The 72,089-nt window shown below is 29.4% G+C and overlaps 1 pseudogene; it reads right to left on the reverse strand.

Moving 5' to 3' along the window:
• Positions 1-45,609: 45,609 nt before the first annotated feature.
• On the reverse strand, positions 45,610-54,085 carry LOC134718044 (uncharacterized; annotated as a pseudogene).
• Between the last annotated feature and the right edge of the window lie 18,004 nt (positions 54,086-72,089).

Consider the following 72,089-nt stretch of genomic DNA (forward strand, 5'->3'; position numbering starts at 1 on the left):
ATTCGCTGTTTTATGTCATGCATGCACACTAACAAATTGAAAACTGTACCTATACGCCTTATTTTTAGTCCAGATTTGTTATCTTAGAAAGTCTTACTGATTAAAATACTACAAAAGGTAACAATTTGACAATTAAGTAGTGTCAACCCTGTGATTATGACCCGTGTATATAGCATATTAATCATGAATACACCGTTTGGTGGTGCTCCTGTCAGATGCGGAACGTACAGATAAGGTAATAGGAAACAGGTGAATATACTATTGGTATCGATATCGGACTCGACCCGGAACTTCTTAATTATTGGCAATATTAATTACATGGAAAACAAAAGGGTCTGGAGTGGTGTAATTTTTAATCTACACCTTTGTACTATATTAGTTAAATATAAAGTTGAATTCTTTGATTCGTCGTTTTTACGTGATGACGGCTGACAAATTGGACCTCGTAATTTTAGTATTATAGATGTGTTCTATACAAGAAAATATTAAAATAAATATAATTAAGCCATGTATTGACACTAGTTCAAGCTTCTGAAATCCGTTTGTTAGCAACCAGTTGTGAGTAATTTGTTGAGTATAATATGTATTAGAATGTAAGGTTTAATTGAGATAAATATATACACCACTCTGGGTCCCCTGTTTCGATAGTACAATTTTGTGTATAATGTGATGTCTGTTTTGGTTGGAGGGATATATAAATCCAATGTTAGTAACTTTCACACTCTTCCTCTCGATTGAACTCTATCATACACACATGTAACTTTCCTACTGCTTCTTTCCAGGGACAATAGAAGCCTGAAACTGTCCTTTATACCTTGGATTTACAATTAGTTCTAAAAATATATCCACATAATGTTAGAAGCATCTAAGAGTTCTATATCTTATTTCAACATAGCAAATAAATTATTTACTTTATTAATTGTACTTTGGTTTGTTAACAGTTAAAACATCTGAAACAAATTGTTACTTTACGTAACATACATAATTGCACGCAAACTCTACATACCTTTGAATTTTCTTTGTATTCGTTCTTCGAAGCTAAGTTCCTTTTCTAGTGTATCACCTATAAAGTATTGCATATATTGTTTTAGCTACATGTAGCATGTACTCAGGCGGTAAAATATTTTAGCTCCTTAATTTATTCACTAAATTAAATATGAGATGGTATTATATTATATAGAGCAGACAATGACTTAAAATAATTCAACATGTACATGTATCTTACTTTCAGCGTCTGTCTCTTTGTTATTTGTTCTAAGTCACATGAATCTGAAGACTCTTTTTGGTAATCTCTTTCTGAAATAATGAAACAATAATTTGCTATTAGATAAAATATATTGGATGCATGATACTGCATGCATTACTGATGAAAGATATTCTGTCACCATTTTTACATTATTGAAATGTGGATCCAAAGACTTTGTACGTACAGCAAGCCACATGCTTGTTCATGCACTTGAAGTTGCTGGTAGTTCACTTACTTAGTTGTTCAAAATGTTGCCGTTTCATGTACACAATATCTACTAAGTTTGATCCTTAATTAAAACATACCTTTAGGCTCAATTGCGTCATCTTTCATATTCTTTTTGTTATTATCAGTTTCATCTGTTCTATTCATATTCTCTGCGAAATATTTTTTATTATAAATTTAGCTGGAGTCTGGTTACGTAAACTTGCAATTAAAGTCAAAGACGAATGTTGGTCCGTCTAAATATTCTCCTGTTTTGATATAATATATATATACATATGTACATACTGTTGTGATTGACTTTTTCATTGGTAAAACTAATCGACAGTGGGACTTACCACCACGTATTGTTGTATCATTTACTGTATCATAGAAGCAAACTTTTAATATAAAAAAATATTGTATAGAGAAGACAGAGTGCTATTGAAATCCAGCTAAGACGGAGTGCTATTGAGTTTAGGGAGGGTCAAATCTCTGTTAGATTCATGTATAGGTTCAGCTATTAATATATATTAACTTATTATCACTGAACTCATCAGTGTGACAAGGATCTATTGCTGGAACCAGGAACATAAATCATATTAAAATGAGTACAATCATCTCAATTCTCAGATTTTAGACCAGTCAGATCAGAGCAGAAGATATTTCAACCACTGGCTGATTTCATTTTCAATTGATGTGAATGTATTTTTTGCTGGAACCAAAAACACTATAATTTTGATATAATCATATTAATATGATCATAACCATCACAATTCTTAGATTTTAAACCAGTCAGATCAGAGCAGAAGATATTTCTGACTGATTTCATTTTCAATTGGTGTGAATGTGTTTTGAGACATAGTAGGAGAATCTAATGTTGCTAACACTTTATTCAAATGCCCTTATCCATTTCCCCTGGCCAGTCTCCCCATGCAGCAGGGACATTAACTTCAAATTGTCTCCTGGTGTTTGTTTCAAGCCTTGGACTTGTGTCAAATGAAAGCTTCTGCTGACAACCAGAGCAGTGGGCTCGGAGTGTTGTAGCCAATCCATAAGTAGCTGGCTGTGATATTATCTGAACCATATTACCACACCTTACGGCTACATCTCTTTCCTTGTCACAAAAGACAACATGATTAGAATTATCGTGAAAGTGCTGCTGTAATTTCTGAATTGAAATCGGTATCCAGATGCCAGTAAGTTACATGATTTATAATTGGATGATTTCAAAGACCCATCAGTTGCTCGGCACACCCTATCTGATCTCTTCAAATGTTTTCTTAGCAAGTTAATCCTACGCCTAGTAAAGAATGATAGCGATAGTTGTAATCGGGAATGCCAAATGCATTGACTAAACCTGTATAACCATAATAAGACACCTCTTTGTCATTGATGCCTATCTTATTTTTCAAATGGTCAGTCGCGTTATCTTTGATGTGTTTGCTGCAGAGAAGACTCTTTATTCCTGGAAAGACATCGTCAATGGTTTTAGTTAACCCAGATTCGTCATCAATGCCTATACAAATGTCTAGGTTTTGAACTGTTTCGGATAGCCGTGCTTTGACATGCGAAAGAAACGTATGGTAGGACAAGAATGATCCTTCCCAATGAATGATTCAACAAATATTTGGTGGTCACCATTTTCCTTGTTTAAACCTTAATGTGTTTTATATACAAAATTGGTAACAAACACGGCCCCTAAATTAAATGTGTTGTCAATGCCAAGTATGCGGTCTGGGTCCGTCTTTAAAAACTGCTCCATGTCAACAATCTGATCTGATGCATAGCATACAAAAGATGGTGGCTTGTTGTTTCCCTCAGTGTTAATTACTTTTTATAACAGTCTATTTTTATTGACCGTGGACATATATTCAAGGACTTCATCAGCAACATTCCCAATAGCACCTAATCGATTCTTCTTTCCGTTGCACAAGTCATGTCTTCTTTGACTATTAATGACGTTAAAATACTAAATCCCTGCGATGTGTTTTAGTCGATTTTAGTCTCTGATGCATGATTTTTTACTATTAATTGGTTTTGGCTTTTAACTAGCTGTCAGTAACTGCGAGTACTCTCAAATCGTATTTTCTCGTTAATTCGACCTGTTGATACTGTTTATAATGCTTTTTTGTCATTTTTTATTTATATGGATCTTGTCTGTATACCAGCTTTGATTATTTGTAATATCTTCAATTTTTCACTTATTCTTACAACATTTGTATAAACTTCAAGATTATAAAAAAACGTTTTTTTTTCTAAAGTGAACATTGATTGGTTAAATATTTCTCAGTGTGTTTGAATTTGTTTGTTAGCCTTTTGGTCATGAATGTTTGTCTCTAATATTTAATTAACTGTGCATTTGTATTCAGATATCGCAGATCAAATTTATTCGTTCATTGTGTAATCATACGATTTTTGATTGAGTTAAGTCTGCCAATTGATATTTTATCGTATGTTTTTCTATGTTGTGATGTTATGCTATTGTTTCAAAAAAAGGGAGAAGGTTTGGGCCCATTAAAACGTTTAATCCCGCTGCAAATGTTTCCACCTGTCCTAAGTCAGGAATCTGATGTACAGTAGTTGTCGTTTTTTTATGTAATATATACGTGTTTCTCGTTTCTCGTTTTGTTTATATAGATTAGACCGTTGGTTTTCCCGTTTGAATGGTTTTACACTAGTAATTTTGGGGCCATATATAGCTTGTTGTTCGGTGTGAGCCAAGGCTCTGTGTTGAAGGCCGTACTTTAACCTATAATGGTTTAATTTTTAAATTGTTATTTGGATGGAGAGTTGTCTCATTGGCAATCACACCACATCTTCCTATATCTATGTACCATAATTTCAACATCTTGATGCATTCAATAAACTTAAACACATTCTAAACCCCATCCCTGAAGTTGTTTATCATATTGGAGTCTTCATTAAACAGTCTTCAGAACTGAGGAAGTCGGATCTGTGTCAGGCAAGGTTATGATAGTGTGTTTTACATACATTTATAATTGAACTCTAATGTTCTATTATTCCATATATTGTATTGTATTATTTTGTATTACATTGTATTTCATTGTATTGCATTGTATATTATAAAATTATTGTTTGATTGTATTGCTTGACCCTAATGGGTGATATTTTGCAATAAAGATATACTTATAATAATTGATAACAACAATGCCATTTTTCTTAGAATTCCATACAGCTGGATTTACTGACATAATAAAAGAAAAGGTTGCAAGATGACATTATATGATAAAAGTTATGTGAAAGCTTCATCAAAATAATGGGAAGAACAAATATACGTTAATGTGACTAACCAGACTCAGACTATTAAAGCGAACCCTAAATCTGACTCCACATTAGCATTTTATCAAGGAACACGGTTTTATTCGTTTTCCCTATCCGCATACAATATACATTAAGATTCGAGAGTTATATTGATATAAAAGTTATTCAGTGCGCACCAGTTTTTTTATGGTATGTCTTTATAGGCAGAAAAAAATATTACAGTCACTCCTTTAATACTGTAAATTCAGAAATTATTACGTGCAATTATTATTGCGATTTTGTCATTTTAGACTTAAATGCGATTTATTTTTTACGATTTTGAGAAAAATCCTGTTAAATTCATTTTATGTTATTTTGAAAAGACAGAACAAGAGTGCACACGGTGAACCTTACCCTTAATCTGAGTAATGATTTTAAATATTGTTTTAACCTTTTTTGCCCTAAAAATGGTTTAAGGATGTACTTAGGTGAGGTTCTGGAATTTGTGTCAAATGTTCGGACTCCTTGGTGTTTTTTCATACAATACAATGTAAAATATTTTGCCCCATAACACCCATTTATTTTTCATATAAGATTTAATAGCTCATGACAGGTCATTTACCAAAATTTTAGAAGATTCTTAATTGTCTTTCTTTTGTTTTGAAACCTAATAATACTAATGCAAATATAAGGTAAAAGTCAGAGTCAGCCTTTTCCCGCCATATTTTAAATCTCAAATATCTCGAAAAGGAGGTCCATGACATATTTTTAATTTATTTCTATCCTAAATTGATGCTCTACCAGCTTATAGTATTAATTTTAACTTCTTAATTTATAAATTTTCACCTAACCTCACCTAAGTACATCCTTAACTCAGACTTCTTGAAATTTGAAATACATTTTAAAATGATGAGAATTCAGTCAAATGGTGAACATGAATAAGGGATCTAATTCTTATTCTTTGTTTTACTTCAAACAATTGGACACAATCTTCTCTCATTTAATTTTTCATGCTATTTTTCTGGGTCCTTTTTACTCATTTTAGAAATAACGTATTAATGAATTAAAAAGTAAACTCACAAAAATACTGAACTCGATCAATAAGGAAAGTCCATAATACATGGCAAAATCAAATAACAAAACGCATCAAAAACGAATGGAAAAGAACTGTCATATTCCTCATATTCTAATATATGCTTGGATATAACGTGCTATTGAAAAATAACTCTGGGTGAACTAAGACATCAACTTACCATTCATCTATTCTATAAAATGTAAATAACTTACTTCCTTAATCACAAGGAATTCAGAAGACTTAAAACTTAGGCGTTGTCAAGCCATCAGTTTTTCATAAAATATTTTGGATGAGAACTGGCACTCAAGTAAGATACCGTTCAGTCATCTGACAGGATCAAATGGAAAGCAAGACGTAGATGATTTGGTGAAGATGGCACATATCGTATAGTAACACAGTAACAGTTACTGAAATTTCTTATCTTGCAGCCTGCAATAAAAAAAGTTTATTTTATTGAAAATATAATTGAACTTCTTGATTAAAATATGTGTATTTATTGAATAAAGTTTAGACCGGCAGACATGATTATGATGATAATTGCGATAAAATAATCGTGATAACCAAAGATAAACCTTCATATATATCCTGAATAACCTACTTATTTTCCGTTTATTTTTTTGTGCATGAACCAGCCTGAGCGAAAAACACAATAACCACCCAGAAATTCACCAAACGATAAGCTTAGCTCATCTTCTTAGCAACCCAGCTAAAATACAAAAAAAAGTGAGCTTTAAAGAACAACACATACTTGCAACAGCTCTTGAGTATTTAAGGTAAGCTGTATAAACTGAATCTTCAAATCGCCTTGGACCCTTCTGCCGAAAACTTGGGCTTCAAAATCTGTGCTATATACTTATACTTTAAAGTTATTGCAGTCTGAGAAGGCATCAACAAGTACACACACATTGGTAAAGCTTTATAAAACTGTAAAGAGAATTATTTAGATTAAAACATTTTGTTTCTTGGAGCTTATATCGTTTACCTTTAACTTTAGTTCTTGTCAAGAGAAGATACCATTGCACCATATGCCAAAAAAGTATTAAATATAACAGAATTGTCTAAATTTCAAACCTACAATGTATTTTAAATATAAAATAACAAAAGTACATGCACAGCAAGAAAGTAATTAATTGTTATCATTGATAAATAAAACAGGTCAAAGTAAACTACTTTTTAACACAGGACATATATGATCCCCAAGGGTCCTACATACCAAAGCTCAATATCATTAATACTGAAATGAAAGTTTCTGACACAGATGCCGATAATGACGGCGGACACATGCTGACTATATCCCAACTTCTTAAAAATGTGTTGGGATAAAAAGTTCCAGTGTGTCCAAATGACTTTCAAGTACAAATTACATCTAAAAAGGGACATATTTTTGTCCAGTTAAAAAAGATTTAATGATAATGTGGTTGTAAACCTTCTTGCTCCTGATGATTCCAACATCCTAGGGTAAAGTCGTTTACTTTTCCCCAAATATGTTCCCTACCCAATTTTCAGAAGAATCTGGTGTACTTGAATCGCTTAATTTTACAAGTTTTCTTCTCCTCTTTGTTGTCGAGACAGGCATGTGATCTTGGTCAACATCTGTATTATCTGTGGTGAATGTTGTGGACTTGATGTTATTTCAATGACATTGCTGCTGATTTTCTTCTGGAGAAACAGATATGACAAAAGCGTTTTCAGGACTTATCTCTTTTGGGATATTTTAGCATCACATTATTTTTTATTCTTTACTTTATTGATTCATTATTCTATTATCTTTATATTTTTTGCCAATTAGTATCTTTTCTGTAAACTTAATACACACCCTTATTAAATTAACTAACCTATTTGATGAGTTCCAATTGTTTCTAATATTTCTTCTAATATCTGATTTGCAGTAAGTTCTACAATAATAATATTGAAAGAATGGTAAATTTATTTGTATGATCCATGTTGAAGATAAACTGTATAATTTATTCAAAAGTAAGATTTCCATGGCTTTACTCTAGCTTTTATATATCATTGCACAAATTGTGATATGTTTTTGATAACCATTATCACAACAAATCAATCAATCACTCATTCGTTTAGAAGAAAATATGTTAAAATTGAAACTTTCAAATAATATAACATGTACAACTGTTAATAGATCTGATATTTATAAGTAAACATTTTCTTTCTTTTTTAAAACAGATCAGGTGATTATAATTTCCATTGATTTTAATAAAAGACAGAAATTAAGAATGAAGAATTGTTAGGCTTTGATATATTTACCCTTAAATAATTTTGTTTCCATTTGCAATTCTGTTTCCATTTGCAATTCTGTTTCCATTTGCAGTTCCGTCTCCATTTGCAATTCTGTTTCCATTTGCAATTCTGTTTCTTCTGGAAGAAATTGTAAATCTCGAATATATAGAATGTAAAAAAAATACCATTAAAATCAAAACTGATAATAAAATAAAAGTATTTCCATACCTACCAACACACACCTGCGGCTTGCCAGGGACGGGATTTGGAAAACAAAATAATATATTATTTAAGGCCTGGTTTTGTTTCAGTCAAACCAAACAGCAGTGTATTAAGGGGCCAACATATGACAACTGTAATAATATTCAAATTGTATTACATTTCAACTCGACCTTTTAATAAAAGCATACTTATATCTTAATGTGTTAGTAATAATTGAAAACCGCACCAAAAACATTATGTTATTTGAAATCTATTTTAATCTATAAATTCGTGGGTCTTAGTTCACATTACATACAATAGGTAGGTTGATACAATAGAGGCCATCTGCGATGATGGCCGGGAAAATTTGGACTGCCACTAGAAAATTAGGGTATATTAGATAGGGACTGAAATTTTGCCTTGCAACAGGCCACATGAGGACCCCTCAAAGAGTTGTTGCTAGGGTTCTTAACGTTCAAAGAGCAATCATTTTATTTATACAATTCAAAAGGTAATGAAAATAAAATACAAAAGGTTGCAAATGCTCATTTTTTTTTTACCCAAAATTAGAAAAAAATAGTGAAATTTAATTTGTTATTTCCGATAAATGTATAATTACTCTTCAAAATGAAGACCCTCCACTTTATTTGCTTTATCCAAAATAATTGTGGAGTATTTAGATATAATAGCTGAAACATCTTTACTATTGGATACAATTCTTGACCCTACAATATCTTTAATTTATATTTCTGTTTTATCAAGTTGATCTTCACTCTCCTTTGTCTTTTTGCAGTACTGTAGTAGGTTATCCGGAACATAATCTGGTGTTTTCATGTCTGAAATATAAAACAAATTTTAATAAGCACAATTTATCTGCAAAATTGTAATAAAAAAATTGAAATAATTAAATATTTCCTTTAATATTGCAGTGGTGCATGGGACAACCAAATATATACCTGAAAAAATAGTCTTGCAAAACCTCTTATTTAGTGCCCTAACAAAGAATTTTCAGGTTTGCACTCTGTCTGTCCGTCTTACAATCTCTCCATCTGGCAAATCAGCTTTCCACAATCTTTTTTCATGCTTTAAGATATCAGTTTAATATGTGTTATGTAGTATTACCAAATTAATTTAAAACTTTAAGTTCTTATATGTTCCGGTCTGACGTTTATATTTGGCAGACTTATTAACCTTGCAAGGACTTATAAAAATCACATAAGTAATCTGTTTTTCAACTTTTATTTTGTTATGCTTGAAGGTATAGACTTCATATTTTGTTAAAACGTGACAAGTTATAGATACCATTTGATTTTGTTCCAGTCTAATAATTTGTTTGCAAAGTTATGGTCCTTGTCCTGGTTAAACTGTAAGCCAAATATAAAGCAAAATAAACAAGCTTCTTTCTGAGTTTGGTAAAAATCCAGCATGGTTTAGGAAAGTTATTAGGTAAGTTAACTTAAGTTGTTTATGCTATAACTATTCTCTCTCTGATTGATTGTCCAACTTTTTTTTATTTTTATATTTTTTACTCTACTTTTTCTATCAGCTTATATAATTAGATTACCGTTGAACTCATTAAATTTTTTGGAATGATTAGGGTATTTTTCAACAGCTGCATTCCATGATTTTTTCCCAGTTTGTTCTGCGAAAAATCTCTCTATTAATGCTTGTTCTTTTTTTATTGAGTAACTTTCAACTGTTTTTTATAGGCTTTTGTTGTCTGCTGCCTTCTGCAGAAAATGGTCCCTGGTAACATTGGAATCTGCCTGCAGAAATCGAAATAGCTGTAAAAAAATGAATGTTAAATACTACAGCTAACAGTTAAATTAACATGGTAGCTTGGTCACTATAATCTTGGATCTTGAAAGCTGTGATCTGTATTTTTGGGCTAGAAACATAACTGTTTGGAAAATCCCATTGCAATCAATATAAAACTGTTAAACACCCCAAATAATATTGTACCAGCAAGCAGATACAAAACCCTGAAAAAGCAAATCACTGTCATAAATTTCAAAAGACATAAAAATTACAGGATGATTTCACAGTGAAAATGAGGTGAATGATATCACATATGTTTAACCTACATTATTTCAGTCCGTTATATTCTTTTCAGAGGTAATGTTGAATTTTGATTTTTGGTTGGGGAATTGTCAGTTTGTGTTACTGCATTTTTGACGTAATTGGAATGCCACTGTCAACTTATTACACAATAAGAAAAAGATACAAGTGTAAGTTTATAAGGTTAACAATTTAATGGTATAAAAATAACTAAAAAGGAAACATATTATTCAATGGTTCTCCAAAAGAAGCCTGTTTAATAAGAATAAATATTAATAAAATGATAACATAGTTGGTGAAAATTTAATTGGGCTGCAAGGCAAGAAAAAGGATCAGCAGATGCCGGCAACCCAGGAGCAACCATCTGCCAAAATATTTGCGGAGAAGCAATCAGATTAGGCAAGACTTCACCTTCCTCCAAGTCTAACCACAGCATCATTGTATGAAATATACAAGGATGACATGGAGGAACACGGAGAGCATATAATATAAGTAAAATATAACCTTTGATGAATTTAGAGTAATACTTCGGAAAACATATAGTAGATAGCCCATCATTGAAAACCAATACTTAAAACATATGTAAGAAAACAGCACACACTGAAGATGAGGAAACAGAGCCAAATTTGACAGTATTGGTACAGCAGGTAAACAATAGTTTAGAAAAGATGGAGAAAGGTGCTCCGACATATGCAGGTGCTCCGGAGAACTCAGATGATCAAGGATACTCCGATACTTCGGGATACACAGGTGCTCCAAGATTTAATAATCCGTCGGGATATTCTCATGCTATAGGTAGTCATCCATATAGAGGATCATAAAGAGGCAATAATAGAGGGTTTCAACAATCCGAACTTTACACCAAATATAAATTACAACATGGATATACCTCTTATATGCAGGAGATGTAAGATGCCAAACCACATTGCAATATTTTGCAGGGCAACACATGATAAAGACGGCAATCTGTTAAACCGGTATTAGCCTTTGATGCGAGGCCGATTACAGACTTCAACAACAAAGGCCCAACAACTGAAAACAACATAGATTTACTGTAAAAAAGATTCTACCACCTGGACTTTCAGGTAAACCAACAGCATCAGAGGCAAGTATAGAAGATATCAACGTTAAGGCACTTTTGGATACAGGATCAACCGTTTTAACTATTTGTAGATCATCTGATTTTTATATATAAAATTGAGAATGGAAATGGGGAATGTGTCAAAGAGACAACAACCCGACCAAATAAAAAAACAACAGCAGAAGGTCACCAACAGGTCTTCAATGTAGCGAGAAATTCCCGCACCCGGAGGATGTATATATATTTGTTTAAATGAACACAATGATTTACCTTCGCCATGTTCTCAGGCATGTAGTCGTGCCTGGCCAATGCAGAATGTACTTAATCCAGGAATCATGTCCTGCAGTTCTTTCTTGGTGTATTTCTGGCAAATCATTGACAGAAGTTGTCTTTTTGTGTGCCCATTTAATGATTTATGGAAAAGATGGACTATCAACTAAACAATATGTGTACACCTGGTTTCCTGATCATTACTTTCACCGGGCTGGATTAATTAAAGCAGCTTTCTCTCTTTACCTGGAGCTATGTAGCTAAATACAGCATTTACATCAGCATGTGTTTTTCGCTTCAAAGCCCTCTTAGATGACTCTTAATTTCTGTTCATAATCTGTTCTTGGTTGATACTTCAATGGGGTTATGGAACCTTTTGATAATGTCTGTATTGTTCTATTAATGTCATCTAAGGAAGTGTCCATGTCATCACTCCATGTTGATATCTGGCTTACATTGTCACTCTGGGTAGATACAGATAGTTGATGACAAAAAAAATCAAAACTATAGAAGGCTTTGTTCCTCACTTTCATAGTGTGACAGACAACAATTCCATTAACCTATTTAGCACTTTGTGTTGCATGTCATGAAGTTATATTCTGACAAAAGTATAAATTCAATTTGTGGGAATAAAAACAGTATAAGTCGCATAAGAAACCAAAAATCATTGTTTTTTCATTTTTAAAGGGGCATAACCACAGAATGGTAAAAATGAAGCGTCCTAAATTGATATGCGTTTTGTTGTTGTAAGCATTTGACTTAATTTTCATATCAGTTTGTTGAAGCAAACTAAATTAAGTCTGATTTGCATTACTGTTTATCCTTTGTTCATTGTTGTAAACGGCTTTGTACTAACTGTCAGTAACTGCTAGTGCTCTCAGATCAATATATACTTGGTGTCTTTTTTATGTTGGGATAATACAAGAACCTGACCAATTCCACTCTGTGTTTGAAAAGATGTTTTTCTATTTGCATCTTTCTGACGAGGTCTTATGTCATACTGTTATGCCACTGTCCAAGCTGAAGGGGGGAGGGGTGTGATCCCGCTGAACATGTTTAACCCTGTTCCCCCCACATTCTGTATGTGTATGTCTGTCCCAAGTCATGAGCCTGTAGCCCAGTGTTTGTCTTTTGTTGATTTGTTACATTTATTTGTTTTTCACTCTTTTTTTGGTACATAAATAAGACCAATAGTTTAATTGTTTGACATTTAAGGGCCTTTTATAGCGGACTACACAATATGGGTTATGCTCATTGTTAAAGGTCATACAGTGACATATAGTTTATGTGTCATTTGATCTCTTGATGAGAGTTGTCTCATTGGCAGTTATACCGCATCTTCTTTTCTATAAATTAAAGTAAGAGAACGAATGGAAACATGGTCTGTATTTAGTGATATTAAGCAGTGTTTTTTTTTTTAAGTTTTAAAAACATTGGAAGCAAATTTAAACTATGAGAGTTAGTTTAAATGGGTACATGTACTACTTTTTTTTCTGGACTGTCATACATTCTTGGTTTTATACATTATATGATGTATGTAATATGTTTACTAAATAAATCTGTGCTTACTGAAGCTAAATTTAGTCCGGATTCAAAAATAGAACTGTTAGGTTTTCTTTCTTGAAAGCTATAAAACTGATAAAATTATAATTGCAGAAAATTAATTTGCGTATTTGTTCAATATTTTGGAATAAAAATAAAGTTAAGATTTACCTGGGGGGTTTTGTTTTTTATTTTTCAATTAACTTTTATATGTGTATTTTTTTCTTTTATTTTTTCCTTGCCGCGATATTGCCCTTTTGTGCTAATGCGGCGTAAAACAACCAACAATCAATCAATAATATGTATATTTAAGGATATGACTGGGTTAAATTAGTTAGATATTTCAATAAAAAACAGTTGTAGCTTTGTTCGAATTTATTTAAAACAAAATCATATTAAGTTTGATTTTAATTAATTATTAACTCTCATTGCCAAAGTTTGAAAACTGTAATAGGATAATTATAGGTGGTGCATGTTAAGGAAAAAAGTTGGTTTTTTGACAGGCAAATAAACAATTGTAAATATCTTGTTTTCTGTTTTAATCTATATAATAATATACCTCAGACTGTACATTCAGTGAAGCAGGTGGTTCAATATCAGAGTAACTGGTTTCTAAAAATATAAATAACATACTTTTTAACAAAAAAAAATTCCACCGAATGATGAGTACCTTATCATCCCAGATAGCAAGCATGTGTTGGGCCAAGATTGGCATTCCGTTGGCAACATTGTTGGGCAAACGCAGGAAAACTATGTCGGGCCAACTTCATTTTGCTCATCGGCCCAACACGTTGGGACTTTGTTGGCCAAACAACAATATGCCAACAAAGTTAACTATTTGCCAAAGTATGAAGGTTAGAAAATGTGTTGGGCCAACGTTGGCCCAACAGACGTTTGCCAATGAATTCTACAGACTGCCAATCATGCGCCAATATCAATATTATAGTGAATTTTTCCTTTGAACCAACAATCTGGCTTCAGTGTGCCAACATGTTTTTTAATTAGGAAATAAGATTTATTACCTACATCCATCAAATAAAAATAGAACCAGATAAATTGTCTCACGGAAATTTGTTCATTTTCTAGATAAGAAAATTCAGGTACTAAGTCAGGAATATGATGCGTTTGAGTTTTAATTTAACATTTGACAAAGGACATTCCGAGTGCGGTATTTTCGCTTTTTAACTTTCTTCCCAGTATATGATTGTGAAAATTTGTTAAATGCTAGCTAGGATGGTAGTTAAACCGCATTATTTTCATTTATGTGTGATTTATATATTTTTTTTGTCATGTACTGTGGATTCATTTATTTTCGTGGGTACCAATTTTCGTGGATAAAAAAAATCTTGCATGTTCGTTGATATTTAATTTCGTGGTTTTGCCGAGTCTGTAAATATGAGACTATTTAAAAGTTTGTATTCGTTGAACATTTAATTTCGTGGTTTTGTTGTAACCACAAAATCCACGAAAATTGGTATCCAACGAATAATAATGAATCCACAGTATATTGATTTTTTCCCCGTATAAAATATATGTCCTCTGAATTTCTTACATTTGATCATGAATACTGTGTTATATTTGTAAATTAAATGTATAATTGATACTCTTACAATTTTGACTCCATCACAAAATCACAAGACAAATATACTTGAAATACTGACACAGAATAATTTATTGTTATTAAAATCTACAAGTCAAGTTATTAAAAGATCTGATCTGAAAGTTAATTGTCAACTGCTGTCTATTCTGTTTGCTGCTGCAGTGCCTGATTTTTCTTATCTGCCCTCCTCTTCCTGTCCCCTTCTCTGTCTTTGGATTATCGGAACCAATCCTTAATTACACTATCTATATCATTGTCACTTGCATTCGTGGACAATCTAATTGTGCTCACTGTCTCTGAAAAAAAAGTTGAAACTGTAAATTGACTATATTTTAAAACAATGGTTTACCTTTTAAATTGTTATTTGGATGAAAAGTTGTCTCATTGGCACTCGTACCACATCTTCCTATATCTATTAAATATGGAATATTTCCATCAGTTTAATGGTAAATGTTCCAAACTGATACAAGCAAAACTATTTTAAGGTGTATGAGCCCTTCTGTAGCCATTTTTGTCAGAACTTTTCAAACCTCAATTGTATCAAAACTACAAATATTATGAATAGTAGAGATGTCCAATTTTGTACATATTTCAAGGGGAAACTTGAGGCAAAGTTTTTTTTTCTGTTTCATTGCATTTAATAGAAAATTAGGACTTTGTAGCAAATAAATCAAGATTTTTATAACTGCTAGCAGTCTATTGATATATATGTATTATTATTATACTTCACGTAAAAATGCCATATCTTGATTGGCTGATACAAGGGTCTTAATCTACTCTATCATATGGCTGAGGATGACATTTTCTAAACCAATCAAATCGATAGTTTTACTGTGGTGACTTGACTGAATAGTTTTGCTATGGTGACCTGACTGACTAGTTTTAGTGTGGTGACTTGACTGACTAGTTTTACTGTGGTGACTTGACTGACTAGTTTTGCTATGGTGACTTGACTGACTAGCTTGACTATGGTGACTTAACTGACTTGTTTTGCTATCGGGACTGTCCTGAGTCAATTGGTTTAATTCAGCTGTCCTTTCGTCGATAAATTTTAGTCCGTATCTTACTTTATGTTCTGTAGCTTGATTCACAACTTTGAATGCATAAAGTTCATTGATACTGTCTGTAGTTTTTTGCATTAATAAATATTCTCTGAATTCCTTTGATTGTTCATGATATTTCTCTAACCCTTCTAACAAGACCTGTCTCACTTCTTTCAAAACTTCAGCATTTTCAGAATATTGATCTTAAGTATTTCAAACTTCCATCTATAATACTAGCTCTGATTTCTGAGAGTACTTTATAATATCCAGAGACGTTTTCCTCAAAAATATTCTTAGCTTTTGGAGTGTACTTCCGTATTCTTCCAGATACCAATGGTTCATCTGATTCTTCCTGTTTGACTATGTCGCAGACTTTCTACTGTAGTGTTCTGGGGTTCTATAACTATATATGAAAGCCTTATGTTCTATAAATGTTCTTTATTTCCATACATTACATACTTCCAAGGGGAAGGTTGAAAGCTGAAATTAATCAAATGTAATTTCTATAATTTAAAATATTATCAATTCTAATTTTATGGTCAGTTTTGGTTTCACAATTTTATTGATACTGCTACTTAATTGACAGTTTATATAATTACACACCTTTTACTAAACTTTTTGTTGGGTTGCTGCCCTTTAATTGGTAATTTTAAGGAAATTTTGGTGTTTTTGGTTATTATCTTACTGACATTTTCAGATGAATCAGACAACCCATTGTTGGGTTGCTGCCCCTGAATTGGTAATTTTAAGAAAATTTTGCTGTTTTTGGTTATTATCTTAAATATTATTCTAAATAAAGATAAACTGTAAACAGCAACTATGTTCAGCAAAGCAAGATTTACAAATAAGTCAAGATGACCGAAATGGTAAATTGACCCCCTAAGGAGTAATTGTCCTAAGTAGTCAATTTTCAACAATTTTTATAAAATTTGTAAATTTTTATTAACTTTTTCCACCGAGTCTACTGGGCCAAGTTCATTATAGATAGAGATAATTGTAAGCAGCAAGACTGTTTAGTAAAGAAAGATGTACAAACACATTACCATCACCAAAACACAATTTTGTCATGAATCCATCTGATTCCTTAGTTTAATATTCACATAAACCAAGGTGAGCGACACAAGCTCTTTAGAGCCTCTAGTTCTAGACAATCCAAGTCACTTGGTCTTCTCCCGACCGGCAGTAAAACGCTTGCCGAAGTGGGGCTTCCGTTTGGCTGTGCGGGATGTATCAAGTTCGCAGTCACGTCCGGTCAGAAAGGGGACGTTAAATCCGATGCCTCGTGTAAAGAGAGTGCCGAGCTCTTTGCACGTTAATAACCCTTGCAACAACTCTTTGAGGGGTCCGTAGGTGGCCTGTTGCAAGGCAAGATGTCTGTCCCTATCCAATATACCCTCTTTTCCAGTGGCAGTCCAAATTTCCCTGACCATCCTAGATGACATCTATTACAACAACCTACCTATTGTATTTATTGTTAACTCGTCCTGAATATGCATGAAATATTTGCCACTGGACGTTAAGCAACCAACAATCAATCAATCTAGACAATCCAGATCCTGCAAAATACTTAACTAAAAATTGTAATGTTTATAATTGTTGTTGCACACTGAAAGAAAAACCAAGGGAACTTTCAAAAGTTGTTGGGTATCTATGTAACAAGTCTTACTATCTTTATGTCCATTATGTTTTCTGGTCTCTCCGTCCGTCTTGCTTCAAGTTGTTAAAGTTTATGGTCAAGGTTTTTTTTTTATGAAGTTGAAATCCAATCAACTTAAAACACATGTGTTCCTTATGATATGATCTTTCTAATGTTATTGCCAAATTAAAGATATACCTAATTTTCACAGTCCTGAAAAAAGAAAATGATTGTACGGATGGGAAAAACAAAAACTATCGGCGATCACAATATCAGAGATAATTTGTAGCACATATGAACCAGTGGAGGTCATGTAGTAGTTTATCACAATTCAGTAAAATATAGGATAACCTTGGTCAATAAAGTGTAAAATGTAGGTCACAGAAACTGTCAACAAAACGTGTAACAAATGAGGAATGAAAATGAACAGTTCTCTTTGAGAGTTTAGTGAATATTGCACAACACCAATAATGAAAATTTATCAGATGTCTTGTACAATGTACCAAGTCAGAAATATGGCCATTGTTTAATTATAGTTTGCTTCTGTGTGTGTTACATTTTCACTTTGTGTTGTTTGTTTCCTCCGATATTTGAGTGTGAATTTACTATTAGACGTGCCACGGTACTTTTCTGTCCCAATTTCATGTATTTATTTTTGATGTTATATTTGTTTTTCTCATCGGATTTTGTCTATTGCTTAGTTGGTTTAAGTGTTTGTTAAATTTTAATGGTGTGTCGGTTGTTCTCCTCTTATATCAAATGAGTTTCCCTTAGTTTTAGCTTGTAACCTGGATTTGTTTTTTTTTCTATCGATCTATGAGTTTCGAGCAGCAGTATACTGCTGTTGACTCTATTTAACACAATTTTGAATTTCCCTTTGATGAATGTGCCCCTCCGAATTAGACTTTTCACCGGATTTATTATAACATAGGCAACACGACGGCTGCCACATGTGGAGCAGGATCTGCCTATCCTTCCTTTACGAGTTAGACTGTCCCTCTCGGATCTTTTGTAAAAAAAAAAAGAGGGAGGTTTGGCATGCCACAAAACAAGTGTTAACCCGCCATTTTTTCCCTTAAAACTGTCCTGTATCAAGTCAAGAATATTGCCATTGTTTTATTAGGGTTCGTTTCTGTGGGTTTTACATTTTAACGTTGTGTCGTTTGTTTTCTCTAATTTTGGAGAGTGAATGCACATTACTATAAGACGTGTCACGGTACTTATCTATCCCAAATTCATGTATTTGGTTTTTGTGTTATATTTGTTATTCGCATAGGATTTTGCCTAATGCTAACTCCGTTTCTGTGTGTGTTACAACTGTCAGAGGATATTATTAATACCAAGGGCATGTTACAGGGCCAATATGAAAAAGTCCATATTATGATACATTTATTGACTAACTTCTTTCAAGAACAGTCAGAGTTCAAAATCAATATCAAGAATATATGTATCAGGCCCATTATAGAAATGTGCACTTTCATACTTCTGTTGACAAATTATATAAGAAATATGTGTTTGTTTATAAAACATGGCATTATTTTTTAGATGGAATTGGTTTTAGTGTGTGTGCACTAGTACTATTGCTTTGAGTTTTATTGTTGAGAACTAGAAAAAATCGTATATCAATATCATTTTTTGTATTGAATATTAATGGTTGTCTGTTGTGTATGAATTCCCAATGCTGGAAGCCTTGTAGTGAGCTCTAAATGTAAAATAATGTATTGGCTTACTGTTAGAATATAAGGAAGGGAAATATCATGAATGGCAATTTTGATATAATGGATTCCATTTATTCTTGTGAACTATCTAGCTCATAATGCTTCCTTTCCAGGGTAAATATTCAAGTTTATAACACCATCTGTGATTGTTTTCCAACACAGTACACTAAAAGGATTGCCTTCTTTCCTTGTAGCTATTGATATCATTTTCGAATTCATACTACTGCTTTGTGAAAATATTGAATTTGGTATGTTCTCTTTTTCTAAAACAGATTCTAATTCATTGTTTGTGTTATCAGTATTGCAGTCATTGTTCAGATTTATTTACTATAACTGTGTCAAAAAAAGAGGGGCGAAAGACACCAAAGGGACAGTCAAACTCGTAAATCTAAAACAAACTGACAACGCCATGGCTAAAAATGAAAAAGACAAACAGAAAATCAATAGTACACATGACACAACATAGCTGTGGTCAGGTTAATTCATTTGAACTTTCTGGAATGGTGATTTCAGATAAGATAGGAATGTTATACATATTTTTTACGTTTGGAGGACGTTTTTTTCAACAGACTGTTGGCATCCCAATGAGAACAAACTGAGCCTCTCTACTTACCGATATGTTTCTTTATGATTATGAGGCTGACTTCATGCAGGAACTTCTTAGGAAGAAAGATAAGAAGTTAGCAATATCCTTTAACTGTACTTTCCGCTGTATAGATGACAATCTTTCACTAAACAATTCAAAAGTTGATGACTGTGGAAGCATCTATCCCACCGAATTGGAGATAAAGGATACTACTGATACAGTTAAGTCGGCTTCATATCTTGACTTACATCTAGAATATCAATGTATATTGTTGTAAAAAATAAAGACGTATCTTTAACATAGAGAAAGGAGTTTAAGAACACATGTCTTTAGATATTTTATCAAATTACACATGTTACACTTTACTTGTCTTTACCTTCTTTTAAAAAGGTGAATAAATTAAGGCTTTTAAAAGATCTCCATAATAAGCTTTATTGAGAGGATGAAAAGTTTTAAAAAAAACTTTGATATAGAAATATTCAATGTAGGTAATCTAAAGTAATCATGATTACAATAAAGAAAAGTAATCTAATGTTATCGATTACATATGAAATAAGGTGTAATTGTAATGTAATCGCTTACATTGTATTAGCAAAGTAATTGTAATGAAATCGATTACATTTTAAAGTAATCGACCCAATCCCTGTTCAGATTTAAGCTATATTAATAATTTTTGAACATTTTACTGTAAATTAGTAATTTTTTTTGATAACTTATTTAATGTTACCATAAATTGGTCATGTGATGAAGATAATTTTCTAATTTTTATTGACAATTGCATAAGGAATAAAATTGAACAAACAACAGCTTTAATGAAAAAAAAATACACATGTTTCAATCAATTTAATAAATTTTTTAACTGTAAATTTGACAACTTTTTTGATAATTGTTTATGATGTTACCTTAAATTGGTCATTTGATAAATACATTTTTTTTATTGTATAAGAAGTAAAATTGAAACTACCACTGTTTTATTTAAAATTGCAACATTTTCTCAGTACTTTTTTTTATATTCATTCAGATATAAACTTTATCGATAATTTTTCAAAATTTTACTGTAAATTTGACATATTTTGATAATTGTATATGATGTTACCTTAAATCGGTCATTTGATTAAAACATTCTTCTAATATGTATTGACAATTGTTTTAGACGTAAAGTTAAACCAACTCAGCTTCATTATTTTTTTTATATTTTTTGTTAGTTAATTTAGCCACTTTTTGGATTATTGTATTAAATGAAACCTTAAATTGACCATTTTTTTGAAATATAAAGAATATGTAAACTAAACCTACTATGGGTGTATATATAATATTTCAGCATTTTACTGTAAATTAGAGAATTTTTTTTGATAATTGTATATGATGTTTCCTTTAATCGGTCATTTGATAAAGAATATTTTCTAATATGAACTGACAGTTGTATTAGAAGAAAACTTAAGGTAACCACAGCTTTATTTTAAAATTGCAACATTTGATATAAACAATGTTTTAATATGTTTTGACAATTGTATTAGAAGTAAAACTGAAACTACCACAGTTTTTTTTTTAAATTGCAACATTTTCTCAGTAAAATTGACAACTTTCATTTGGATTTTACCTAAATTGATAATTTTTTGACAACTTTTTTGATAAATGTATATGATGTTACCTTAAATCAGTCATTTGATCGAGAAAATTTTCTAATATGTATTGACTATTGTTTTAAAATTAAAACTTGAACCAAGCACAGCTTTATTTAAAATTTTTAACATTTTCTCCGTTACATTTTTTCAGTAAATTTGACAACTTTTTTTATATTCATTCAGATTTTACCTTTCTTGATAATTTTTCGACATTTTTCTGTAAATTTAACAATTTTTTTTGATAATTGTATATGATGTTACCTTAATTCCGTCATTTCGTCAAGACCATTTTCTACTATGTATTGAGAAATGTTTTAAAAGTAAACTTAAGACAACCACAGCTTTATTTAAAAATTGCAACATTTTCTCAGTAAATTTGACAACTTTTTTGATATTCATTCAGATTTTACCTTTCTTGATAATTTTTCGACATTTTACTGTAAATTTAACAATTTTTTTGATAATTGCATATGATGTTACTTAAATCGGTCATTTCATCGAGAAAATTTTCTAATGTGTATTGACAATTGTTTTAAAAGTAAACTTAAGACAACCACAGCTCTATTTAAAAATTGCAACATTTTCTCAGTAAATTTGACAACTTTTTTGATATTCATTCAGATTTAACCTTACATGGGATAGGTTGGCAGATGAGCGGATCCAATGTGCATAACAAGCTATGTTGAATGAGGAAACGCAAACATCACGACGTGTAGGCTTTATTTCAAAAATAGAAGATTTTCATCACCTCATGATTTTTTTGGAGGTAATTTAAACTACGCTATATAATAACAATAATGATTCTATTTATAGCCAAAAACAAAACTATTAGATCATTTGAACCAAAGGTTACAGTGATCTGTTACAGCTAATTCATCCATTTGTCAATTGTGACTTAGTGATACAAATTATATTATCAATTCATCACATCTTACATAGATAAATACCATATAAAATACGAAATATGATATTTCATTGTATTTTGGGGGAAATAAAATTAAGAAAAAAATTACGGAATGTGTCAACGCGACAACAACCAGACCATAAAGCAGATAACAGCCGAAGGCCACCAATGGGTCTTCAATGTAGCGAAAAACTGTCAGGAATTGCTTGCCTTTTTGGAATACACGAGTCTGCTTTTATCATTTTTCTTGTTTCATTGTTTGTCATTGTCTGTTTTTTATATTCTGTAAGCATGGTACGTGAAAGTGATTATTGATGAATAATAATTTTCTATTTTATGCCACAGCCTTTGTGTAGAAGGGTGAGGTTATAAGGTGTTTACTATCTATCTCTGTATATGTTCATGATCATGTACAATCACATACTGGTTTAAAATTTTGATGATTAATGTAATATTTCAATAATAAATAAAGTTCAAGTTCCAAGGTTCTATTAATTCTAATCTAGATCTAGATAAGTCTACACTGTCTAAATAGTCAATCAAATTAGTGTATGTAATGTGATATTTATACAATTCTTCTGATCTCAAAATATATATGTACTAATTTTGAGTTATTCCTAAATATCATTGGGTAACATTTCAATCTGTTTAAATGATTAATAAGATAATGATCTTTCAATTTTATGTTAGACTGCTATTTATATATGCTTGCGGCAAAACCATGACAATGTTAATGATCTGATATTGGTAATAAAACTGCCTACATCGTTGCAATTAGTTCATGTAATAAGAATGAACTTTTATTTTCTTAAAAATATGTAGTCGTCGAAATTCACCGAAGACAAGAAATAACCGCTTCATGTATTGCCTTCAGATTGAAGACAAACACTCCTTGTCTATCTTCTCCTTTGCATGGGTCGGCCCTTATTTCCTCAGCCTGTTTTGAATATGTTTCTTTCGCCGCAGTGCTTTTTTTCCTCCACTTTGTGGCAACATGCTGAAGATAGATCTTCCCACCCATTGTTTTCCTTGAAGCAATAGACCATGATAATGTTAATGACCTGATATTGGTAATACTACTGCCTATATCGTTAACCGAAGTCAAGAAATGACCGCTGCATATATTGCCTTCAGATTGAAGACAAACACTCCTTGTCTGTCCAATTATTCAATGTGGGCTTCTACTTCCTAAACTGTTGGGACCAGAACTCCCAAAAATCTATCCCAACCTTCCTTTCGTGGTCATCAGCCTTGTGTTTAAATTTCACAGATTTCTATTCACTTATACTAAAGTTATGGTGCAAAAACAGACAAATGCCTATTTGGGCCCCTTTTTTGTCCCTAATTCCTAAATTGTTGGGACCAAAACTTTCCTATATTTTGTGCGTACCATCTTCACAAAGACAATATCCTTTCCGTTTTTTACCTTTTACCAGTGCCTCCATATCATGATCTACCCAAACCGTCTCTATAATTTGTTTTGAAAGCATTCAGTGTCATATGTGTCCGTCTGTTGCTGTTTAAACTTGTCATTCCCGAAATATTCGTGGCACCAAGACATACATAGCCCTTTGTTACAAATTCTAAAAGCTCGTGCTCTTTGTTGAAGGATTCCGACACATGCTTCTTAACACCGCGGTGAGTGAAGACATTTCTTGAAATTGATCAGCTTTATTCATTCTTAAATTATGAGATACGATACCATGAAAGTCATGCCGTCCTTCAACTGCTTTAAGTCACCTTTAGGAGTGCCCACTGGATGTCTAAATATCGCAATTTCAGATATAAGTTGATACATTTATCATGTTTTATTTTCGGAATAAGATGTTGGTAATATATAATAAATAAATAATAATAAATAATGATTTATTTTATTATTGTGTCACATATTTGATCAGACATATATATATATACACACAATTGCATAAACAACAGAAAATAAATAATATAATAATAATAAAATTGAGAATGGAAATGGGGAATGTGTCAAGGAGACAACAACCCGACTAAAATAAAAAAAACACAACAGCAGAAGGTCACCAACAGGTCTTCAATGTAGCGAGAAATTCCCGCACCCGGAGGCGTCCTTCAGCTGGCCCCTAAACAAATATATACTAGTTCAGTGATAATGAACGCCATACTAATTTCCAAATTGAACACAAGAAACTAAAATTTAAATAATACAAGACTAACAAAGGCCAGAGGCTCCTGACTTGGAAAAATGCGGCGGGGTTAAACATGTTTGTGAGATCTCAATCCTCCCCCTTTACCTCTAACCAGTGTAGAAAAGTAAAACTGGTTTATTCATTAAAAGCGGTTTTTAAAAAATGATGCAGAAAAGCACTAGTCTTAACGAGTTTGAAAAGTCGATTCTTAAGTAAGCTGCTCATTACGACATCATCAGTTTTGAATACACAATGTATGTGCCACCCGAACTAGAGATTGTCAGGCGACCAAACAAATATATACAACCTGTATAACTTGAGATTGTGTATAAAATTCGATAACCTAAACATACCTCTTATGGCCTCTGAATTAAATTTCGTTGCCTTTTCCGTCGGTCAAAATATAATCTTCTAATGCACTTGTCTGTTCTCGTACTTTTCTTGCTATATCAGAGGTATTGGCTTCCTCTTCTGTAAATCGAATCATTAAGTTTTGGGAGGAAGTTATACATTTGTTTTCCACATCTCCTAGAAGTAATTGCCTGTTCGTGTATAAAAAATATACTTGAACCATTATTCGTTCAAACTTCGTCCTAAAGAAATTGTATTGGTCCACCCACCCCACCCCTGTCCCGTTTTTTTAAGAGAGAGGAGGAGAAGGTTGATAATCTTACCTTTGATGAAACTGTGATTAATGATAAATGTACTGTTCTTCAAAAAATATGTAGTGCATTACTTTTGTCTTTTCGTAATTAATCTATTGGTTTCTTTTATGCACTTATTGTTTAAGTAGTATGACACGTATACAATTTCTTATCGTTGACACAATTTTTCTTTTCCCTTACCCTCCGGTGGATCGCTTTCCTTGCCGTGGTCAAAGGGCTTGCGTGTCTCAGTGACCCCAAGAGCTATGCCAGCTGGAGCGTCGTCTCCTGGTAGGGTTACCCATGCTGGACAGGTCGAAGGGTAGAGACCAGACTAAAGTGATCCGAACATCGTGCGATGCCCGATGTTTTAAATAAAATAGGCTCTTCAATCCGTTTGCCGTGGGTTGCTACCCGTGTCGGTGGACGACGAGATCCTTGTGGATGAGGGCTATAGCCAGACTGTAAATTTGACAACTGTTTTGATAACTGTTTTGAAACGACCACAGCTTTATTTAAAAATTGCTCCATTTTCTCAATAACATTTATTTTAGTAAATTTTACTACTTTTTGGATATTTATGCAGATTTGACCTTTATTGATAATTTTTAACATTTTACTGTACATTTCACATTTTTTAAATAATTGTATATGTTGTTACCTTAAATCGGTAATTTTATCAAGACAATTTTCTTATATGTATTGGCAAATGTATTAGAAGTAAAATTGGAACAACCAAATCTCCTTCTAAAAATTGCATCATTCTCTCAATAACATTTTTCAGTAAATTTTACTAATTTTTGGATAATCATTCAGATTTGACCTTTATTGATAATTTTTCAACATTTTACTGTAAATTTGACATTTTTTTGGATAATTGTATTTGATGTTACCTTAAATCGGTCATTTGATCAAGACATTTTTCTAATATGCATTGAAAAATGTATAGGGGTAAAATTGAAACAAGAACACATTGCAACATTTTCTCGGTAATATTTTTTCAAATTTTTTTACTTTTTTTAATATTCATGCATTTTTATCAATATTGATATTTTTTCAACATTTTACTGTAAATTTGATAACTTTATTGATAACTGTATTTGATGTTACCTTAAATCGGTCATTTGATCAAGACAATTTTCTAATATGTATTGAAAAATGTATAGGAGTAAAATCGAAACAACAGCAGCTTTTTTTAAATAATGCACATTGTATATGATGTTACCTTAAATCGGTCATTTCAACAAGAAACTGTTTTACTTGGTATTGTCAACTATATTAGAAGTTAAATAGAAACACCAAAGCTTTATTTAAACAAGAGGCTCTCAAGAGCCTGAATCGCTCACCTTAATTCTTTTGGTTAAATCTCTCATCAATGATTATTTTGGCTTTTCAATTTATTTAAATGTTTTTTGGATCGTCCTATTTTCTTCAAAAGCCAAAAAAAATAATCATTTTCTCCTATGTTCTATTTTAGCCATAGGAGCTATGTTTCTTGACATACAAGGAAATAAAATATAAAATTTATACTAGATACTCCGAAACTCATTTAGCCTAAGTTTGGCTGAAATTGATACAGCAGTTTCAAAGGAGAAGATTTTTTAAAGTAAGTCAACATGATGAACAAATTGTGAAAAAAGTCTTTAAAGGGCAATAACTCCTTAAGGGGTCAATTGACAATTTTGGTCAAATAGACGTAATTGAAGATCTTACTTTGCTGAACATTATTGCTGTTTACAGTTTATTTCTATCTATAATTATATTCAAGATAATAAACAAAAACAGCAAACTTTCCTTAAAATTATCAATTCAGGGGCAGCAACCCAACAACAGGTTGTCTGATTCATCTGAAAATTTCAGGGCAGATAGATCTTGACCTGATAAACAATATTACCCACGTCAGATTTGCTCTAAATGCTTTGGTTTTTGAGTTATAAGCCAAAAACTGCATTTGACCCCTATGTTCTATTTTTAGCAATGGCGACCATGTTTGTTGATAGATCATAACTTCGGATACAATTTACAAACTAGATACCCTAAGGAACATTCAGTTAAAGTTTGGAAGTATTTGGCCCAGTAGTTTCAGAGACGATTTTTGTAAAAGATTACTAAGATTTACGAAAAATGGTTTAAAATTGACTATAAAGGGCAATAACTCCTAAAGGGGTCAACTGACCATTTCCGTCATGTTGACTTATTTGTAAATCTTACTTTGCTGAACATTATTCCTGTTTACAGTTTATCTCTATCTATAATAATATTCAAGATAATAACCAAAAACAGCAAAATTTCCTTAAAATTACCAATTCAGGGGCAGCAACCCAACAACGGGTTGTCTGATTGATCTGAAAATTTCAGGGCAGATAGATCTTGACCTAATAAACAATATTACCCAATGTCAGATTTGCTCTAAATGCTTTGGTTTTTGAGTTATAAGCCAAAACTGCATTTGACCCCTATGTTCTATTTTTAGCAATGGCGACCATGTTTGTTGATAGATCAAAACTTCGGATACAATTTATAAATTAGATACCCTAAGGAACATTCAGTTAAAGTTAGAAAGTATTTGGCCCAGTAGTTTCAGAGGAGAAGATTCTTGAAATAGTTTACGACGACAGACGACGGACGCCAAGTGATGGCATAAGCTCACTTATCCCTTCGGGACAGGTGAGCTAAAAATGCAACATTTTCTCGGGAATATATTTTCAGTAAATTTTACTTTTTTTTGGATATTCATTCATTTTTATTAATATTGATATTTTTTCAACATTTTTATTAATATTGATATTTTTTCAACATTTTTATTAATATTGATATTTTTTCAACATTCATTTTTATTAATATTGATATTTTTTCAACATTTTTATTAATATTGATATTTTTTCAACATTTTTATTAATATTGATATTTTTTCAACATTTTTATTAATATTGATATTTTTTCAACATTTTTATTAATATTGATATTTTTTCAACATTTTACTGTGAATTTGACATTTTTTTTGATTACTGTATTTGATGTTAACTTAAATCGGTCATTTTATCAAGACAATCTTCTAATATGTATTGGCAAATGTGTTAGAAGTAAAATTGGAACAACCACAGCTTTAATTAAAAATTGCATCATTCTCTCAACAGCATTTTTCAATAAATTTTACTACTTTTTGGATAATCATTCAGATTTGACCTTTATTGATAATTTTTCAACATTTTACTGTAAATTTGACATTTTTTTTGATAATTGTATATGATGTTACCTTAATTCCGTCATTTCGTCAAGACCATTTTCTACTATGTATTGAGAAATGTTTTAGAAGTTAAATTGAAACACCAAAGCTTTATTTAAAAATTGCAACATTTTCTCGGGAATATTTCTTTCAGTAAATTCTACTATTTTTTGGCTATACATTCATTTTTATCAATATTGATATTTTTTCAACATTTTACTGCAAATTTGACAACTTTTTTGATAACTGTATTTGATTTTATCTTAAATCGTTCATTTGCTCATGAGAATTATCTAATATGTATTCACAAATGCATATGAAGTAAAATTGAAACGACCACAGCTTTATTTAAAAATTGCACCATTTTCTAAATAACATTTTTTCAGTAAATTTTACTACTTTTTGGATATAAATTCAGATTTGACCTTTACTGATAATTTCTCAACATTTTACTGTCAGTTTGACAACTTTTTTGATAACTGTATTTGATGTTACCTTAAATTTAAATTTAAAACGACCACTACTTTATTTAAAAATTGCACTAATTTCTCAATAACATTTTTGTTTAGGAAATTTTTGGATATTTATTCAGATTTGACCTTTAGTGATAAAAAGTTGCATCATTCTCTCAATAGCATTTTTCAGTAAATTTTACTACTTTTTGGATAATCATTCAGATTAGACCTTTAGTGATAATTTTTGAACATTTTACTGTAAATTTGACATTTTTTGGGATAGTTGTATATGATGTGACCTTAATTCGGTCATTTCATGAAGACAATATTCTATGTATTGAGAATTGTTTGAGAAGTTAAATTGAAACACCAAAGCTTAATAAAAATTGCAACATTTTCCCGGTAATATTTTTTCAGTAAATTTTACTATTTTTTTGATATTCATTCAACATTTTACTGTAAATTTGACAACTTTTTTGATAACTGTATTTGATGTTATCTTAAATCGTTCATTCGCTCATTGACAATTGCATTTGTAGTAAAATTGAAACGACCACAGCTTTAATTAAAAATTGCACCATTTTCTCAATAACATTAATTTTAGTGAATTTTACTACTTTTTGGATATTTATTCAGATTTGACCTTTATTGATTATTTTTCAAAATGTTACTGTAAATTTGACATTTTTTTGGATTATTGTATATGATGTTACCTTAACACACTTTTCTACTATGCATTGAGAAATGTTTAAGAAGTTAAATTGAAACACCAAAGCTTTATTTAAAAATTGCAACATTTTCTCGGTAATATTTTTTCACTTAATTTTATTATTTTTTGGATATTCATTCATTTTTATCAATATTGAAATTTTTTCAACATTTTACTGAAAATTTGACATTTTTTGGGATAGTTGTATATGATGTTACCTTAATTCGGTCATTTCATCAAGACAATTTTCTACTATGTATTGAGAAAGGTATAAGTAGTTAAATTGAAACACCAAAGCTTTATTTAAAAATTGCAACATTTTCTCGGTAATATTTTTTCAGTAATTTTTTTTTTATTGGAAATTCATTCATTCATTTTTATCAAAAGTGATATTTTTTCACCGTTTTACTGTAAATTTGACAACTTTTTTGATAACTGTATTTGGTGTTACCTTAAATCGGTCAATTTTCTAATATGTATTGGCAAATGTATTAGAAGTAAAATTGAAACAACCACAGCTTTATTTAAAAATTACACCATTCTCTCAATAACATTTTTCAGTAAATATGTTCAGTGGACTGTGAAAATTAGGTAAAATATTAAAATTGGCAGTATAATTAAAAATATCATATCATAAGAAACACATGTGTACTCAGTTTCAAGTTAATTGGATTTCAACTCATAAAAAACTACCTCGACCATAAACTTTAACCAGAGACAGGACGGACGGACAGACCAGAAATCATAATGCCCATAAATAGAACACGAATATAGTAAGACTTGTTACATAGATACCCACCAACTTTTGAAAGTTCCCATGTTTTTTTAGTGTGCAACAACAATTTTAAACATTACCATTTTAAGCGAAGTATTTTGCACGATCTTGATTATCTAGAAAAGGTGTCATATTTGTATAATGAACTTACTTGCCTTTTTTAAGTCTGTTTGCATGATTCTAATTATTAAATCGGTAGAAAAGATGAACATGCAGCTAGCAGACAAGGGTTTATTTATTTGTGTAAGAATATTAGATGCTTGTTGAAGTTTCCAATTTTGAATTATGCACAAAGATGGACCTTAAACAGGTTGGAAACAACACTCCAAATGAGGGGTTACTCTCATTGGAAGAACATCACAACCCACTGTAAAAAATGAGCACCTTTATATTCATATTATTTGATGAAACTTTTCCCCGAGAACTATGCATCTATTTAGTAGTAAATGGTCAAAAATTGAAACATGTCAAAAGAATTTTTCGATGTTTCTATATGTATATATATCTTCTTTATTAATTTGACCCTCATTTAGAAAAGTTGTTCAAATATAATGTATTTTCCCACTTTTTAGTTAAATAGTTAAAAAAGTTTCAACAGTAAAATGACCCTTTGTTTTAGGCACAGTCCCTCATTTAAGGGACACCACTCATAATGGAAAGGGGAAAGGGGGGCACAACCTGTGTGTTGGTCTTTGTAAAAAAAAGAATAGTACATTGCCCTGAAAATGATTTAATTGTATACAAAAATATAATATGTTACAACAAGTATTATGTCAATAAATTAGTGAAAAAAATACTATTTATTATCTTTATGGTAGTTCAGTAGACTCGACCATTCGGATACCCAAAATGTCAGCAAAAAATATCTGATTACCCGATATATTCAATAACTAAAGCCAATGGATGTATATTCATTGATTATTCTACAATAATAAGTAGATCTATTGCTTAATATGTGAAAGGGCTGGATAGTTGATGGAGTGATTTTTATCAGTTACATCACCACGATGTTTGCCGTTAAAAAAATATCAGCTGATTAGGATTGTAATGTTTAAATTTGTTTGCAATTGCAGTTTTTAAATCCTATATTTAATAAAATAAATCAAATTTCCTGAAATATTTATGTGAATTATTATCTTCCATCCATAGTTTGTCTTTACTTTTTTAGTTCACAAATTAATAGCAAACAATTGTTCTAGAAGGTAGAAAGGACAAGAACATTGGTTTTAGCGACCTTGCTTGCTTTTGTGACAGTTGTTTGTCGGAAGTATTCAAGAGCCATATTGATCCTTATAAAAATGATAAGCTGAGGACTGAGAAACTAGTAGTAAAATCGGCCAAAAATGTATTTTCAATTCAAGATGAAGGTTCTTCTGATCATGATGTCATGATAAAAATTGGTGGGTTGAACCTGGTTTTGTGGCATGCCAAACCTCCCGTTTTCATGGCAATGTTAAATATAACATTGACATGACTCAGTACAAAGAAATGGAAGAACAGATAGGACAGAGAAACACACGAATAATAGCTATCAAAAGGTTGATCAAGAACAGAAAATTGTTGACAAGAAGCCAAACAATTCCTTTATATTAAATAACCAACCTGGCTGTGGGGGCATTACATTGACAAATGAAAAACATACGGAGGGCAGTAAAATAGTTTTATGTCGAATTCGTCAGATAAAATTGAGGGAAGGGGGATGACATTTGTCTACATCACTGCTTTTTACTATATTCATTACACCTAACTCCTTTATAGGCTACCATATTTTTTTTCCTGTATGATAGTAATTAAGTGGTCCAAATTTATGCCTATTGAGACTAAAACTAAATGCAAGTTTTCCATTGAAAAATGAAAAAAAAAATGACCGTCAGACTATATTGTCTTTCAAAAAATTTAAATGCAAGAGTCCTTTTGCAATTAGACTTCTTCTATCTTAACACCTTAGCATAGAAATGAACAAGTCACACATGTTCACTTCTGATAGCTTCAGTGCATTTTTACAGGTCAATATGGACTACCGCCTAAATTGACTCTAAATTATTCTCAGTACTACATGGTCCAAGACCTTTTTTTACTCATGTGGTATACTTTTTGTAACTTTTCTTTACATTTAAAGTACATTTGATATATATGAAAGAATGATTTAAGCTTAAAAAACTTGAAAAAACTTGAAATTGCCTGAAAAAAATGCATATTTATATAAGGCTTCCCTGAATTGAAAATCACTTTTTTTAGGCATAGGCTCATATAAATTTGAGTTTGGAATAATTACAATACATCTGAAAAATAAAATGAGTGTGCACATGCTTTTAATACTTAATATATAATATTCAGAAGCATTTAAATAGTAAATATTTGCAAAATTTCAAATTTTTAGGCCAAAATCTTGACAGTTGAAGATATTTAATTTATATGTAAAAAATAAACATCCAAATGTCAATACTTAAATGACCCCAGTTCTCTTATATGACATATGGCCATGACGCTTGGCAAACTATCTTATTATTGCCTAAGCTTAGGTTATGCAAAGTTTTATAAAGATTGGTCAAGTTTTTCTGTCCAGTTATCGTCCTTTGGGTTTCGTTGTCTACGAATATAGTCCCTAGTGTAAACAGTGTATAACTTGCATGTTTTATTTAGTACACTTTCCCAATTTATTTCTTGATATTAAATGCATGAAATATTAAGTAGGGAGATGTAATTACATGTCCATAAAATTTGGGTGTTGAAATTTTAAGTTAAGTAGTGAATTGGTCCAGTTCTAAAAGGTCAAATTTTATCACATCTGATGCTATCAAACTGAATTTTACACCCCCTTTACACAGAATTGTCAATATTTTGAGTTAGAGCTGGTACAAGTTTCTATAATTTTGATATTATTTGTCTCACTGGAAGTACTCTACACTGTAAAAATATTTTTGAGAAAGAGCAGGTGCGATTTTTTAAATTTGAATTTATTGTCTAAAAGAAATGCACTACGAAATAACTGTTCTCGGGCCATTTAAAAATCTTAATTGATGACTAATACACAAGTCATTTTGATCTTTTCCCTGTGTGTTAACGTTGGTATCATAACTATTTCAAAGTTTAATTTGTCTATTTGATTGATATGTGTCAAAAATAGGAACACAATTGTTGTCATCGTCAACTATGAAATCACATTCAGATCCAACTCGGGCATTAAAATCTCCACAAAGAAGGATATCCCCATTGTTTTTAAAATTGAGTACATCTCTTTCAATACCATCAAATATATCAGCAGGGGTAGAAATAAGAAAAGACCATTGACTTGCAGGGCACGTCAACATCTAGATTAACTTGACCTTGTTTCTGTTAATAAAATTAACGGTACCAATTTTCTTGCACCAGATGCGCATTTCGACAATATATGTCTCTTCAGTGATGCTCGTGGCCAAAATATTTGAAATCCAAAGCTTATATAAAAGATGAAGAGCTATAATCCAAAAAACTTGCCCTTACTAATGCGGCCGGACGCGGCGACGAGCTTTTACGGACCGCCCTTACTAATGCGGCCGGACGCGGCGACGAGCTTTTACGGATCGGGGGGGGGGGGGGGGGGGGTCTGACAAATTTGTCAATATAAAGATTTAGATATATTGCAGCCATATGAACATAAGACGAAGACGAAGAAAAAATCTACAGATTCCAAGACTGACTATAAGTTCAATTACACATGTTGTGTACTTCGGGATGGTTTGATGGACTGGGGAAAACTCAGCCAAATAGAACAATGGTGATCGCCTTTTTTGAATGTGGAAATTTGATATGCTTAGGTTCAAACCATACAAAATACCGCCTTCTAGCCTTCAAACTTCAATCACAGATTATGGCAACATTACCTCACTGGTTTGACTTAGAATTGAAACATAATCGGACAATCAATATCCATGGTGGAAAAGGTGGGAATGTACCAGGTGACCTGGCCTTGACATTCTTTAACATGAGAGCCAAGGATTATTTGCATGCGCTACATGGAAATCTTACATCAACATCCATAAAACGTTTTGGTAGAAGCCTTCAAGGTTGCAACGATACAATGGATGCATATGTAAATGGTCTAGGGCATTATTTTGGAAAGCCTTCAATTTCTAAACCATCTTTGAAAAAGGACATAAACATGATTGTTACACAGTTTCAACCAGAAAAACTATTCAATGAAATTGCGGGACGTTAGCACAAGTCTTTTCAATGCATTCCATTTGATCCACTTTTTGTACCTGAAAGGGGAGACTTTAAACAAATGGCTATATACATGTGGATATTTAATTAACTATTGTTTTTCTGTTTGTCTTTTTCATTTTGAGCCATGGCGTTGTCAGTTTGTTTTGGATTTATGAGTTTGACTGTCCCTTAGGTATCTTTCGTCCCTCTTTTAATTAAGTTACTCTATTTTAATCATCAATTGAACACTCTATTTAATCATCAATTTGATGTTCAATATGAGGAAAATTTCTATTCCGTTGTGTTTTTTTTAATTTATTTATTACTTAAGCTTTTTGTTGTTTTAATGAGTTGACGGCAGCCCATTAGTAGCATGTTTAAAGTTTTTTAATTCGTTATTTTTTTTACCTCTAGATACTGACAAATGACTGATTCTTTGTTTTGAAAGTATCAGCATATCATTGTCAGCTGTATGGCTTTGAATTGAGACTTGTTTTATTTATAGTGCATTTTTTGGTAAACATTTGTCTTATTTATAGTGCTTTTTTGTATAAACATTTGTCTTATTTATAGTGCTTTTTTGTATAAACATTTGTCTTATTTATAGTGCTTTTTTGTATAAACATTTGTCTTATTTATAGTGCTTTTTTGTATAAACATTTGTCTTATTTAAAGTGCTTTTTTGTATAAAAACACATGACTGGTTCATGCATGTGTTCCAAATTTTAAAAGTTAAATATGTTTATTAGTCAGCCTAGTGCTTACCATGCAATGTAGTTTTATGTGTATTTTAAAGGAAGTGAGTCATCCTTTGACTGGAATTACAACATGTACAATAACAAAATATTCACCTTGTTGTCTTAAATTTTTACTGATAATTTCTTATTCAATCCCTCTATCCCGATGAAATCTGCAAACTTATTGTATTTCTTGCACCATAATTCACCCTGCAATATTATCCTTATTATTATATAAAGATGTCTTAAAATATAATCAGATATTAAATTCAAAAACATTATCAATTTTAAACAAAAATAGAGTCGAGACTACCAATTGTTTAAGAACAGTTGATGGTGGGGGTCTTTCCTACTTTCACAGAAAAAATGTAGACAACCAGGTGCAAGTATTAATAAGAACTTAAACTGCAGACTGTTGTCCTCCTAATTGGAAGAAGAGTCGAGTTAGAAAAATTATACGGAATAAAAGAATTTGTTTTTAACAAAATTTATTTCTGGATACTACCTTATGATCTTATGAAACAAGTTTAAATCAAAGTTTGATAGAAATCCATGAGAGTTTAACAACTTATTAAAATTATAAGATATGTGGTGTTATACATCAAATAAAAATACTGTACAATCAAACTTGGAGATAAACAACACTACGACTTAAAAAAAAAACAAAAAAAACAACACTATAAATTACCAAAAGTATAAGCTATGTTAAACATTAATGAATATCAATTATATGGTCGTTGTTTTAAATGTCCTGTTTTCAAAACTTTATTTTTTTCGAAAAACTAAGGATTTTCTTATCCCAGAAGTAGATTACCTAAGCCGTGTTTGACACAACTTTTTGGAATTTTGGGTCTTCAATACTCCTCCAACTTTGTACTTGATTGGCTTTTTAACTATTTTTGTGTACGCGTCACTGAATAGTCTTATGTAGACAAAACGCGCATCTGGCGTATTAAGTTATACTTTTATACATATATGTTAAACTTTACATTTAAGGATGGCTTATAAAAAGCAATACACAAGGGTACATAATCATTCAGGTTAGTGATCATTTATGTGGCCTGTTAATTAAGAATTTCTCATACTGCAATAATATTAACATATTCCGATATATTGAAAAATAGATATAGACCATTAGATATATATATCACAGGGAAAATTTGTGCAAAGTATTATATTTATAAATTAATTGCATAGTGTAGAAAAAATAAAAAAAATGGAGAAAATTAACCCAAGGTTTTTGAAGAAATTCCATACAGTTTAATAGAGGGTTTTTTATTCTCCTTCTTTGACCAGCTAACGTTTAATGTTAACAAAAAGTCCAATAAAACAACATTTAAAGGAGTAAGTCCGGTAAGGCCCCTTTTTGGCCAAAAATATAACAGTTTTTCAAATTTGTTAAAATGTAAACTTTTAGTTTTTTGTTGGACAGTTGAATGCTTCTGCTACATAAATATGGGCTGTTTTTGGCAATACAATGCACATATATCAGATTGTAGCACCAGTAAGTCATGCTAAATTACTGAAATCTTCAAAATTCGATCATTTTAGTTAAATTTTAGACTGTTTACGTGTAAAACGAAAGTGGCCATTTAGTACATATTCGAAGGGGAAACTTGATGCAAAAAGTAAAATCACAAAAATACTGAACTCAGAGGAAAATCAATTTGGAAAGTCCATAATCACATGGCAAAATCAAAAAACAAAACGCATCAAAAACGAATGGACAAGAACTGTCATATTCCTGACTTGGTACAGGCATTTTCAAATGTAGAAAATGGTGGATTAAACCTGGTTCTATAGCGCTAACCCTCTCACTTTAATAACAGTCTCATCAAATTCCGTTACATTTACATGATGCGTTAAATAAACAGTCACAATCAATAAAATAGTCAAAGTATGGGAACATCAGTCATTATCGTATAACAATTTAACAGGACACAACAACATCTACTATCTACGAACACATGGATTGATTTGAGTGTCTGACGTCAGAAAAATTATATACGTCACATAAATTTGTCGTTCAATGTGCATACAATAGTTATCAAAAGTACCTGGATTATAAACAATTTTAAATTTTACATAGGCAATGAGCGCAGACAGGGTTAAAAAATCAAAAGTATGTAAGAATAAATTACAGAAATCAAACTAGTCCAAAAGTTATACATAGAATTTATGAGAATCCAAAACTTTTAAAAAGGAACAATTTAAAAGGACACAAAAACCTATTCACGAATACATGGATCTACTTGAGTGTCCGACGTCAGAAAAATTATATACGTCACATAAATTTGTCGTTCAAGTATGTAAGAATAAATTACAGAAATAGACCGAGATTCAAACTAGTCCAAAAATTATACATAGAATAATCAATATATGAGAATCCAAAACTTTTTAAAGGGAACAATTTAACAGGACACAATAACATCTACTGTCTAAGAACACATGGATTGATTTGAGTGTCTGACGTTAGAAAAATTATATACGTCACAAAGCATTATGTTTTACTGTTTCGTTGCATTTGATAGAAAAAGAAGACTTTGTAGAAAATCCACAGCCTTTAATACAGAGATTTTTGTTATAAAATTTGAAACACAAGTTTCTTACTTGTTTTTTTCTATGATGTGCTAGTGTTTATTTTTTTTTACAAAAAGTGCTAAGCAACCTGTAAATTCCAAAACACCTCGTGCCGAGTCACTAAAGTCGGGCGCACCCTAAAAGGTGAACTTGATTTTGGCCATGTTTATATTTGTTTTAACCAATAACTACATTTATAAAGTTGTATTAAGGTAATCAATGCTAGCACTGCATGCAATAATCCTATTTCTACTAGTCATCAAATTGCCAAATATGAGAGTAGAAGGATAAAGGCTGTGGATTTTCTGTATAAATCGTGATTTATTTGCCACAAAGTCCTCTTTTTCTATTGAATGCAATGAAACAGTAAAAAACAATGCTTTGCATCAAGTTTCCCCCTGGAGTATGTACAGAATGGGCCATCTTTATTATTCATGTTATCTGTAGTTTTGATACAATTGAAAAGTTGGTACAAAAATGGCTACAAAATAAACCTTAAATCAATTAAGTGTTAAGGGAATCTATGCAATAAGCATATACATGTCGCGCATCGCATAGCCTAACATGAGACTACAAGGCGAAAGGTTTGGGTTTTCTATAACACTATCATGTCTGGCATTGAATCAAATAACGGTACATGATATTGAGGAAATCAACTAACAAGTGCTAGTTCATAATTGACATATCTTTACAACTAATAATCTGACCATGTGAAAACAATAAACGAGTATAAACAGTGGTTATCATAGAATTTTACAGACACTTCTGATTAATCAACTTGTTCCTGTTTCAAGTTTATGCGTAAAAATTGAAATTTTCAACCACTACAAAGCCTTAGTTGATAATTGTATTTGATGTTACCTTAAATCGGTGATAAGATCAAGATGTTTTCTAAGATGACTTGACAATTGTATTTGAAGTCAAACTGAACCAACGAAACTTTTATTATAAAAATGTAATATTTTTCAGTAATTGTATAATAATTGTACATAACGTAACAGCAAACCTGTTTTTGGTATAATGATAATTTTCATGCATTTTACTGTAAATTTGACATTTTTTTATATAATTGTTTATCATGTTAACTTAAATCAGTCAATTGATCAAGAAAAATTATTATATGTATTGATAATTGTATTTGATGTTACCTTAAAACGGTCATATGATCAAGATGTTTTCTTAGATGTATTGACAATTGTACTTGAAGTCAACTTGAACCAACGAAACTTTTAATATAAAAATGTAATATTTTTCAGTAATTGTATAATAATTGTACATAATGTAACAGCAAACCTGTTTTTGGTATATTGGTAATTTTCATGCATTTTACTGTAAATTTGACATTTTTTTTTTCATAATTGTATTTGATGTAACCTGTATCGGTCAATTGATCAAGATAATTTTATTATATGTATTGATAATTGTATTAGATGTTACCTTTAATCGGTCATAAGATCAAAATGTTTTCTTAGATGAATTGACAATTGTATTTGAAGTCGACTTGAACCAACGAAACCTTTAATATAAAAATGTAATATTTTTCAGTAATTGTATAATAATTGTACATAATGTAACAGCAAACCTGTTTTTGGTATACTGATCATTTTCGTGCATTTTTTACTGTAAATTTGACATTTTTTTATAGTGTATTTGATGTAACCTTTATCGGTCAATTGATCAAGATAATTTTATTATACGTATTGATAATTGTATTTGATGTTTCCTTTAATCGGTCAATTGATCAAGATAATTTTATTATATGTATTGATAATTATATTAGATGTTACCTTTAATCGGTCATAAGATCAAGATGTTTTCTTAGATGACTTGACAATTGTATTTGAAGTCGACTTGAACCAACGAAACCTTTAATATAAAAATGTAATATTTTTCCGTAATTGTATAATAATTGTACATAATGTAACAGCAAACCTGTTTTTGGTATATTGGTAATTTTCATGCATTTTACTGTAAATTTGACATTTTTTTTTCATAATTGTATTTGATGTAACCTGTATCGGTCAATTGATCAAGATAATTTTATTATATGTATTGATAATTGTATTAGATGTTACCTTTAATTGGTCATAAGATCAAAATGTTTTCTTAGATGAATTGACAATTGTATTTGAAGTCGACTTGAACCAACGAAACCTTTAATATAAAAATGTAATATTTTTGAGTAATTGTATAATAATTGTACATAATGTAACAGCAAACCTGTTTTTGGTATATTGATCATTTTCGTGCATTTTTTACTGTTAATTTGACATTTTTTTATAAGTGTATTTGATGTAACCTTTATCGGTCAATTGATCAAGATAATTTTATTATACGTATTGATAATTATATTTGATGTTTCCTTTAATCGGTCAATTGATCAAGATAATTTTATTATATGTATTGATAATTGTATTAGATGTTACCTTTAATCGGTCATAAGATCAAGATGTTTTCTTAGAGGACTTGACAATTGTATTTGAAGTCGACTTGAACCAACGAAACCTTTAATATAAAAATGTAATATTTTCAGTAATTGTATAATAATTGTACATAATGTAACAAAAAACTTGTTTCTGTTATAGTGATTATTTTCATGCATTTTATTGTAAATTTGAAATTTTTTTATAATTGTATTTGATGTAACCTTCATCGGTCAATTGATCAATTTAATTTTATTAGATGTATTGATAACTGTATTTGATGATACCTTTAATCGGTCATATGATCAAGATATTTTCTAAGATGACTTGACAATTGTATTTGAAGTCGACTTGAACCAACGAAAACTTTAATATAAAAATGTAATATTTTTCAGTAATTGTATAATAATTGTACATAATGTAACAGCAAACCTGTTTTTGGTATATTGGTCATTTTCATGCATTTTATTGTAAATTTGAAATTTTTTTTCATAATTGTATTTGATGTAACCTTCATCGGTTAATTGATCAAGATAATTTTATAATATGTATTGACATTTGAAGTTACCTAAGATCGGTCATTTGATCAAGACAAATTTATTATATGTTTTGATAATTGTATTTGATGTTACCTTAAATCGGTCATTTGATCAAGACAAATTTATCATATGTACTGATAATTGTATTTGATGTTATCTTTAATCGGTCATATGATCAAGATGTTTTCTAAGATGTATTGACAATTGTATTTGAAGTCAACTTGAACCAACGAAACCTTTAATATAAAAATGTATTTTTTTTCAGTAATTGTATAATAATTGTACATCACGTAACAGCAAACCTGTTTTTGGTATATTGATCATTTTCGTGCATTTTTTACTGTAAATTTGACATTTTTTTATAATTGTATTTGATGTAACCTTTATCGGTCAATTGATCAAGATAATTTTATTATACGTATTGATAATTGTATTTGATGTTTCCTTTAATCGGTCAATTGATCAAGATAATTTTATTATATGTATTGATAATTGTATTAGATGTTACCTTTAATCGGTCATAAGATCAAGATGTTTTCTTAGATGACTTGACAATTGTATTTGAAGTCGACTTGAACCAACGAAACCTTTAATATAAAAATATAATATTTTTCAGTAATTGTATAATAATTGTACATAATGTAACAAAAAACTTGTTTCTGTTATAGTGATTATTTTCATGCATTTTATTGTAAATTTGAATTTTTTTTATAATTGTATTTGATGTAACCTTCATCGGTCAATTGATCAAGATAATTTTATTATATGTATTGAGTATTGTATTTAATGATACCTTTAATCGGTCATATGATCAAGATTACTTGAACCAACGAAACCTTTATTATAAAAATGTAATATTTTTCAGTAATTGTATAATAATTGTCCATAATGTAACAGCAAACTTGTTTCTGGTATATTGATCATTTTCATGCATTTTATTGTAAATTTGAAATTTTTTTATAATTGTATTTGATGTTACCTTCATCGGTCAATTGATCAAGATAATTTTATTATATGTATTGATAATTGTATTTGATGATACCTTTACTCGGTCATATGATCAAGATTACTTGAACCAACGAAACCTTTATTATAAAAATGTAATATTTTTCAGTAATTGTGTAATAATTGTCCATAATGTAACAGCAAACTTGTTTCTGGTATATTGATCATTTTCATGCATTTTATTGTAAATTTGAATTTTTTTTATAATTGTATTTGATGTTACCTTCATCGGTCAATTGATCAAGATAATTTTATTATATGTATTGATAATTGTATTTGATGATACCTTTAATCGGTCATATGATCAAGATATTTTCTAAGATGACTTGACAATTGTATTTGAAGTCGACTTGAACCAACGAAAACTTTAATATAAAAATGTAATATTTTTCAGTAATTGTATAATAATTGTACGTAATGTAACAGCAAACCTGTTTTTGGTATATTGGTCATTTTCATGCATTTTATTGTAAATTTGACATTTTTTTTCATAATTGTATTTGATGTAACCTTCATCGGTTAATTGATCAAGATAATTTTATAATATGTATTGACATTTGAAGTTACCTAAGATCGGTCATTTGATCAAGACAAATTTATTATATGTATTGATAATTGTATTTGATGTTACCTTAAGGAAGCTGGCTCGAGATTTTTAAAGTAATTAACTTTTTTTCATATATACATTTTTGCAATCCTTTGGGTGTCTACTTTCAATAAAATACAAAAAAACATAGGTCACCGTGCTAACTTTTCCGGGAGCAGCCTATTTATGGACATACTGTTTCCGCCATGTTGGTTTTGCCCAAAATATCTCTATTTTGCCCATCATAGATATTTCCATCCTCAAAAGTGGAAATAACTCTATGATCTGCTTTTATTCAGATAAAATGCTTCAAAACAATTCATTTAGTCAGCAAATTGTTAAAAAAATATACCTTTTGCAAGAATTTTTTTTTTTTTTTTTTGGGGGGGGGGTGATAAATACCAAACCCTCACCCATTTGTTTAACAAATCTTGAAGTCAACCCTTCATTTAAATTGTAACCTAATTATATGAAATAGTAATTAACTTTTTTTCATATATGTATTTTTGCAATACTATGGGTGTCTACTTTCAATAAAATACAAAAAAAACATAGGTCACCGTGCTATATTTTCTGTTTGCAGCCAATTTATGGACATATTTCGTTTCAGCCATGTTGGTTTCGCACAAAATACCTCTATATTGACCATCGTAGGTTTTAACATCCTGAAAAGTGGAAATAACTCTATGATCTGCTTTTATTCAGATAAAATGCTTCAAAACAATTCATTTGGTCAGCAAATTATTAAAAAATATATATTATGTAAGAAAAAAAAATAAAATTGGGGGGTGATAAATACCAAACCCTCACCCATTTTTTCATCAAATCTTGAAGTCGACCCTTCATTTAAATTGTAACCTTAATATATGAAATAGTAATTAACTTTTTTTCATATATGTATTTTTGCAATGCAATGGATGTCTTTTTTCAATAAAATACCAAAAAAACATAGGTCACCGTGCTAACTTTTCCGGAAGCAGCCAATTTATGGACATATTCCGTTTCAGTCATGTCGGTTTCACACAAAATACCTCTATTTTGACCATCATAGATTTTAATTAACATCCTGAAAAGTGGGAATAACTATATGATCTTCTTTTTTTTCAGATTAAATGCATCAAAACAATTCATTTAGTCAGCAAATTGTTAAAAAATATACAACATGTAAGAAGACATTTTTTGGGGGGAGGGGGAGGGGGGTGATTAATAACAGACCCTAACCCATTTTTTTAAACAAATCTTTAAAGTCAACCCTTCAATTTAAATGTAATCTAAATATATGAAATAGTATTAAACACTTGTTTCCATAGGTATATTATGTACAAAACATTCATTTAATCATAGTTAACCCAAAATAATAGCATGTCCCAGTCGAAACAAAAAATTACGGTCAAGGGAGACTCATTCCAAAAATATGATTTTTACATTTTGTTATGGATTATTGGTTTGGATATCTTCAATCACATTTGCAACAACAAAATGTTCAACATTAATTGTTTTGAGGTTAAACAAAAACAATCCATACTGAAGGCACTACTAGGTAAATTGCCAATCCTATGGATCTAACAATTACAATGTGCAGTTGCGACTTTGACCTTTAACATAAGCACGAGTATCACCCCTCAGCTCCGTTAGTACCCATCTTCACAGAAGCAAACAAAAACTTGTTACTTGCCCTTGCTATGAAGCACAGGCATACTAAAATGTATAATAAAACTTGTATTGTAATGTGTACAACCATTCCAGAGCCTTAGGTGTAAAGGCCAAATAGAGAGACAGCAACCTTTGTTTTAAAAATTGTTTAGGCATGAGATTCATATAGTGACACTGTTTTCAATAAAAAAAAATGATTTTTATTGATAGACATGAAGATGTTCAATGTACATAAACAAAAGACAATGTTACATAACTATACTATAGTAACTACTTTAAAGAGGTTAATACCCTGCAGGAGCAATACCTGACAATTTGAACTTCCCCATAAACTCAATAAGGCATTACTCCCAAAGACCTTTAACCAAATTCTATCAAAATTTTTTATGTATATTTATAACGACACTTGGCAAGAGAATCAAATACAAAATATTTTTGTATTACATTTACCTAAGATTTTAATTTATGAAGGAAACATTTAGAAACTTACTTGGGTTATAACTATTTTGATATGAGCGTCACTGATGAGTCTTGTGTAGACGAAACGCGCGTCTGGCGTACTAAATTATAATCCTGGTACCTTTGATAACTATTAACACCACTGGGTTGATGCCTCTGCTGGTGGACGTTTCGTCCCCGAGGGTATCACCAGCCCAGTAGTCAGCACTTCGGTGTTGACATGAATTTCAATTATGTGGTCATTTTTATAAATTTCCTGTTTACAAAACTTTGAATTTTTCGAAAAACTAAGGATTTTCTTATCCCAGGCATAGATTACCTTAGCCGTATTTGGCACAACTTTTTGGAATTTTGGATCCTCAATGCTCTTCAACTTTTTATTTGTTTGAGTTATAACTATTTTGATATGAGCATCACTGATGAGTCTTGTGTAGACGAAACGCGCGTCTGGCGTACTAAATTATAATCCTGGTACCTTTGATAACTATTAACACCACTGGGTCGATGCCTCTGCTGGTGGACGTTTCGTCCCCGAGGGTATCACCAGCCCAGTAGTCAGCACTTCGGTGTTGACATGAATTTCAAATATGTGGTCATTTTTATAAATTTCCTGTTTACAAAACTTTGAATTTTTCGAAAAACTAAGGATTTTCTTATCCCAGGCGTATTACCTTAGCCGTATTTGGCACAACTTTTTTGGAATTTTGGATCCTCAATGCTCTTCAACTTTTTATTTGTTTGGGTTATAACTATTTTGATATGAGCGTCACTGATGAGTCTTGTGTAGACGAAACGCGCGTCTGGCGTACTAAATTATAATCCTGGTACCTTTGATAACTATTAAATGCAGTAAATAATATAAGGAGTCATTCTACACTTTCTGAATGTTGAGATCAATATTAACTAATAAGTCATGAAGTTCCACAATAGTTTATCAAGGACATATTTGGATATTTATATTTTTTCTATCATTTTTGTCAAGTAATTAGGAAATGCTTATGTTTTAATAAAATTTGTAATAATGAGCTCTTTCTACAAGAATTTTAGCCAATTTTTAAAATATAAATTTTCGAAAGAGAAGATTTTTTAAATTTAAGTTAACAATAACAAATTCTGAATGAAGACTAGATAATATTCATTGTGAGATAAAGCTGACATTAGACAAGTGCACTAAAAATTATTAACTTTCATTGCATGAATTCTTAAAATATTGAGAAATAGCTGCAATAATTTTTGATGATTTGGTAACTCTTGGTCCTTTTCCACAACTTTCTGACAAAATTTTCTGTAATCCCTCTTCTCCTCTAGAATGTGCTAATTTGAGAGCTGCATAGTTCAAGTTGCTTGTTGCAATTTTCTTACACATTGTTTTTGATAAAATGGTTTCATTCACAAGAATTTGAAGTGATGGCAAATTAGTTGCTGCAACATTTAATTTTATTACTACCACTGGGTGGATGCCTCTGCTGGTGGACTATTAGTCCCCGAGGGTATCACCAGCCCAGTAGCCAGTACTTCGGTACTGGCATGAAAATACGGATTTTTTGTGTTATTTAAATTTGCTGTTACGAAATATTAGAAATTATTATAAATTAAGGAATGTATCTCCCTCATGCAAAGCTCTGATTCCTTTCACGGATTTGGCTATACTTTTTGGACCTTTTGGATTATAGCTCTTCATCATTTATATAAGCTTTGGATTTCAAATATTTTGGCCACGAGCATCACTGAAGAGACATGAATTGTCGAAATGCGCATCTGGTGCAAGAAAATTGGTACCGTTAATTTTATTAAACTTTCATGGCAAAAGAGTGCATAAGCTAATGAAAAAAATGCTGTTTTCCTACTTTCTTCCTTGATTTTATGTGTAGTGAATAATTTATGTAAAATTCTTACATCGTCCATGGCATTATGAGCAGAATATTCTTGCTGTAGAAAATGTGAAACTAATGATTGTTGAGAATATGACGATAAACCAGGATGTTGCGAACGAAATAAAAGTTTGGTATCAAGAAAACCAGACACAGAATTATTAAACTTCTCGATTTTTCCAACTGCTTCTAAAGCATTAAACAGAACATGGCAATCAAAAGATTAAATATTGTGTCCATACAGACATATTCCACTTCCAATTTTTGAGAAAAAATCAATAAATGCATCTAAAGCACTAGATATGTTAGTTGATTCAACAAATTTTCCATTGTGATGCATTCGTCCATTTCGTACAGTAATACCAGTAACCTCTGATGCTGATGAAGAAATTGGTACTTTTGGTTTGACGTAACATTGCCACTATTTATTACCACACACTGCAGCCATCTGTGTTATATGGGAGTTGCGACCTGTAATTAAACAAATGATATTTAACCACTGTCATTGTTGCCATTTTGTAAAAAGTTGAAATGCACATGCATCTGTACGTGCCTGTCCTAAGTCAGGAGCCTTTTACTCAGTGGTTGTCGTTTGTTTATGTGTTACATAAATTTATTTCTGCTTCATTTTTTTGTGCATAAAAAAGGACGTTGGTTTACTCGTTTGTATTGTTTAAGATTGTAAATTGTTGGCCTTTTATACCTGACTATTGGGTATGAGCTCTGCTCATTTTTGTAGGCCTATACTTGTAAATTTCTGTGTCATTTTGGTCCCTTGTGGAGATTTGTCTCATTGGCAATCATACCACATCTTCTTTTTTATATGAAGTGTCAACAGAAAATGTGGATGACAGCATCGTTTCATTATATTATACACAGCAACCTTTAGTAGTTGTGTAAGATAGATCTCATTATGAAGCCAGCAATTATCATTGATATGTAATTCTAACATGACGTTGTTGATGTCATAGCAACCTAAATAATAGTGAACCTTGTTGCAAATGAAAGACAAATAATGCACGTTGAGCTATAACAATTTCCTCTATAAAATTTCATCTAAATTTATAGTAATTTCATGCATATCATTGGCTGATATTGTCCTTATAAATTTCAGTAAAACTTTGTATTGCATCAATTGAAGTTATCTCCCTTATACCATTGATATATAAAAAAAAAAAGATGGTTTGATTTACATAACACTGTCCATATTTTTTTTTTCATTTTTAAAATAATTAATTCAATATGAATATATAAAATCAGGATAAATTCTTTACACAGTGTAATTGACCTAATATGGAATATATAGGGCCAGTAAAATTCATTTCAGCTTTTGTCTCTTCTCACCAAATATGAATTTTATTGATCAGATAAATTCTTGTATTAGGACAGTTACACATTATGTTACTAATAACTATAATCATAACAAACTGTAATACCTAATCCAGTGGTTTCTAAATCGAAACAAACATATGCAACATCATCTGGAATCTCAACATCAGCTGGTGGTATTCTTGGTGCTGGAATTTCTGTGATATCATGGCTTTTGAGTGCAACACAGCTTCTGTAGCTATCCCCTTCTCCGAGCTCAGAAGCTGCATAGGACTTGCTCCTGAAAAATAAATACAAAATCATCAACCTTAAATAAAGAATTTTGTAGCACTTTGACCACAGGCACTTGTTTCTATCTATACGAAGGTCGACTATCTATATAAATATTCTATTTATATGGATAGAAACAAGTGCCTGTGACTTTGACGGTGACTTTCAATGAAATAAACATTAATTTTATCTATTGTGTTGTCAAAGATATCTTGGGTACAGGGTAAAAAATATTCAAGCTAGACATTCTAAGGGGAATAACTCCTCTAATTGTCAAAGTTTCTGAAAATAATAGATACTATTTTATCAAGCTAAATAAGGAAGATCTAGTCTGTCTTTATTTGTCTCAATTAACTCTTAAAGTATCAGAGCTATCATGCACCAATAATTTATCCCATTGTTGTTTTTATCCCTAGGAGCTAAATTTACTTGTTGGTACAAATAATTGACACAAAGAGGCAAATCTTGCACAATTTTGATATAACAGGAATACTTTCCTTGTTTCAAACTTTTCCAACCTCATCCAATCAAAAATGTATTAAGAAAATATTAGAAAAGATGTTGCCTTAAAAATTATACACATGTAACTTATAAGAAATGATATTATTACCAATACTCAAAAAAATTGTGGTATAGTATATACATGTATTTATGAATTGTGGTGCTCAATTGTGCACAAATAAATTTGATTTATTGTGTTTTGAATAAAGAAAAAGATTTATCAGAGTTTCCCATTGGTGTGCCATTTGAGTAAAGTACATATTGATAAATACATAATTAATTTCTACCCCTTATATATTTTCTTATACATGTATATGAAACTGTCAAAAGACCAGCAAACAGGGTAAAAGTTATCATAATCGGTTTTGATGTTGTGCACTAATGTTTACATACTTTTTAGATTTGAGTGCAAGTCTCTTTATCTTTGCTTTCCTAGTAGTGGCAATTGCTCTTCTCTTTCTACTTTGCAAGTCTTTCAGTTGTGCTAGGCGAATAGTATGTGCACCTGGGGACAATCCCATTCGTTTATGGACCTGAAATATAAAAATAGATGTTACAAGATGAAGATATGCAAATAAGTAAAGAAGTTTAAATAAGAATAAAAATTTCAAGGCCTTAACTGAGTTCTTTTGTGTAATACTTAAATTATCAATAAGCTGCATGATATCATAAAGTTTGTAAGTGTAATCCCTATATAATAATTAAGTCCTAACAAGATAATCATAACAAAATCTTTTTCATTTCATTTCTGTATATATATATGCATGACATGATATAGGTTCAACTTATTTGATTTCAAATGTATTCCTTTTTAGCTCAATTACTCATTATTCTCACCAATGATACGTATGTGTAACCAATGTTCTTTTGTAGTACACTTCCAGCAACCCTGTAGTTTAAGCTGGCTGATCTACTGTAATGATGTGACTTAGGTGCTTTTGAACCAACTGTTTTGTTAAAGCTTTCATTTGCTTGCGTGCTGCCCAACGATGCTAGCTTTTCTGCATGACTGATGTAGGAATCGAAAACTTCTGTCAAGGTTTCCTTTAATTTTTTTATCTTGTATGGGGTTTCCATTAGGAAGAGATTTGTAGACCTCCTGTGGATTTGTTATGAAGCGACACCACGATTTGTTACACTGACTGTGATCTCCGAAAGGGTGCTTTGATAAAGATTTTAAGGCTTTCTCCATTACAATGGTGTTACCATGATTTTGTGCAATGACATAGTTGAAGCATTTCTTTAAATATTTAATAATTGTAGATGTCAAGCTTTTGTTTGAATTATGAAGTTTATACAATGTTTTACTAAAGTTCTTTTTTACGTGGTTTTTGTCTGATATTTTCTTAATGTTGGCATCTACATGTCAGTCTTGCTATGGTGGTTGAATCATCATCTCCAATAACTGTTCCTGTTTTAAAACCCTTTGCATTGCACTCTGACACCATTTCAACTATCATGTCCTGCTCCATGGCTTTTGCTGATCCCTCCCAGTTTTTTCTGCAGTCATGATCTTCAGCAGGTTCATTTCTGCTTGCAGCACTTGAACAAACTCTACATGATCTTGATCGTACTTTGTAGTTGGTTATCTTTCCAGTGTGTTTTCCTATCATTGAACAGTGTCCTAAAAATTAAAAAGATTATTTATTTCACTCCCTAAGACTGTTTAAAATATATGCCATGATTTTCTAATTTATTTTGCAATAACCTTTTAATAACAATGGGTTTCAAAAATTGTGACATCAATTTCGACTTGAATGTATAATTTTTGTGTACACTGCAGCTGTGCTAAATGTGCAGTCAAATTGCATTGACCGTATAATCATTTCTTATCATTTTTTTTATGTACAGTCACTAACTGTATGTATATCTCCCTTTTTATGATAATAAGCTGCTTCTCGGCTGACTACTTCACTTTGTTCATCAGTTTTAGTGAAGTGTAATACAAGTGGATTCCAGTTTTATGTATGTGACCGGTTGACAATTCCTTTCCGTTGAGTTTTATTTATGTCATTCACAGAATTTTTACGTCATTCGGACCAAATTCAATAATGATGGTTTTTATCCTAAATATTTCATCTGAAACCATATATTTAGAATGACCATGAATTTGTCATATTAGAATAAAAATAATTCATTAAGTTATTTTTAGACATGGTATTCCCCATCTGCCATGGTATTTGCTAGGGTATTTCCCATCTGCCATGGTATTTGCTAGGGTATTTCCCATCTGCCATGGTATTTGCTAGCAAATGACCCGGTACATGGAATTCCCTAGTGGCAAATAACCCGGCAGAGAAAAGAATATCTCAATATATAGAAATTGGTGAACAATACCATGTTTCTCATCCAATCAAAATACAGCATTATTACATAAGGTGGAATTATGTTGAGAATAAGACTGTCAGTTTTCTCAATTGAATTGTTTCATGTCTGGTTTTTTTTTAGCATATTATACATTATTGGTCTTTATTATTGTTGAAGGCTGTATGGTTGCCTATAATTGCTTATAACAACTGTATTTGAAATAGGTAGATATTTTATACAATATAGTTATCTCATTGCCAATCAAACAACATCTCTTTTTCTATACGATTAATATTAATGCAGAAAGTCCATGTAGACAAAAGAAAATTCAAAGTGCATTTTCACCGTGAATTAAAATTGTCCACATGTATACATGGGCAATCATTATATTCTTGACTGGGTACAAACATTAAAATAATAAAAATGTTTGAGTTGAATCAGGTTTTAAAATGTTTTCAAACCTCCAATTCACATATATATATGAAAATTGTTTTTAATTTCCAGCAGCAGATCCAGAACTTTTTGTAAGGAGGGGTGGCACTGACTCTGATCGCTCCAGTTATGCTTCAGTGATTCCCTATATTACAAACTAAATATGTTACACCAAGGGGGGTGGGGTATTGTAAATTCAAAAATTATTGTGTATTGTGATGTTTGGATATCTACATTCTTGAGGAAAAGAAGATAATGTCATACTCAAAACATTATTTTTTTAATCCTTCTTTATCTTTCTATAAAGGTTCATACCTGACAAACTGTCATATGCTTTTTCACTTCCCCTTTTCTGCCAACCAGCATCAACTGATACAGCTAACTCATCATCACCTGTTTGTCTAAAAATTGTAAATAGAAGAGTATGTATGATTCTTAAATAAGATATTGTCATGAATGTGTAAACTAAAATTAGGAATCTTTGCTACCATTAGCAAAAATATTGCCAGTTTATTATACAAATTTAAATTTTATTCATTTTCAAAGCTTTTATGCACTACTTTCTTTTATGTGATATTTTTGCATAAAAATGAAATTATTTACAAGTTTTTTGTTTTCAATTTCAATTTCCTGCAAATCTCAGGATTCCTGCATTCATGTGTATTGTGCATGAAAAGTTCACTTAAAAGTAGTTTTGGAAACATGGTTTATCAAAGTGTAAACCAAATGAAACATTCATATTGACCAATCATATTCATGTATTTATTGTTATGCAAATCAATTTATATAAGAATTATAATAATATAGTCAATTTTTATAGAGATTAATGTACTGTGTGACCTTTTTCATATGTGCCCTGGTATTATCAAGAGACTCCTATACACTGGAAAAATATTGCAAATAGGACTTAATTGTTTTCTTCCAGTCATTACACATATACATGTATATGCAAAAAGCACTATATTAAAATGAAGTAAATTAATAAGATTAAAAGTTCTTTAAATATGTAGATAACAAAATCTTCTTTTAAAATGTGTATATATTTACTGTGATGTTATTCTCTGTTCTTCAATCATCCATTCTTTAGTAGAATTCTGTGCCATTGCCTCTAGTGCATCACCAGTCTCCCTTTGTCTTCTATCCAGCATAGCATGACTAACAGCAGGTATATTTAGAGAGGTCAAGAGGCTGTTTATCTGTGTTATACCAATCCCAGCATGAAGCACACCTATAGAATTAGTAAACATTTTGAGTAATACTTTAAAGTTTGCAAATTTAGAGAAAAAACAATCTTTCTCAATTCACATGAGTAAATATGAAAATCAGCTCTGTAATAATTAGTAATTAGCATGTTTAGCTATTTACATACACAAATTACAATGTAAACAGTAATGTCATCAATTTATCAAACCAACTAGGGCATTATATATCATGACTTGTATATAATAGGTTTTTATGTCTGGTTATAATTAGACCTGTTTTAATAATTAATAAACCCTATTTGAGAACAAATGTCTTTAAATATGACTTAAACCACCTTTTATTCAGCATATATTTGAAAATTATGAAGTAATACTGCACAACCAATAGCTAAATTGGAATGATTGATTTATGGAGAGTTAAAAATCATTATACATTTGCATGTTTGCCATGTTATTGTTTATTGTTTAACTGATATTGTATAGTAGTTTGTTTTTAGTACACTTGTTGTTTTGCAACCCTCTTAATCTTCCTTCAAAGCTCCCCTGACACTTTTTACATGAGGGTGTAGATACATGTACATGTATAGGGCTACCAGAATCTAGAATAATGGGTCAAAAAATTAAGAATGGAGAAAAACTTGCCTTTAAAAGGCCAACAAATAATGAATAGAGATTAAAGGGGTGCTAAAATGTAGGGAATAACTGCAAGTGAGTGCAAGAATTAAAGAAGGGATAAAAAATATATCTTGATTGCAGAAAACAATATGTCTAGAATATTGCAGTTATCAAGTTTAATTACAGTATAGCCATATACATATATTCACATGTATTAGACAGTTGGTTTTACACTAGTAATTTTGGGCCGCGTTATAGCTTTTTGTTTTTTGTGAGCCAGGCTCTGTGTTGAAGGCAGTACATTGACCTGTTTACTATTTTAAATTTGTATTTTTGGATGGATAGTTGTCTCATGGGCACTCACACCACATCTTCCTATATCTATGTCCATTGTTTTTAAAGAAAGAAGAGACAAATTCATATTCCTGATAAGTATACTGCACATTTCCTGATTTAGATATGTGGGCAATTAGTTCATGTGTTTGTACATTGTACATCACAGGCACTTGTTTCTATCCATACGAAGGTGGACTATATGGATAGTCGACCTTCTTATGGATAGAAACAAGTGCCTGTGTTGTACATGTATGTATTTTTATGTGTTCTTTTTGACTATATAACATGTAGGAATAAGATTAGATACAGTGTATATTGAACATGTCTTACCAGTGGCTAACTTTGTGTTCATGTCAAACACCTGCTTGTGTCTCTTTCCTGTTGGTACAGTGTTTACGAAATGGCAAACAGTATTCATGCATTGTATCTTCAAAAGTGCCCCCAGACCATAGTTCAATACACGGGTTGTATGTGATAGTGATAACGGATTGTTACACATCTTACATCCAGCCAGACCATCTGCAAGAACAGAGAGCTCAACAACCCGCCTTCCTTCTCTCCAGTCATCACTGTCTCCGACATTTACATTTTTTTCCACAAAGGATAAATCGGGAAAATCCCGTGTGACACACTCATCAGGGCGGACAGGGTTTGTCGTCTGAGGTAAACCAGAACAATAGCCGTGCTCTCTATCTAACTGGTGTATGTTCCATCGCCTAACTTGGGTAGCTGAAACATTCTCTAGTCGTTTAAATTGTTTTTCATTGCGAAAATATCCCCGATTACGTCCCATTTATAATTGTTCTGTCACCTGACGACATAAATAAACAATGCCGTAAATTATTGTTTTGCGTCGTAAAGTAAAACATAACGAATATTTGGTTCTTTTGCAGTATGTTAGTATGCAAATAAATAATAGAAAAGTTTTTTCCATGCGTATATTAACCATCAAAAACCCTTATTTTATTTATTTAATCGACTATATTTTACGACATCATACGGTAACTCGATATGCGCGGCGCATTCAAAAACAGCCGAGCGAGCTTCCTTAAATCGGTCATTTGGTCAAGACAAATTTATCATATGTATTGATAATTGTATTTGATGTTATCTTTGATCGGTCATATGATCAAGAGGTTTTCTAAGATGTATTGACAATTGTATTTGAAGTCAAATTGAACCAACGAAACTTTCATTATAAAAATGTTATATTTTTCAGTAATTGTACAATAATTGTACATACCGTAACAGCAAACCTGTTTTTGGTATAATGATAATTTTCATGCATTTTACTGTAAATTTGACATTTTTTTGGATAATTGTTCATGATGTTAACTTAAATCGGTCAATTGATCAAGACAAATTATGATATGTATTGATAATTGTATTTGATGTTACCTTAAAACGGTCATATGATCAAGATGTTTTCTTAGATGTATTGACAATTGTATTTGAAGTCAACTTGAACCAACGAAACCTTTAATATAAAAATGTAATATTTTTCAGTAATTGTATAATAATTGTACATAATGTAACAGCAAACTTGTTTCTGGTATATTGATCATTTTCATGCATTTTATTGTAAATGTGAATTTTTTTTATAATTGTATTTGATGTAACCTCCATCGGTCAATTGATCAAGATAATTTTATTATATGTATTGATAATTGTATTTGATGATACCTTTAATCGGTCATATTATCAAGATATTTTCTAAGATGACTTGACAATTGTATTTGAAGTCGACTTGAACCAACAAAACCTTTAATATAAAAATGTAATATTTTTCAGTAATTGTATAATAATTGTACATAATGTAACAGCTAACCTGTTTGGTATATTGATCATTTTCGTGCATTTTACTGTAAATTTGACATTTTTTTATAATTGTATTTGGTGTAACCTTTATCGGTCAATTGATCAAGATAATTTTATTATACGTATTGATAATTGTATGTGATGTTTCCTTTAATCGGTCATATGATCAAGATGTTTTCTAAGATGACTTGACAATTGTATTTGAAGTCGACTTGAACCAACGAAACCTTTAATATAAAAATGTAATATTTTTCAGTAATTGTATAATAATTGTACATAATGTAACAGTAAACCTTTTTTGGTATAATGATCATTTTCAGGCATTTTTGTGTAAATTTGACATTTTTTTATAATTGTATTTGATAAAACCTTCATCGGTCAATTGATCAAGATAATTTTATAATATGTATTGACATTTGATGTTACCTGAAATCGGTCATTTGATCAAGACAAATTTATTATATGTAGTGATAATTGTATTTGATGTTACCTGTAATCGGTCATATGATCAAGATGTTTTCTAAGATGTATTGACAATTGTATTTGAAGTCAACTTGAGCCAACGAAACCTTTAATATATAATTGTAATATTTTGCAGTAATTGTATAATAATTGTACATAATGTTACAGTAAACCTTTTTTTTGTATAATAATCATTTTCATGCATTTTTGTGTAAATTTGATATTTATTTATAATTGTATTTGATGTAACCTTCATCGGTCGATTGATCAAGATAATTTCATAATATGTATCTACATGTGATGTTACTTAGAATCGGTCATTTGATAAAGACACATTTATTATATGTATTGATAATTGTATTTGATGTTACCTTTAATCGGTCATATGATCAAGATGTTTTCTAAGATGTATTGACAATTGTATTCGAAGTCAACTTGAACCAACGAAACCTTTATTATAAAATTGTAATATTTTTAAGTAATTGTATAATTATTGTACATAATGTAACAGTAAACCTTTTTTGTATAATGATCATTTTCATGCATTTTGGTGTAAATTTGATATTTTTTTATAATTGTATTTGATGTTACCTTAAATCGATCATTTGATCAAGACAAATTTATTATATGTAGTGATAATTGTATTTGATGTTACCTTTAATCGGTCATATGATCAAGATGTTTTCTAAGATGAATTGACAATTGTATTTGAAGTCGACCTCAACCAACGAAACCTTTAAAATAAAAATGAATTTTTTTTCAGTAACTGTATAATAATTGTACATAATGTAACAGCAAACCTGTTTTTGGTATAATGATCATTTTCATGTATTTTTGGTCTAAATTTGACATTTCTTTATAAGTTTATTTGATATAACCTTCATCGGTCAATTGATCAAGATAATTTTATAATACTTATTGACATTTGATGTTACCTGAAATCGGTCATTTGATCAAGACAAATTTATTATATGTATTGATAATTGTATTTGATGTTACCTTTAATCGGTCATATGATCAAGATGTTTTCTAAGATGTATTGACAATTGTATTCGAAGTCAACTTGAACCAACGAAACCTTTATTATAAAATTGTAATATTTTTCAGTAATTGTATAATAATTGTACATAATGTAACAGCAAACCTGTTTTTGGTATATTGGTAATTTTCATGCATTTTACTGTAAATTTGACATTTTTTTTTCATAATTGTATTTGATGTAACCTGTATCGGTCAATTGATCAAGATAATTTTATTATATGTATTGATAATTGTATTAGATGTTACTTTTAATCGGTCATATGATCAAGATGTTTTCTAAGATGTATTGACAATTGTATTTGAAGTCAACTTGAACCAACGAAATCTTTATTATAAAATTGTAATATTTTTCAGTTATTTTATAATAATTATACATAATGTAACAGCAAACCTGTTTTTGGTATAATGATGATTTTCGTCCATTTTACTGTAAATTTGACATTTTTTATAATTGTATTTGATGTAACCTTTATCGGTCAATTGATCAAGATAATTTTATTATATGAATTGATAATTGTATTGTTGTTACCTTAAATCGGTCATAAGATCAAGATGTTTTCTAAGATGAATTGACATTTGTATTTGAAGTCGACTTGAACCAACGAAACCTTTAATTTAAAAATTTAATATTTTTCAGTAATTGTATAATAATTGTACATAATGTAACAGCAAACCTGTTTTTGGTATAATAGTCATTTTCATGCATTTTAATGTAAATTTGACATTTTTTTCATAATTGTATTTGATGTAACCTCAAGATAATTTTATCATATGTATTGACATGTGATGTTACTTAGAATCGGTCATTTGATCAAGACAAATTTATTATATGTATTGATAACTGTATTTGATGTTACCTTTAATCAGTCATATGATCAAAATGTTTTCTAAGATGTATTGACAATTGTAGTCGAAGTCAACTTGAAGCAACGAAACCTTTATTAGAAAAATGTTATATTTTTCAGTAATGGTATAATAATTGTACATAATGTAACAGCAAACCTGTTTTTGGTATATTGGTCATTTTCATGCATTTTACTGTAAATTTGACATTTTTTTTCATAATTGTATTTGATGTAACCTCCATCGGTCAATTGATCAAGATAATTTTATAATATGTATTGACATTTGAAGTTACCTAAAATCGGTCATTTGATCACGACAAATTTATTATATGTATTGATGATTGTAGTTGATGTTACCTTAAATCGATCATTTGATCAAGATGTTTTCTAAGATGTATTGTGAATTGTATTTGAAGTCAACTTGAACCAACGAAACCTTTATTATGAAATTTTAATATTTTTCAGTAATTGTATAATAATTGTACATAATGTTACAGTAAACCTTTTTTTGGTATAATAATCATTTTCATGCATTTTTGTGTAAATTTTATATTTTTTTATAATTGTATTTGATGTAACCTTCATCGGTCAATTGATCAAGATAATTTTATTATATGTATTGATAATTGTATTTGACGCTACCTTTAATCGGTCATAAGATCAAGATGTTTTCTAAGATGAATTGACAATTGTATTTGAAGTCGACCTCAACCAACGAAACCTTTAAAATAGAAATGTAATATTTTTCAGTAACTGTATAATAATTGTACATAATGTAACAGCAAACCTGTTTTTGGTATATTGGTCATTTTCATGCATTTTACTGTAAATTTGACATTTTTTTCATAATTGTATATGATGTAAGTAACCTTCATCGGTCAATTGATCAAGATAATTTTATAATATGTATTGACATTTGAAGTTACCTAAAATCGGTCATTTGATCAAGACAAATTAATTATATGTATTGATAATTGTATTTGATGTTACCTATAATCGGTCATATGATCAAGATGTTTTCTAAGATGTATTGACAATTGTATTTGAAGTCAACTTGAACCAACGAAACTTTTAATATAAAATTGTAATATTTTTTAGTTATTTTATAATAATTATACATAATGTAACAGCAAACCTGTTTTTGGTATATTGATCATTTTCATGCATTTTACTGTAAATTTGACATTTTTTTATAATTGTATTTGATGTAACCTTCATCGGTCAATTGATCAAGATAATTTTATTATATGTATTGATAATTGTATTTGATATTACCTTTAATCGGTCATTAGATCAAGATTTTTTCTAAGATGAATTGACAATTGTATTTGAAGTCGACTTCAACCAACGAAACAATTAATATAAAAATGTAATATTTTTCAGTAACTGTATAATAATTGTACATAATGTAACAGCAAACCTGTTTTTTGCATATTGGTAATTTTCATGCATTTTACTGTAAATTTGACATTTTTTCCATAATTGTATATGATGTAACCTGTATCGGTCAATTGATCAAGATAATTTTATTATATGTATTGATAATTGTATTAGATGTTACTTTTAATCGGTCATATGATCAAGATGTTTTCTAAGATGTATTGACAATTGTATTTGAAGTCAACTTGAACCAACGAAATCTTTATTATAAAATTGTAATATTTTTCAGTTATTGTATAATAATTGTACATAATGTAACAGCAAACTTGTTTTTGGTATATTGGTCATTTTCATGCATTTTACTGTAAATTATATTATTTTTTTTTCATAATTGTATTTGATGTAACCTTCATCGGTCAATTGATCAAGATAATTTTAAATTATGTATTGACATTTGAAGTTACCTAAAATCGGTCATTTGATCACGACAAATTTATTATATGTATTGATAATTGTATTTGATGTAACCTTAAATCGGTCATTTGATCAAGATGTTTTCTAAGATGAATTGTCAATTGTATTTGAAGTCAAGTTGAACCAACAAAACCTTTATTTTAAAATTGTAATATTTTTCAGTAATTGTATAATAATTGTACATAATGTTACAGTAAACCTTTTTTTGGTATAATAATCATTTTCATGCATTTTTGTGTAAATTTGATATTTTTTTATAATTGTATTTGATGTAACCTTCATCGGTCGATTGATCAAGATAATTTCATAATATGTCTCTACATGTGATGTTACTTAGAATCGGTCATTTGATAAAAACAAATTTATTATATGTATTGATAACTGTATTTGATGTTACCTTTAATCGGTCATATGATCAAGATGTTTTCTAAGATGTATTGACAATTGTATTTGAAGTCAACTTGAACCAACGAAACCTTTATTATAAAATTGTAATATTTTTCAGTAATTGTATAATAATTGTACATAATGTAACAGTAAACCTTTTTTGGTATAATGATCATTTTCATGCATTTTTGTGTAAATTTGAAATTTTTTTATAATTGTATTTGATAAAACCTTTATCGGTCAATTGATCAAGATAATTTTATAATATGTATTGACATTTGATGTTACCTGAAATCGGTCATTTGATCAAGACAAATTTATTATATGTATTGATAATTAAATTTGATGTTAACATAAATCGGTCATTTGATCAAGACAAATTTATTATATGAAGTGATAATTGTATTTGATGTTACCTTTAATCGGTCACATGATCAAGATGTTTTCTAAGATGTATTGACAATTGTATTTGAAGTCAACTTGAGCCAACGAAACCTTTATTATATAATTGTAATATTTTGCAGTAATTGTATAATAATTGTACATAATGTTACAGTAAACCTTTTTTTTTGTATAATAATCATTTTCATGCATTTTGGTGTAAATTTGATATTTTTTTATAATTGTATTTGATGTAACCTTCATCGGTCAATTGATCAAGATAATTTCATAATATGTATCTACATGTGATGTTACTTAGAATCAGTCATTTGATAAAGACAAATTTATTATATGTATTGATAACTGTATTTGATGTTACCTTTAATCGGTCATATGATCAAGATGTTTTCTAAGATGTATTAACAATTGTATTTGGAGTCAACTTGAACCAACGAAACCTTTATTATAAAATTGTCATATTTTTCAGTAATTGTATAATAATTGTACATAATGTAACAGTAAACCTTTTTTGGTATAATGATCAGTTTCGTGCATTTTTGTGTAAATTTGACATTTTTTTATAATTGTATTTGATAAAACCTTCATCGGTCAATTGATCAAGATAATTTTATAATATGTATTGACATTTGAAGTTACCTAAAATCGGTCATTTGATCACGACAAATTTATTATATGTATTGATAATTGTAGTTGATGTTACCTTAAATCGATCATTTGATCAAGATGTTTTCTAAGATGTATTGTCAATTGTATTTGAAGTCAACTTGAACCAACGAAACCTTTATTATAAAATTGTAATATTTTTCAGTAATTGTATAATAATTGTACATAATGTTCCAGTAAACCTTTTTTTGGTATAATAATCATTTTCATGCATTTTTGTGTAAATTTGATATTTTTTTATAATTGTATTTGATGTAACCTTCATCGGTCAATTGATCAAGATAATTTTATTATATGTATTGATAATTGTATTTGATGCTACCTTTAATCGGTCATAAGATCAAGATGTTTTCTAAGATGAATTGACAATTGTATTTGAAGTAACCTTCATCGGTCATTTGATCACGACAAATTTATTATATGTATTGATAATTGTAGTTGATGTTACCTTAAATCGATCATTTGATCAAGATGTTTTCTAAGATAATTAAATTTGATGTTAACATAAATCGGTCATTTGATCAAGACAAATTTATTATATGAAGTGATAATTGTATTTGATGTTACCTTTAATCGGTCACATGATCAAGATGTTTTCTAAGATGTATTGACAATTGTATTTGAAGTCAACTTGAGCCAACGAAACCTTTATTATATAATTGTAATATTTTGCAGTAATTGTATAATAATTGTACATTATGTTACAGTAAACCTTTTTTTTTTGTATAATAATCATTTTCATGCATTTTGGTGTAAATTTGATATTTTTTTATAATTGTATTTGATGTAACCTTCATCGGTCAATTGATCAAGATAATTTCATAATATGTATCTACATGTGATGTTACTTAGAATCAGTCATTTGATAAAGACAAATTTATTCTATGTATTGATAACTGTATTTGATGTTACCTTTAATCGGTCATATGATCAAGATGTTTTCTAAGATGTATTAACAATTGTATTTGGAGTCAACTTGAACCAACGAAACCTTTATTATAAAATTGTCATATTTTTCAGTAATTGTATAATAATTGTACATAATGTAACAGTAAACCTTTTTTGGTATAATGATCAGTTTCGTGCATTTTTGTGTAAATTTGACATTTTTTTATAATTGTATTTGATAAAACCTTCATCGGTCAATTGATCAAGATAATTTTATAATATGTATTGACATTTGAAGTTACCTAAAATCGGTCATTTGATCACGACAAATTTATTATATGTATTGATAATTGTAGTTGATGTTACCTTAAATCGATCATTTGATCAAGATGTTTTCTAAGATGTATTGTCAATTGTATTTGAAGTCAACTTGAACCAACGAAACCTTTATTATAAAATTGTAATATTTTTCAGTAATTGTATAATAATTGTACATAATGTTCCAGTAAACCTTTTTTTGGTATAATAATCATTTTCATGCATTTTTGTGTAAATTTGATATTTTTTTATAATTGTATTTGATGTAACCTTCATCGGTCAATTGATCAAGATAATTTTATTATATGTATTGATAATTGTATTTGATGCTACCTTTAATCGGTCATAAGATCAAGATGTTTTCTAAGATGAATTGACAATTGTATTTGAAGTCGACCTCAACCAACGAAACCTTTAAAATAAAAATGAAATTTTTTTTCAGTAACTGTATAATAATTGTACATAATGTAACAGCAAACCTGTTTTTGGTATAATGATCATTTTCATGTATTTTTGGTCTAAATTTGACATTTCTTTATAAGTTTATTTGATATAACCTTCATCGGTCAATTGATCAAGATAATTTTATAATACTTATTGACATTTGATGTTACCTGAAATCGGTCATTTGATCAAGACAAATTTATTATATGTATTGATAATTGTATTTGATGTTACCTTTAATCGGTCATATGATCAAGATGTTTTCTAAGATGTATTGACAATTGTATTCGAAGTCAACTTGAACCAACGAAACCTTTATTATAAAATTGTAATATTTTTCAGTAATTGTATAATAATTGTACATAATGTAACAGCAAACCTGTTTTTGGTATATTGGTAATTTTCATGCATTTTACTGTAAATTTGACATTTTTTTTTCATAATTGTATTTGATGTAACCTGTATCGGTCAATTGATCAAGATAATTTTATTATATGTATTGATAATTGTATTAGATGTTACTTTTAATCGGTCATATGATCAAGATGTTTTCTAAGATGTATTGACAATTGTATTTGAAGTCAACTTGAACCAACGAAATCTTTATTATAAAATTGTAATATTTTTCAGTTATTGTATAATAATTGTACATAATGTAACAGCAAACCTGTTTTTGGTATATTGGTAATTTTCATGCATTTTACTGTAAATTTGACATTTTTTTTTCATAATTGTATTTGATGTAACCTGTATCGGTCAATTGATCAAGATAATTTTATTATATGTATTGATAATTGTATTAGATGTTACTTTTAATCGGTCATATGATCAATATGTTTTCTAAGATGTATTGACAATTGTATTTGAAGTCAACTTGAACCAACGAAATCTTTATTATAAAATTGTAATATTTTTCAGTTATTTTATAATAATTATACATAATGTAACAGCAAACCTGTTTTTGGTATAATAATGATTTTCGTCCATTTTACTGTAAATTTGACATTTTTTATAATTGTATTTGATGTAACCTTTATCGGTCAATTGATCAAGATAATTTTATTATATGAATTGATAATTGTATTGTTGTTACCTTAAATCGGTCATAAGATCAAGATGTTTTATAAGATGAATTGACATTTGTATTTGAAGTCGACTTGAACCAACGAAACCTTTAATTTAAAAATTTAATATTTTTCAGTAATTGTATAATAATTGTACATAATGTAACAGCAAACCTGTTTTTGGTATAATAGTCATTTTCATGCATTTTAATGTAAATTTGACATTTTTTTCATAATTGTATTTGATGTAACCTCAAGATAATTTTTTCATATGTATTGACATGTGATGTTACTTAGAATCGGTCATTTGATCAAGACACATTTATTATATGTATTGATAACTGTATTTGATGTTACCTTTAATCAGTCATATGATCAAAATGTTTTCTAAGATGTATTGACAATTGTATTCGAAGTCAACTTGAAGCAACGAAACCTTTATTAGAAAAATGTTATATTTTTCAGTAATGGTATAATAATTGTACATAATGTAACAGCAAACCTGTTTTTGGTATATTGGTCATTTTCATGCATTTTACTGTAAATTTGACATTTTTTTTCATAATTGTATTTGATGTAACCTCCATCGGTCAATTGATCAAGATAATTTTATATGTATTGACATTTGAAGTTACCTAAAATCGGTCATTTGATCACGACAAATTTATTATATGTATTGATGATTGTAGTTGATGTTACCTTAAATCGATCATTTGATCAAGATGTTTTCTAAGATGTATTGTGAATTGTATTTGAAGTCAACTTGAACCAACGAAACCTTTATTATGAAATTTTAATATTTTTCAGTAATTGTATAATAATTGTACATAATGTTACAGTAAACCTTTTTTTGGTATAATAATCATTTTCATGCATTTTAGTGTAAATTTTATATTTTTTTATAATTGTATTTGATGTAACCTTCATCGGTCAATTGATCAAGATAATTTTATTATATGTATTGATAATTGTATTTGACGCTACCTTTAATCGGTCATAAGATCAAGATGTTTTCTAAGATGAATTGACAATTGTATTTGAAGTCGACCTCAACCAACGAAACCTTTAAAATAAAAATGTAATATTTTTCAGTAACTGTATAATAATTGTACATAATGTAACAGCAAACCTGTTTTTGGTATATTGGTCATTTTCATGCATTTTACTGTAAATTTGACATTTTTTTCATAATTGTATATGATGTAAGTAACCTTCATCGGTCAATTGATCAAGATAATTTTATAATATGTATTGACATTTGAAGTTACCTAAAATCGGTCATTTGATCAAGACAAATTAATTATATGTATTGATAATTGTATTTGATGTTACCTATAATCGGTCATATGATCAAGATGTTTTCTAAGATGTATTGACAATTGTATTTGAAGTCAACTTGAACCAACGAAACTTTTAATATAAAATTGTAATATTTTTTAGTTATTTTATAATAATTATACATAATGTAACAGCAAACCTGTTTTTGGTATATTGATCATTTTCATGCATTTTACTGTAAATTTGACATTTTTTCCATAATTGTATATGATGTAACCTGTATCGGTCAATTGATCAAGATAATTTTATTATATGTATTGATAATTGTATTAGATGTTACTTTTAATCGGTCATATGATCAAGATGTTTTCTAAGATGTATTGACAATTGTATTTGAAGTCAACTTGAACCAACGAAATCTTTATTATAAAATTGTAATATTTTTCAGTTATTGTATAATAATTGTACATAATGTAACAGCAAACTTGTTTTTGGTATATTGGTCATTTTCATGCATTTTACTGTAAATTTGACATTTTTTTTTCATAATTGTATTTGATGTAACCTTCATCGGTCAATTGATCAAGATAATTTTTATAATATGTATTGACATTTGAAGTTACCTAAAATCGGTCATTTGATCACGACAAATTTATTATATGTATTGATAATTGTATTTGATGTAACCTTAAATCGGTCATTTGATCAAGATGTTTTCTAAGATGAATTGTCAATTGTATTTGAAGTCAAGTTGAACCAACAAAACCTTTATTTTAAAATTATAATATTTTTCAGTAATTGTATAATAATTGTACATAATGTTACAGTAAACCTTTTTTTGGTATAATAATCATTTTCATGCATTTTTGTGTAAATTTGATATTTTTTTATAATTGTATTTGATGTAACCTTCATCGGTCGATTGATCAAGATAATTTCATAATATGTCTCTACATGTGATGTTACTTAGAATCGGTCATTTGATAAAAACAAATTTATTATATGTATTGATAACTGTATTTGATGTTACCTTTAATCGGTCATATGATCAAGATGTTTTCTAAGATGTATTGACAATTGTATTTGAAGTCAACTTGAACCAACGAAACCTTTATTATAAAATTGTAATATTTTTCAGTAATTGTATAATAATTGTACATAATGTAACAGTAAACCTTTTTTGGTATAATGATCATTTTCATGCATTTTTGTGTAAATTTGACATTTTTTTATAATTGTATTTGATAAAACCTTTATCGGTCAATTGATCAAGATAATTTTATAATATGTATTGACATTTGATGTTACCTGAAATCGGTCATTTGATCAAGACAAATTTATTATATGTATTGATAATTAAATTTGATGTTAACATAAATCGGTCATTTGATCAAGACAAATTTATTATATGAAGTGATAATTGTATTTGATGTTACCTTTAATCGGTCACATGATCAAGATGTTTTCTAAGATGTATTGACAATTGTATTTGAAGTCAACTTGAGCCAACGAAACCTTTATTATATAATTGTAATATTTTGCAGTAATTGTATAATAATTGTACATAATGTTACAGTAAACCTTTTTTTTTGTATAATAATCATTTTCATGCATTTTGGTGTAAATTTGATATTTTTTTATAATTGTATTTGATGTAACCTTCATCGGTCAATTGATCAAGATAATTTCATAATATGTATCTACATGTGATGTTACTTAGAATCAGTCATTTGATAAAGACAAATTTATTATATGTATTGATAACTGTATTTGATGTTACCTTTAATCGGTCATATGATCAAGATGTTTTCTAAGATGTATTAACAATTGTATTTGGAGTCAACTTGAACCAACGAAACCTTTATTATAAAATTGTCATATTTTTCAGTAATTGTATAATAATTGTACATAATGTAACAGTAAACCTTTTTTGGTATAATGATCAGTTTCGTGCATTTTTGTGTAAATTTGACATTTTTTTATAATTGTATTTGATAAAACCTTCATCGGTCAATTGATCAAGATAATTTTATAATATGTATTGACATTTGAAGTTACCTAAAATCGGTCATTTGATCACGACAAATTTATTATATGTATTAATAATTGTAGTTGATGTTACCTTAAATCGGTCATTTGATCAAGATGTTTTCTAAGATGTATTGTCAATTGTATTTGAAGTCAACTTGAACCAACGAAACCTTTATTATAAAATTGTAATATTTTTCAGTAATTGTATAATAATTGTACATAATGTTCCAGTAAACCTTTTTTTGGTATAATAATCATTTTCATGCATTTTTGTGTAAATTTGATATTTTTTTATAATTGTATTTGATGTAACCTTCATCGGTCAATTGATCAAGATAATTTTATTATATGTATTGATAATTGTATTTGATGCTACCTTTAATCGGTCATAAGATCAAGATGTTTTCTAAGATGAATTGACAATTGTATTTGAAGTCGACCTCAACCAACGAAACCTTTAAAATAAAAATGTAATATTTTTCAGTAACTGTATAATAATTGTACATAATGTAACAGCAAACCTGTTTTTGGTATAATGATCATTTTCATGCATTTTTGGTCTAAATTTGACATTTCTTTATAAGTTTATTTGATATAACTTTCATCGATCAATTGATCAAGATAATTTTATAATATTTATTGACATTTGATGTTACCTGAAATCGGTCATTTGATCACGACAAATTTATTATATGTATTGATAATTGTATTTGATGTTACCTTTAATCGGTCATATGATCAAGATGTTTTCTAAGATGTATTGACAATTGTATTTGAAGTCAACTTGAACCAACAAACTTTTAATATAAAAATGTAATATTTTTCAGTAATTGTATATTAATTGTACATAATGTAACAGCAAACCTGTTTTTGGTATATTGGTAATTTTCATGCATTTTACTGTAAATTTGACATTTTTTTTTCCTAATTGTATTTGATGTAACCTGTATCGGTCAATTGATCAAGATAATTTTATTATATGTATTGATAATTGTATTAGATGTTACCTTTAATCGGTTATATGATCAAGATGTTTTCTAAGATGTATTGACAATTGTATTTGAAGTCAACTTGAACCAACGAAACTTTTAATATAAAATTGTAATATTTTTTAGTTATTTTATAATAATTATACATAATGTAACAGCAAACCTGTTTTTGGTATAATGATGATTTTCGTCCATTTTACTGTAAATTTGACATTTTTTATAATTGTATTTGTTGTAACCTTTATCGGTCAATTGATCAAGATAATTTTATTATATGAATTGATAATTGTATTGTTGTAACCTTAAATCGGTCATAAGATCAAGATGTTTTCTAGGATGAATTGACAATTGTATTTGAAGTCGACTTGAACCAACGAAACCTTTAATTTAAAAATTTAATATATTTTAGTAATTGTATAATAATTGTACATATGTAACAGCAAACCTGTTTTTGGTATATTAGTCATTTTCATGCATTTTAATGTAAATTTGACATTTTTTTCATAATTGTATTTGATGTAACCTCAAGATAATTTTATCATATGTATTGACATGTGATGTTACTTAGAATCGGTCATTTGATCAAGACAAATTTATTATATGCATTTATAATTGTAGTTGATGTTACCTTAAATCGATCATTTGATCAAGATGTTTTCTAAGATGTATTGTGAATTGTATTTGAAGTCAACTTGAACCAACGAAACCTTTATTATGAAATTGTAATATTTTTCAGTAATTGTATAATAATTGTACATAATGTTACAGTAAACCTTTTTTTGGTATAATAATCATTTTCATGCATTTTTGTGTAAATTTGATATTTTTTTATAATTGTATTTGATGTAACCTTCATCGGTCAATTGATCAAGATAATTTTATTATATGTATTGATAATTGTATTTGACGCTACCTTTAATCGGTCATAAGATTAAGATGTTTTCTAAGATGAATTGACAATTGTATTTGAAGTCGACCTCAACCAACGAAACCTTTGAAATAAAAATGTAATATTTTTCAGTAACTGTATAATAATTGTACATAATGTAACAGCAAACCTGTTTTTGGTATATTGGTCATTTTCATGCATTTTACTGTAAATTTGACATTTTTTTCATAATTGTATATGATGTAAGTAACCTTCATCGGTCAATTGATCAAGATAATTTTATAATATGTATTGACATTTGAAGTTACCTAAAATCGGTCATTTGATCAAGACAAATTTATTATATGTATTGATAATTGTATTTGATGTTACCTTTAATCGGTCATATGATCAAGATGTTTTCTAAGATGTATTGACAATTGTATTTGAAGTCAACTTGAACCAACGAAATCTTTATTATAAAATTGTAATATTTTTCAGTAATTGTATAATAATTGTATTTAATGTAACAGTAAACCTTTTTTGGTATAATGATCATTTTCATGCATTTTACTGTAAATTTGACATTTTTTTTCATAATTGTATTTGATGTAACTTGTATCGGTCAATTGATCAAGATAATTTTATTATATGTATTGATAATTGTATTACATGCTACCTTTCATCAGTCATCAGATCAAGATGTTTTCTAAGACGAATTGACAATTGTATTTGAAGTCGACCTCAACCAACAAAACCTCTAAAATAAAAATGTAATATTTTTCAGTAACTGTATAATAATTGTACATAATGTAACAGCAAACCTGTTTTTGGTATATTGGTCATTTTCATGCATTTTACTGTAAATTTGACATTTTTTCATAATTGTATATGATGTAAGTAACCTTCATCGGTCAATTGATCAAGATAATTTTATAATATGTTTTGACATTTGAAGTTACCTAAAATCGGTCAATTGATCAAGATAATTTTATTATATGTATTGATAATTGTATTAGATGTTACCTTTAATCGGTCATAAGATCAATATGTTTTCTTAGATGAATTGACAATTGTATTTGAAGTCGACTTGAACCAACGAAACCTTTAATTTAAAAAATTGTAATATTTTTTAGTAATTTTATAATAATTATACATAATGTAACAGCAAACCTGTTTTTGGTATAATAATGATTTTCGTCCATTTTACTGTAAATTTGACATTTTTTATAATTGTATTTGATGTAACCTTTATCGGTCAATTGATCAAGATAATTTTATTATATGAATTGATAATTGTATTGTTGTTACCTTAAATCGGTCAGAAAATCAAGATGTTTTCTAAGATGAATTGACAATTGTATTTGAAGTCGACTTGAACCAACGAAACCTTTAATTTTAAAATGTAATATTTTTCAGTAATTGTATAATAATTGTACATAATGTAACAGCAAACCTGTTTTTGGTATATTAGTCATTTTCATGCATTTTAATGTAAATTTGACATTTTTTTCATAATTGTATTTGATGTAACCTCAAGATAATTTTATAATATGTATTGACATGTGATGTTACTTAGAATCGGTCATTTGATCAAGACAAATTTATTATATGTATTGATAACTGTATTTGATGTTACCTTTAATCAGTCATATGATCAAAATGTTTTCTAAGATGTATTGACAATTGTATTCGAAGTCAACTTGAACCAACGAAACCTTAATTAGAAAAATGTAATATTTTTCAGTAATTGTATAATAATTGTACATAATGTAAAAGCAAACTTTTTTTTGGTATATTGATCATTTTCATGCATTTTACTGTAAATTTGACATTTTTTTATAATTGTATTTGATGTAACCTTCATCGGTCAATTGATCAAGATAATTTTATTATATGTATTGATAATTGTATTTGATATTACCTTTAACCGGTCATAAGATCAAGATGTTTTCTAAGATGAATTGACAATTGTATTTGAAGTCGACTTCAACCAACGAAAAATTTAATATAAAAATGTAATATTTTTCAGTAACTGTATAATAATTGTACATAATGTAACAGCAAACCTGTTTTTGGTATATTGGTAATTTTCTTGCATTTTACTGTAAATTTGACATTTTTTCCATAATTGTATATGATGTAAGTAACCTTCATCGGTCAATCGATCAAGATACTTTTATAATATGTATTGACATTTGAAGTTACCTAAAATCGGTAATTTGATCAAGACAAATTTATAATATGTATTGATAATTGTATTTGATGTTACCTCTAATCGGTCATATGATCAAGATGTTTTCTAAGATGTTTTGACAATTGTAATTGAAGTCAACTTGAACCAAAGAAACTTTTATTATAAAATTGTAATATTTTTCAGTTATTGTATAATCATTGTACATAATGTAACAGCAAACCTGTTTTTGGTATATTGATAATTTTCATGCATTTTACTGTAAATTGGACATTTTTTTGGATAATTGTTTATGATGTTAACTTAAATTGGTCAATTGATCAAGACAAATTATTATATGTATTGACAATTGTATTTGAAGTCAATTGGAACCAACAAAACCTTTTATATAAAAATGTAATATTTTTCAGTAATTGTATAATAATTGTACATAATGTAACAGCAAACCTGTTTTTGGTATATTGGTAATTTTCTTGCATTTTACTGTAAATTTGATATTTTTTTTATAATTGTATTTGATGTAACCACCATCGGTCAATTGATCAAGATAATTTTATTATATGTATTGATAATTGTATTTGATATTACCTTTAATTGGTCATAAGATCAAGATGTTTTCTAAGATGAATTGACAATTGTATTTGAAGTCGACTTCAACTAACGAAACATTTAATATAAAAATGTAATAATTTTCAGTAACTGTATAATAATTGTACATAATGTAACAGCAAACCTGTTTTTTGCATATTGGTCATTTTCATGCATTTTACTGTAAATTAGACATTTTTTCCATAATTGTATATGATGTTAGTAACCTTCATCGGTCAATCGATCAAGATACTTTTATAATATGTATTGACATTTGAAGTTACCTAAAATCGGTCATTTGATCAAGACAAATCTATTATATGTATTGATAATTGTATTTGATGTTACCTTTAATCGGTCATATGATCAAGATGTTTTCTAAGATGTATTGACAATTGTATTTGAAGTCAACTTGAACCAAAGAAATCTTTGTTATAAAATTGTAATATTTTTCAGTTATTGTATAATAATTGTACATTATGTAACAGCAAACTTGTTTTTGGTATATTGGTCATTTTCATGCAATTTACTGTAAATTTGACATTTTTTTTCATTATTGTATTTGATGTAACCTTCATCGGTCAATTGATCAAGATAATTTTATAATATGTATTGACATTTGAAGTTACCTAAAATCGGTCATTTGATCACGACAAATTTATT

The sequence above is a fragment of the Mytilus trossulus genome, chromosome 5 (genome assembly GCF_036588685.1).
Source record: "Mytilus trossulus isolate FHL-02 chromosome 5, PNRI_Mtr1.1.1.hap1, whole genome shotgun sequence".
In the NCBI taxonomy this organism is placed as follows: domain Eukaryota; kingdom Metazoa; phylum Mollusca; class Bivalvia; order Mytilida; family Mytilidae; genus Mytilus; species Mytilus trossulus.